The following is a 72089-nucleotide window of genomic DNA, read 5'->3' on the forward strand; positions in this document are numbered from 1 at the left end:
AAAGTAGGAAGTTTGAGTACAGCTTTATTGCTATCATGAAGAAATTCTATCTTTAATGAATAAATGGCCTTTCCTATCCAGTATGCTCAATGGAAAGCACTAAACTTTCGGATTGATATCATGATAAAACAATTATCATGGCAGGTTTTTGTATGCTTATAAACACACCTGATTCTTTTGGCAATATAAAAAGTTTGCATTTGATTATTTCTGCATCACTTTTCAGCATCGTTTCAATTTAAATTTACTGTCACGGTTATTCATTTAAGGTAAGTTATAACAAATACTTACCAAGTTTTATTCTTGCTACAGCTCTCATTCAAGAATTGGCTATTATTATAAAAATTAAAAAACATTATACTATATACTTTGTACTAAATGAATCTTTTTGAAACTAAGAACCAAATTATTTGTTTAATTTATTTTAGTCATTGAAAATATTTCATCTTTAAACAATGTATCTTAGTGTAGGTTGTGTGGGTTTGGTGTGTGGGGAAAAAAACTAGACAAATAAAAGTTTTTTGAGAATAAGAGATTGGTAGAGGTAGAGAACGGAATCAGCAGTAAGATTTTAGCCATTATAATAAAGAGAATCTTAGCAGACGCTAACTTTGTAATTGTATATATATTGTTTTCATGAGAGGTCAGTAGTAAACAATAATCCAAAAAGATGTAAAGAAGAGGACTCAGTGAGAGGTTTTCCAATTATAATTATAGGAATGTTGACAACATTGTGATAGCTGCTTGCAGTAAATAACTTATTGGAGTTAAAGTTCACAAGCCACTACTTGTTTAAATCTGTTATAGAAGTGAGATCAGATTCAAAATCAGTTGCCTGATCTAAACCATTGAGAAGAGAACATTTTTTGTCAAGACATGAGTGTACATTTGAGTCATCAGCAAATTGAGCCACTTTAGGCGTAAGGTTATTAGGAAGATCATTAATATAGACTAGCATTCTGGATCCATAAAATACTGGTCTTGGTATACTTATCTATATTTATACCTTTCTTTAATATTTTTTAGTAAGCGATAGAAAAACTATACATATTGTCTACCTTTAAAAGTTATGAATAAAAAAATAATTTATAACATAACTTTAAAAAGTTTTAAATGGTTGGATAGTCATTGTGCAAATTGCTATTTAGTGGTAAAAAAATAAAAATCTGTCAAATCTTTGTTTTGAATTAATAATTAATGTTTAATACTTTATACTTTATTTTTACTGCTATAAAAGAAAAAAAGTTGTCTCTGTAATGTGTGTTGAACATGCAGACTTAACTAATTACCTAAGCACATTATTCAATCTCTAATTTTGGACAATTACCTAAGCACATTAATAAGTTGAGTATCTCTATCGTGACATGCACAAAAAGTTTCTACCGCTGTTTTGAAGTCTATTGCTATTTTAAGCTTTTTAAAAGTTCTCTTTCCCTTTTGATTGTTATAGTATATTATATCTTTATATATCAACAATAGAAAAAAATGTTTTAATTCAAATTTTAGAAAATTGGAAAAGATTTAAAAAAAATTAAAATGCAAGTGACAGGATTTGAAAATTCACTTTGTAATTTGGAAGTGCAGCAAGCAAACCACTTCAGCCACTAAGACATACTAAACTGCCAATTTTTAACACTATTTAAAAAATAAAAGATGGATTGCAATAAATAACTTTATAAAACTGCAATTAAATGTTTTAAATCAAAATTAAAGAGATTTTGCTGCAATGCAATTTTTACATAAAAGTAAAACTTAATTAAAAGTAAAAATTAAAAATGATAAAAAAGAATAAAATGTAAAACTTATTATATATATATATACTTTTATAAAAATAAAAATATCTATTGAAATTCAAAAATGTTTTATTTTTTATTTTAAAAATTGAAAAAGATAAAAAAAAATGTTGAATATCAAGGATTTGAACCATGGAATTTTACTTCAGAATGCTGCAGCCTAACCACTTCAGTCACTGAGGTGTATTGTTCAATGAAAGTTTTAAAACTATTCAATAAACAAAAGAATTCATAAATTGACAAATAAATGCTATAAATCAAAACTAAGGAAATGTTGCCTCAATTCAATTTTAAAGTAAAAGCAAAACTGAAACTTGGTATATGTTTTAACATTACATAATTTGAAGTTTACACAAGTTTGCATAATTCACTCACGAATAAGTAATGGCAGCATTAGCATTAAATTCAGTATTATATGATTTCATTTCTAGTTACCTTTGGTAACTAAAAAAATTCATTTTTTGTGATCAACTCCAGTGAATGGACCATTGAACAATTTAGTGTGGGTCAATAAATTCTGCTCAATGTTTTCCAGATTTTAAAGTTGGTTACTAAAAATATCAATCTTTTCTTTAGAAAAGTTAGTTACCAATCTTTTCTTTAAAAAAGTTAGTTACCAATCTTTTCTTTAGAAATAATATATTCATTGTAGTTACTTTTTTTGAAAGTACGCACATATTTATATACTTTATGATAATCATTATAAATTTAATTGTATAAATCAATTTTTTGACATCTTTTTTTTTTTAATAAAATAAAAAGAAATTACATTCAATTAATTAAAATGTTGGCTCATAAAACTGTTGATTTATGAAATGGTATTTAAGTTTCTTTTTTAAATCTTTTTTTTTTAACTCATAAAAACAAACAGATATTCAACTTGGTTTTTAGATAATTCCAATCAATAATTGCAGATTGAAGTTAAAGTTTGCAATAAATTTAGTTTTAAATGATGGAAAAATCAATTTCCTTTTTAGTCTTTGTCAATTTTGTTTGAAACTTATTTATTAGAAAAACCATTCACTAAAAATAGATTGGCGTTTACTGTATAGAAAACTGTGTATAAAGAGACAATTTCCAAATTTTATGTGATTATAAAAATTTAAGATTTGAAGGTCTTTAAACGAATTTTTAGTTTGTGATTTGAATAAGGTAGAAATTTAGTTTATCTTTTAGCCCTTCTTTGAACAGCACTAAATTTGAACAATACTAAATTTTTTATGTATTGATGATTTTTGACCCCAATAAACAACAATATGTGAGAGTTAAGGCAAAATAAATAGATTTTAAAGTTTTTCCGTCAAGGTAATGTCTTAGTTTAGATAAGATAGCATTGTTTAATTTAAGTGATAAATCACTCGTATAGTTAAAAACTAGTCAATCGAGTGACACTTAAAAAAAAAAAGCAAAACAAAATAAAAACAAAAAAAATTATCTCCATAGCATTCTAGAGAAGCAAACTAATACATTGTTAAAATCTAAATGACCACATTCTCCATCTCATTCGTATTGTTTCCAAATAATTATATAACAAAACTTTTGATGCCGATGTTATTTCTTACCTAAACAACTCTACAGTTTGTGGCACTAACAACATTCCTGTCACAGTCTTACGAGAAAGTTATTCAGAACTCTGTCCAAATCTCTAAACTATTTAACATACGTTTAACTTAACTCTTGTTTTTATTGAGTTCAAATAGACATCAGTTTTAATTTTTTTAAAGTCTAGAGATGTTTTGCCTGAGTTATCTTCTTGCTATTGTTAGCAGGTTTTTCAAGTCTTTAATGAACTAATATTTAGTATTTCATTTTAAGTCTAATATAAACTTAAATGAACCTCTCTTACAATCAAACTGCTAACTTGTTAACCATTATAACAGAAAAGTTCCATCTTGCATTAGATAGTGCTTTTGATCTTGCCTCACCTTTTCCATATAAAAATCATATCAAATGTTTTTTTAAAATCTGGCATGCTGATCTTCTCCATATGTTTTCTTTTTATTATTTATATGAGAAAGTTTTTTAAATTATTTAATCATTCTTTATTGATCACAGTATTAAAGATGACTTTGGTAGGCAGTGCTGATCTTTTGTTTCATTAATAAAGTTCAATCTCTCAAAGTCGCATCTTTTTAACTGTTTCTTGCTTTTGATCATCTCGTGTTGTTTTTTTGTACATCATATTTTAATTTTAACTAATTTAGTGCTGCCCTCTTCTTCATAAAATCAGGACATAAGAGAACCCTGACACTATAAAACTAAAGTTTTTTAGCCTTTTTTCAATTCCAGGCTCTGTAATTATTTGAAAAATTATTTTTTTAAATAATTACAATGTGATTGCATGCACTGCAATTATTTGAAAAAGTGCATTCTTATTTGAAACTTGCTAGTTTAAGGAGTTTTTCAGCAAAATCTTAAAACCTGAATATCTCCTTAGAAAAAAAAAAAAAAGATTTTAATATTTTGCCAAGTTAATCTGCCCTATGTATATGATCATCTCTTAAATAGGTTTTTTTTGTCAACTTTTGCATTTTTTATTGTTTTCTTCCTTTTTAAACTGTTCCTTTCTGTTATTTTGCATTTTTAATAGTTGTTGCTTGCAAAATTGTTAAAGAGTCAATTTATTGAAAGAGTAAAAAAAAAAAAAACATGCCACTGATCTGTTGTAGATAAAATTTGTTATTATAAACTTCATTGCAGGAGATCTATCTATTAGTTCTCAATTAATATTTATAAATATTGCAAAAGGTCTTTCCATTTGTCATCAATTAATTTAGAGGTTGATAGAAATAGATATCAAATAATTTTTTAAAAATATTCCATATAAATGTTTCTTTTATTTATATCCTAATTATGTTTACAATTATTCCCCAAAATTTTTCTAAAGTCAAACTTTAGCAGCATTGAAAAAGATTTGTATAAAAAGTCTGAAAAACCATTTTACCTCCCACATTACTTTCTATACATTTCTTGGATACTTTGTGTTGGAACAATTTTTGGACTTGTTTATATTATACTATTGTATGGAATGTTTTTAGGGAATAAAAGTTCATTGGATTGGTTATCAAGTGTGACTCTTGGATTGGTGAGAACCAATTTTTAGTTGCTTTTTTTATTTATTTTAGTTTTTTATGCATGTCTGTTTTTTTGATTGTATTTATATGTATTACTAGATCATAAATCTGTCAGATTAATTAATCTTAAACCGTTAAATCTCTATAAAACTTTGTTTAGTTTATGATAAAAACTTTGAAATCTTTTCTTTGTGTTTCTGTTAATATTATAAAAATATTATCATCCAAATAACAATAAATAATAATACTAAAAGAAATATACTTTATATATAAATAAATGATATATATAAAGTAATTATTTAAATTGTTTGTTGATCTCCGAAGTTTATCAGCACCGCTATTATATATTTTTATGGCTGCTATACTAAAGTTGAGAAATTTTTCAAATAATAAAGTTTTGAATAAAAGTTTTTACATAAAATTCATTTTTGAAAAAAAAAATATTAATAAACTTATTTTAGAATCACTTAAAAAGATCTTTTTTAAAAATGAAAGCCACATTTATTATAAGATGTGATACCTTATACCTGCTGTTATGCAATGGAATCCTGAAACGAAGCCTGTTATATTTGTGTTTACCAATTGAACATTAGTCAAAATAATATATGCTCAAAATTAGAATTGTTTTCTTTTTTCTCTAGTTATTATTTCAGGTTATAGTGTCTTTTTGTTTAATTCCTTGCCTTAACTTAAGAAATTTAATATTAATTTAATATTAAGAAATAAAAAATATTACAAAAACTTAAACAACATGTCAAGTAGAATATAGTTTCCAATATCATCAGTATCTCTATAGTTTTGACTGAATGTTTTATTTTGTTTTTGTTATTCTTCTCCCCAAGGCAAAGAGGCTGAGAGCCAATACATTTTACACCTATTCATCTCCCCAAGGCTGAGAGCCACTACAAATGTTGATGCTTCTTTATTTATTTTTTTATTGTGGTTACAACCTTCTTTTAACTCTATAACTCTGAAACACAAACCTTGGCAAAAAAGGGTGTTTGGCTGAGTCAAGCAACAAAGTTGAGGATTGACGATGTGGTGAGGATTAAACTCAGAACTTCTTTCTGAAGCAAGCACTATACCACTAATACATTAATTTTGTTCTGGTTTTCATAACTAAGAGAAGGTTTTACTTCTTTAAATATTCATTAATACCCACATTAGATTTGAAAAGTCATTTTCAAAACAACAAGTCATTTAAAAGCTCTCTTGTACTATAGGTACTTCTACTAAAGATTTCAAGACTGGTTTATAAAAACAGTCCTTAAATCTTTAATTTGTAAATTTTTTTCACTTTTTCCATTTGATTTTATACTACTCAAGATTATTCTATTTTCATGTTTCAAACACTGACCAAGTCAATACCCAACCCTAAATAAGGTTTAGTTGCTATGATTATTATATTTATGAGCAGCAATCCAGCTTTAAACCAAACTATAAAAAGTTAAAAAATTCCCCCAGTTTTTTTTTTCTCAGAGTACCTTTTTGCGTAACTTAAGAAACAAATAAATAACCTTTAGAAGGAAGATGGCTGGTCTATGACTTTTATTTTTTATAGTTTTCTTTTTTTTTGTCTGGGCTTACCAATATCTTTAGAAATACAACTTGATATTTAATCAGCTTTTAAGCAACATTTAAGTTAAAAGCCTGTGACAAGACTGCCTAAACTAATATCTGCCATCGGACAAAAATAAATATTAGAAAAGTCTTTCTGTACAGTAAAAGAATGAAATTAGAACAGAGAAAAAAAATTTAGTAAAGCATAATTCTTAAAACTACTAAAGATCAGTTATACAATCAAAAAAAAAAATTTATCATAATTAAATAAAATTATTTATCACTTTTGTTCGTGACACGTGCGTGTTTAACTTCAGCCCTATTGCATAATTTTGATTTAAACAAGTTTTCTTGCTATTAAACTATTCAAAAACGAATCCTCGATATTTTTGACTCCTCAAAGATTTAAAATAAAAAAGAATCCTCAATATTTTTGACTCCTCGAAGATCTAAAACAAAAAAGAATCCTCGATAATTTTGACTCCTCGAAGATCTAAAATAAAAAAGAATCCTCGATATTTTTGACTCCTCGAACATTCAAAATAAAAAAGAATCCTCGACATTTCGAAGATTTAAAATAAAAATCCTAAATGTAAAGGCACTATGTTTTTTAACTGTATTGAAAAACTGTTTCACTGGTTTTAATTTTCTTGAAAGGTCTAAAGAAAGAAAATGTTAGTAAAAATCAATAGAGCTAAAGTAATTCGTCTCATACTTTTATTGTATCCGTGCCTGCATGCTCTAAAAACTTTTTTGTCTAGTTTTTTTCCCTGCATTTCAACCCTTTGGAACTCTCTCCCATCTTCATGTTTTCCTGACTCATACAACATACAACTTTTGTCTTCTTCTGTCAGCCGTTTCATTGCTCTATAACTCTAATCTTTTTTTCTAGTAACTCCTAACTTAATACTGGTTGCTTGCAGCCTTGTAGGCAGTAAATCACAATAAAAAAAACAATTAGCAATTAAATAATTAGCAATCCAATAAAACTAATTATTATCCAAATTAAAGTTATTAACAAACAGAAAAATAATCAGCAAGCATGTTAACTAATAACAAAATTGAAATAATTAGCTACCAAATTAAAAATTACAAAATTATTATTGAGAACAACAACTGATACTATGTTTTTATTAAAAGCTATTTTATTCAGGATAATTGTTCATTTTTTAAATTTTTCATTTAACTATGTCTATCTTTTTTTTGCATTTAATTATGTCCATTTTTTTTTTAATATCCATGATACATTGCTTATTCAACCAGCTAAAGTTTTCTTATTTGCATTACTTTATGCATTTGCTTCTAAAGTAACAGTTTATGAAGAAAAATATGTGCTTTACATACAAGGTATTCTTTTCAACTTTAATTTTTTGTTTATTTTTATCTAATATAGTTATAACCTAAAAGAATTAATAACCTCCATTATTAGGTAAAACACTTGCTCACAATGAGAGCATGCTTCATTCAAGTATGAATGAAGAAATAACATCCAATCAAATAAACACTTCTACAGTACCACCTACAAAGTCTTCAATTAAGATTATGAAAGCAGCTCGTTTATTGCAACTTAAGTTGTATTTAACTGCATGGGAGCTTCTACTGTACTGCTTATTTTCTATAGTTGTTTTTTACCTTGGATACATGTCAAAAGAAAAGAGTTCATACTTTCAAACAAGAGATGTAGAAGAACTTTTTAACCTTAAACTAAGAACAACCACAAACGTTTATAAAAATTTTCAAGTTTTAGAAAGGGTATAATGTTTATGATGTCTTGATGATGATTATGATGACAACTATGATGGTGATGATGATGATAATAATGATGATGATGATGATGATAATTATGATGATGAAGACAATGATGATGATGATTATGATGATGATGATGATAATGATAATGATAGTAAGTGACCTGGGTTGATATTTGACCACCGCTGGGGCCAGGTTTTATAAAAAATAGCCAGGGCCAGGGCCGGGTTTGTGACTAAGTCTGCATAAACATTTATACATCCTAAAGAATATTTTTTAAAATTAAAGTTCATTTTAAATTTCGTATATATATGCATATATAAACATCATTATGATCAACATGATTATCATAATCATCATTATTATCATCATCATCATTATCATCATCATCATCATCATCATCATCATCATCATCATCATTATCATCATTATCAGGTTTTAGCTTTCCTCTTTCATGCTTTTTCTCTAATATAAACAATCTAGAGCATTTTTATTCCAACGGGTGATGCGGAAGTTATTGGACAAATCCTAATTTCATTATTTGAGCATAATAATTAGTTTTTGTGGTTTTATGCGTAGGCATAAATGTTCTATAAAATATAAACTTTATTATTTAAAACACAATTGTTAAAAATGAGGTTAAATGCAGCTGAACAAGAATCTTTTCGAAAGCGACTAAAAATGTTTTTTGTAAATAAACCTAATATAAAAAAAAAATCGTAAATCAATTTGAAAAGGAAGGATTAACTCGAAGTACAATATATGATAACCTAAAAAGACTTGAAACTGTTCAATCGTTTTCTGATAGAAAGCACCCTGGTCGTCTAACATCCTGGACTAGAGAAAAGAAAGCCGAACTAACGAGACTTGTCAACAATCGACAAGGGGTCAGTCAGAGAAAAATAGGTATTAAATTCGGTGTAAATCAATCGACGATTGGTCGTCAGTTAAAAAAAAGAATATTAAATATAGAAAACGTGAAAAAGACTCCAAAATACACCATAGAACAACAAATTAAGGCAAAGAAAAAAAGCAGGAAACTAGTTAACCAACTCTATAACACAAAATTGCTTCAAGTCATCGATGACGAAAAATAATTTTGTTTTGCAGGGGACAACGTGCCTGGAAATTATGGAAACTAAACAAACAACAAAAAGACATGCCTAGAAAGTGTTCTTTTTATAGGAAAAGAGAAATTTCCGAAAAAAATTATTAAGTGGATAGCCATATCTGACCGTGGTATGTCCGAGCCATTGTTTCGCACTTCCAAGGCTGTATCGATCAATTCATCAATCTATATTAATTAATGTTTAGAAAAACGACTTCCATTTATTCACAAGTATCATAGAGACTTTAGCTATTTATTTTGGCCAGATTTAGAAATTTCTCATTATTCTAAAGATTCTCTAAATTGGATAGACCAATATGTCTATTACGTTGATAAAGAATCCAATCTTCCAAATGTCCAGTCCCCCAAATGTCAAAAAATTAAAACATGCAACTTACCAAAATTTATTAAAAACAATGATGATTTCTTATATAATCCTAAAGATATAGCAAATCAAATAAATAAATTTTTTGTAACAATTGGTCCAAATTTAGAAAAAAATATTCCAATTATAACTAACACAATTAATGATCTTAATCTTCCGATAATTTCTATACTTAATAACTTTGAACTTTCGATTAAAGAGTTTGAATGTGCTTACAAAATGCTAAAAACCAATAAATTGATAGGCCCAGATCAAATAAATGGTAACGTTATAATCAGTTCTTACGAGATCATAAAAACTATACTCTTTCAGGTCTTTAGTTGTTCAATTAAACAAGGTATATTTCCTGATCAACTAAAGATAGCCAAAGTTACACCAATATTTAAAGGGGGGGGAATTATCAAATATAACTAATTACCGTCCAATTTCTGTACTTTCTGGTTTTTCAAATATTTATGAAAGGATCCTTCACAATAAAATTTATGATCATCTTTCTAAAAATAAAATACTATGTACAACCCAATATGGGTTTAAGAAACATAATTCCACTAAACAAGCAGTGCTTCATCTGACTAGAAATATTGCAGATTCGTTTGAAAAATCACAATTTACTCTTGCAGTGTTCATAGATCTATCAAAAGCCTTCGATACGATAAATCATGAGATTTTTATTAAAAAACTAGAAAATTATGGAATCTGTGGTAATTTTCTAATATTACTTAAGAGCTATTTAAGCAATCGTAAACAGTATGTGCAAATTGATGTATCCTCTACAACAAATTTACTAGATATAACATGTGGTGTCCCCCAAGGGTCTATACTAGGACCACTTCTTTTTCTCTTTTATATCAATGATCTTTATAATGCCTCAAATTTAAAAACAATAATATTTGCTGAGGACACAAACTTTTTTTTGTCTAGCAATAATATCATAAGACTATTTAATGACATGAACATAGAACTAATTAAAATTTCAAAATGGTTTAAGTCTAATAAGTTATCAATTAACATAGAAAAATCTAAATGGACTCTATTTCATCCAAAATCCAAAAAACATCTTTTGCCAAATGATATGCCTCAAATATATATAGATAATATTCAAATAAAACAATCAAAAGTTATACTTGTGATTGTTTTATTTGAATTATACTTGGTGTTTTTATTGATGATAACCTTACGTGGAAAAATCATATTGAAACCTTGCGCAACAATGTTTCAAAAAATATTGGAGTATTATACAAAGCGAGAAGTTTTGTAAATAAACACGCATTAATTCAACTTTATTACTCACTTATTCAATGCCATCTAAATTATTCAAATATCGCATGGGGCAGTGCTAAAAAAAGTCAATTAGATCCTCTTTATCGGCAACAGAAGCATCTAGCACGACTAATAAATTTTAAAGATCGTTTTACTCATGCAAAACCACTTTTATTGAAAATGAGTATTCTTAATATATACCAACTAAATGTTTTTAACACTCTTTGCTTTATATTTAAATGTAAGATAAACTTAGCTCCAATACCTTTTCAAAATTTATATGCAATAAAGCCCAAATACAAATATGATCTAAGAAATGTCAATTTTATTTATCAACATTATTTGTATACAAAATTTGAAAGGTCCCTTGTATCTTATCGCGGAGCTTATTTGTGGAACCAAATAGTTTTAAAAAATTTTGATTTTTCCCAAAGTTGGAATTTTTCTTCTTTCAAAAACAAACTGAAAAAAGTTATATTCTCAGTAGAAAATATTTCGAGTTCTTCTGATCTCATTTCTCTTTTATAAGTGTTTCTAAATGTAATTTAAAATATTTGTTTTTATTTTTTATTGTTTTTATTCAGTTTTTTATTTGTGTGGCGGTTTTCATAAAAACGGTATTTACTATTGTCAAATATTTGATTTTATTTTTTTATTGTTTTGTTAAACGGTGTTTTATAATTGAGGTTATTTTATTTGTATGAAGGTTTTCTTAAACGGTATTTACTTTTTATTTTATATTTTTTTGAAATAATTGGTTTATAATTTTTGTATTGTTAAACGGTACTCGGTGACAGGATTTTATGATCTTCTTCGAGTTTCCGTGTCCTTCATATATTATGTACCAGCGACACTTTTACCACTTTTTTAAATATTTTTAGAATATTGTTAAATGAACAAAAAAAAAAAAAAAAAAAAATAATGTGCCTCAAGCACGACCAATTGAAAATTTTTAGGGACATTTGGCACAGAAGGTTTACGAGGGAGATTGGCAAGTTTCAACCGAGCAAGTTTTGATTGATCGTATTAAACTAAAACTACAAGAAATTGATTTAAACTTGTTACAGTCGCATATAAAAGGCGTCAGAGCAAAATTGAGATCAATTGCAGATGGTGGTGTTTTTTCATATAAAAAATAATATATATTTATTAAAAGATAAATGCTTTATTTAAAAAAAATATATTAGTAGTTTGTTTTTTTATTTATAAATAAGTTATTGACGTTTTTATTTTGTCCGATAACTTCTGCATCACCCGTTAACTAAAGCTCATTCATACAATATTTAAACGCACTCTTCAAATTTTCTTACTTCTACGGCTACCATTTTCTAATGGAGCTGCTACCTCTCTACATTCTGATACCTAAATTACTTGAATCTTTTCTAAGAAATGTTGTTTGATACAATGTTTTTTCTAATTTGTCTAATATTATGCTTCCTTTTCTTGACTTGCTAGAGTCACACCACACATTTATCTGATCGTCCTCACTTTTGGAAAATACTGCACCATATAAATACTAAAGTTTATATAACAATGAAAGGATATTGTATGCCAGGACCTAAATAAATAGCAAACAGATATGTTTATATTCATAATATGTATGCAAAAAGTGCATCTTGGAAGCTTTTGTTCCTTCTGGAATAAAAGTTTGGAAGCTTTTATTACTTCTCTTCAATTTAAAGTCAAGCCTCATTCTACTCCGCATTTTTCAACAATCATTTTTTTCATCTTTATTACAAGAACATCTTGTTATTCTTATCTACTAAAACTCTAAATTGACTCTTGAATATAATGGCCATACTCTTCCTGACAGTTAAACAAATTAACCCATTGTTAAACATCCAAATCACTCTGGCCTCCAATGCTAAAGTTAATTCTCAATTAAACACTTCTTCAGTTTGTGCTCCAGAATAGATTTCCATCATTGTCTTCAAAAATTGTTCTCCACAACTCTCTTCAATTTTTGCTAGTTCCTAGTGGTTTCAATTTTTCAAAATTCTAGAAAACCTTGATCTCTCCAACTATCCTACAATTAATCTTCACTCTGTTATTAGTTTCTTTATATAATAGTTTGAGGTTATTAAATCACTTCTTTTTAACTGCATAATTATAGTTATTCTTGAAGGCCTCTTCTTTATTTCAAGAACTTTAATGGTGTCACAAGGTTCTATATTTATTCCTGTATTATTTCATATCTACAATAAGGATCTTAATTAAATCTAAAGTGGCTCTATTTGCTGACAACTCAACTTTATACTCTTGTCTTGACAAAAAATCTGTACTTTATAACTGCTTAGAACAAGCAGACGATTTTAAATCTGATCTCTCTTCTGTAACAGTCTAAGGCTTGCAGTGGCTTATGGACACAAAGACAACAAAACTCATTACTTTACTGTAAAAAAATATAGCAATGTTGTTGGTATTCCTATATTGATGAATAACAACCCTCTTACTCTCAGACAAAGTCTTAAAGCACATTGTAAATGTAATTAGACCTACTTTATCTGCCAAGCTTGAGCCACTCTCCCATTTTTGTAAGGTTACATTTCTTTCTTTTTTATACAAATACAATCATGGTCAATGCCCAAACGAGCTATCATCACTATAACAATAAACCAAAATTCATATTTGCTTGGCTATTTATTCAAAAGGTTGCATTGTTTTACTGTATTTGTCCCTTCATCCTATAAAAACTTTTTTTAACATTATAGTTAATCCTTAAGAAGATGGGTAAGAGTTATGAATGTTTTTTTCATCAAAAATACCTCTTACCCATCTTCATGTTTTCTTTTTTTATACAACTTACAACTTTTTAAGTCTTCAGTTTTACATTTCCTAGTATTTTAACTTATTCTCTATATTAAAGTAACTCATAACTTAATAGTAGTTGCTTGCAATCTTTTGGAAGTAAATTAGAGTTTAAAAATATATAAATGTATTTAATGAATAGTAAATGTAAACATAAAATTATGATATATTAGATATTTTTTTTTTCTAGTCCCAGCTATCAACCCCTGTTAAATCTTATATTTTACTGAGATTTTACAAAAAGTCTCATTTTTAGCTGGGGCAGGGGGCCCCAGTCACTTACATGATGATAATAATTATGAAGATAATGATGGTTATGATGATGATTATGATAATGATGATAATGATGATGATGATGAGGATAATGAATATAATGATGGTGATGATTATGATAATGATGATGATGATAATGATGATAATGATAGTGATGATGATAATGATAATGATGATGATCATGATTATAATTATGATGATGACGATAATGATGATAATGATAATGATAATGCTGATGATGATGACGATGATGGTGATGTTGATGTAAGTTAGTAATTAAGATGAGAGTTAAAATAAATGATTTTATTTTTATGCTTCAGATTCAATCCTCTGAAGATTTCTGGTCATGGATTGACTTTTTTTTTCTTCCAATAATACATCCTGAGCCCTGGTTCATTTTAAGTGACAATTGCATAGGCACAGAGTACATGGATTTTCCTGGAAAAATATTTTTACCTGATCTCACATCTAAGGTTATTAATGCAATAAGAATTAGACAAGTTCGGGTGAAACCAGATAAATATATAATGCATTATTTCGCATTTGAAACTGTTCTTTATACAATGACCATATATAAAAAGTTTAATTAATTTAATTTAAAACTTTTAGAACTTTTACAAGTGTAAATCATTACATTAATACATACATTATTTAAAAAAATTACTTTTTTAGTATAATTCTTAACGTTCATAAATGTTATTGTTTTGTTAGTACCATTTAACGCTTGTCACTTGTACCGCTTACTGTGCTGACGCAAAAATTTTTTACTTCTTTTTTTTCCACCTTCAACACAGATCTTTGTGATTTCTTTTTTAGACAACCCTTATGGCTTACCTTCACTACTTGATCTGCGGCTTTTCTTTGACTCTAGCTTATGTGGAGTTTCTCCTACTCACTCTTTTTTTGGTGGTTTAAATAATTTTGCTAAATCTTTCACATAAGATTCATCAATGCAATTTGTGCAATTATTTTAAGACAGACTGAGATTTCTTATGCGATTTTCTTCTTGATAGTTTTCGGACTAATATCTCCGCTAAAAGTTGTCTTTCAAATGGTCCATTTGTTTTTTCATCGCTATCCATGAATCTATAAAAAAAATTATTTTATCAACTTATACTCACAAATCTAAGCTTATAAATGGTTCTTAGTCGTGACCACTATCATTTTAATAATTGACATCTTTTAACAGCAGTTGTTGAAAAATTTTATAACGAAAAAAACTAAATTTTTTTTTTTAGTGTTTAAAGGGGGTGATGGTGGGAGGTGTTTGGATTGCAATGATGAGAGATTCAAAATTGTGCCCACAGTTATCCACATGTGCCTAATTGATACTTTTTTTAAAACTAATTCTTTATTTTTAATGATGATTTATGTTTTACTCAATAAGAGACATAAATGTCTTTTTCACAGCTGAATATATAATATAAATACATGCACTTGCCTGATATTCTGTATATACTAAAACAATTGTAAACACTTTTCTTATTAAAAAAAGTTCATTTAGGTATTCTGTATTCTGCTTTAAAAGGAATTCAAAAGGTATTTACATAGCTTTTTTATGAACAGATTACATTATTGTGGTATTTCTTTTTCCTGGTATCATGCTTTTTCTAGAGAAAACGTGCCCTTGTTTGTTTGCTTTTTTCAAAGACTTTTTAATGGAAAATTGCAATTTAAAGACTTACTTATAAACTTTTTATATCAACTTTATATACTTAGACGGATTTCTTTGAATTATGTTTTAATTTTTTATTTTTTATCAATAATCTTTTAAAAAATATATAAAATTAGAATATATTTTATAAGATTTAATAGTTGATTACTTGGTCATTAAAGATGGTATATAGGTGCATCTTTTATTTTTAGATGTAAAAATGATTTTCGACCTTGGACCGTACATGTTTTGTATTTGATGACCTTTGCTTAATTTAGATCTTAATTTTATCTCAGGGTGAGTTAAGAGAGAATAAAATAATCTTTTCCCAACCATTCTCTACTGCCATTCTCTGAGTGAGTACACAGAGAATGGCAGCACACCTAATAAATTTGACTTGTTTTTTTTAATAGAGATAGTGAAATTTAAAAAGTGAAGTTGTTCCATAATAAACATAGTATAACCATAGTTGCAGAACATAGTGGTATTAATTTGGCTTTTACTTTAACTATGGCATTTAAATAATAACCACTGGAAATAATGCACAACAATATGCTCTAAGACCTTGTAAAACATTTCCAAAAATTTTTTTATCATCAGAAAACTTCTTTTTATTCCAAAAATGTACAAAACAAATTTTTCATCAGGATTTTGGTAGAAATCACGTAATTCAGCCAAAAGCCCAGGAATTGTGTTTAAGATAGTTAACAAAGAGCCATGCGGAATACTCAAATTTCTAGTATTTTGATGTCAATGAAGATATTATTCAAAAACTTTTTTTTTTTTTTAATATTTGGATAAATTAAAGTTTTTTTCCATAGATTATATATTATCTTAAGTCTAAAGGTTTTGCTTAAAATTGTTTGAAAATAAACTACATCATCATAGCTTTCTTTTCCAACCATTCTTACCATATCTTTTAGATATTCAGACACTGTGTAATCTAAGAAAGAAATGTTCAATTTTTTCAAATTTATCTGCAGGTTATGGTATGTTTTTTTTTAATAAAAGCAAATGAATCTTTGAAATCTTTAAAAGAATATCCTTCACACTTGCTCAATTTATTTGGAATTTTATTATTTTCTTAATCTGGATTTAAGGTGGTTGACAGAGTAACATTAGAATGCTTGCCTTCCATATACAGCTAATTTTATATCAACATCATTTTGTTTCTTGATTTTTGTGATGAAACATAATTGATACAAACTCTTTAATGCAATACACCAGAAATCTAGCTATGTATAGTTACTTGATCAAAAATCTTTTCTTTCCATCTAAATATGACTTTTATGACACTCATAAAAAACCAAAATGAATTATACAGATTGAGATCAAGTTATCTAAAAAATTTGAAGGTAACAGATTAATAATTTGTTTTTATTTGTTTCTAATAACAATAGGACTATATCAGCATTGAATAATTTCTAACAAGATTTTTGTTCTCAGTAAGTTTATAATTGCAAACATGATAGGTCTTTGTTATTAGTTTAATAAATTTTTAAGAGTACAGTTTTGAAAAGGTTTGAGTTTTTTTTATCTTTTTTTTAATGTAAATATGTTTTTTTCATTATTATTTATAGGTCTTAAATCCTTGCTTTTTTTCCAGCAGAAATTCAAAACTTTATAAAAAAATTAACTTGTACTTTTGAAGAGTAAGCTTTTTAAATAAATGTTTCAAATAAAAACTTCTAATATATTTATATTATTGCATAGTATATTGGTTCGATTAATTAAATTTCGATTTAATGCCCAAAAGTTTTTAGTTAATATGTCAAGGCATGTGAGGAATTGTTATTTTAATTATTAACTATTAGTGATGGCTAGCCATTGCTTTTTTTTAATATTTTAAATAATAATTGCAATAAATGAATGTTTAATATTAGAAATAATAATTGTAATGAATAAATCTCTTTATGTTAATGCTGAAGTTAATAGTAGTCGTAAGTAGTAGTAGTGAACTTTTGAGCGTGTTTGTCACAGAAAGAGCGCGGAACCTTTGCCACCATTGCCACCATACAAGCCATTGATACTGAGGTAATGGCGATAAAGAGTCGCAACATGTTTTGTATAAGAAAATGTGAACGAAAGTGTCTACAAATATCTGCAAATAAATAATTTTGTAATGTTAAAACATATATCAAGTTTAACAGTTTAACTTTTACTTAAAAACTGCATTGCAGCAAAACCTCCTTTATTTTGATTTATACCATTTATTTGCTGTTTTAATAAACTCTTTTGTTCATTAAATACTATTAAAACATTTGTCATACAATACACCTAAGAGGTTAGCGTTTCTGAAGTGGATTACCATGGTTTAAATCTTTACTCTGGTATAAATTAGGGTTAAAATCCTGGTTTAAATTGTGGTTCAAATCCTCACATAGTTTAAATCGTTACGTGGTTTAAATCATTACGCACATTGTTTTTTCAATTTTATGCAATTCAAAATAAATGTTTTTGTAGTTTTGAAATTTGTTTCAAATAATAGTCAGAATAAACAAATGTTAAATATTAGAAATAATAGTTTTAATAAATGAATATTTAATGTTTGAAATAATAATTGTAATAACAGTAATTTCTAATAAGAGTAAGAACTGAATTAGTAGTGAGCGAATTCTAAAATTTCAGTTTGTAATTTTATTTCTGAAACACTAAGTTTTGAATTGTTAATTTTTTTTTTTTTGGTGTTATATGATAGTGGATCAGAATTCATCAACAAATTTTTTTGTGAAAAAGTTATACCTGTTCAAAGTTTTTTCAGGTGATTTTCTGATAAAATTTAAATTCTTTATATGAATTTTGATCTAATTTATTAAAGAATTCAAAAAAAGAATTATGATTATAGGAAATGTAGTTCTAAGAAAGTGGCAATTAGGTGTCCTGTCAGGGTTGTGTTAGCTTTAATTAGCTCAACTTTTTTGCTAGTCATCCTTGTTTGAAACCAGTATTTAAGACACTAGAAATTTCAGTATGTCACATGCCTCTTAGTACCCATCTTGAAAAACAAATCTCCTGGACACTCTTCTAAATTGTGCGATTTAACCCCAGACCCCTGCTGAAAAGAGTTGTTTTGTACATATTAAGAATGAAGGAGAATTTTCTGATATAAAAAAAAGGCCTTAGATAATGTTCCAATGCACCTTTTAAATATTTAACAAGATAACAAATATTTTCAGCAATATATGTTTCTTTTTTTATTTAGGTTTTGAAATGAAAATAGTTGAACAAATCTAATCCTAATAAACTGAAAAACTTTTTTGATTTAGATTCTTGGTTACATCCACAGTTTTGACTGCATATATTTCTTGTTTGTCTGCCAATAAAGCTTCGATTGAAGAAACACAGAACTTTGACTTAGATTGGACCAGACCAACAATAAGTTATAAGTCTCAGTCTAGTGCATTATCATTGCCATGGAGGTATCAAACTTCAGAAGAATTAGATGGGTACTCATTCTCATCTGCTTTGGAAGTCTATGGTGGTGGAGGTTATGTTATTAAAATATTTCCAAAAAGAAAAAATCTAATATATATAAATCAGTTAAAGCAGAAAAAGTGGATTGATCGCCAATTACGGGCTTTAAATTTTGAATTTGCCTTATTCAATGCAGCTACAAATTATTTTAACATGGTGACATTAACATTTGAATTTCCTCCTTTTGGAGGAATTTTAACTTATTTTAATGTTAATAACTTTATGATCTATGCATCAACTACAGAACATACCCTTGGTGTTATCGGCTCACAAATAATTTTTCTACTTATAACATTAATTTTTGCTATTCGTGAATTTAAGATATTTTATAAAAAAAGGATGGAGTTATTTTATTGAATTTTTGAATGTTTTTGAAGCATTTTTGTTTTTTATTTATCTACTTGCTGTTAGTTTCTTCATTTATGAAGGTAATTGCTTAATATTTCATTAAAATCAGTTGTCTCCATGGTAATTGTTTAGTATTTAAGGGGTAAACAGATTCTATTTGTTGACCAGCTTTGCACCCCTACTTCATCTATAAAGCTGGAGTAGATCTAATTTTAATACATTGTTTCCAGTTTAGGATGTTGAATGCTGGATCTTCTTGACTCAATGCATGGGTTTTGCTTGTGTCTCTGTTTTTATGACTAGGCAACTCATTCTATTATCTCCTAATGAGGGTACTGCTCTAAAACTCTGTTTTATGGTACTGAGGCTGGCTGGTAGTCAGGTTTCCTGAACTCTGTGATAGCTCTCAGAGAGGCTGATTCCATCAACAGATGAAAAATATCAAAGTATTAACAGTGCCATGTTGCGCATGGATGGTGTCCCTGTTTGTACTTTTGGTGTATGCTGCAAAGTCACATTTGGAGCCCTTTGTTACGGCTTAGGGTTTATTAGTAGTAATGAGGCAATTGCTTGGGCTATTAAACAGTGTTCTGAGTACTATCTGTGCTTTGAGTCAAGTTCTTCAATCTAATTTTAAAATGAACAAAGTACCAAAAACTATAAAACACAAAAAACCATCATCATCACCAAGTTCTCGAAACCTATCCTTCACTAATATTTGTGGTCTTCGAAGTGACTTTTCTTCTGTTGAGACTTCTTGCACTTTGTGAGACTAATTTGAGTTCAGCTGTCTCATCTTGCGATCATAGTGTTGATGGTTATTTTCCTTTAATTCGTAAAGACTCCAATAGTCACATGCTTGGCCTGGGCATTTACATTCGTAAGAATTCACCCATTTGTCGTGAAACTAGGTTTAAATCCGCAGACTATCCTTTCATGGGCTTTCGTTTAGCACCACTTCACTCTATTGCCTTTCTATTTTTTTTATATTGCTCTCCTTCATCTCAAGACTGCACTCTTTTTGATGTTATTCTGATCATATTGACCAAGCCCTCTCTCTTTATCCATCAGCTAATATAGTTGTTGTCGGTGACTTTAATGGTCACCAATCTGAATGGCTTGGCTCTAGTGTCAGTGACTCTGCAGGCTTTAAAGCCCACAACTTTTGCGTTTCACAATTCCTAACTCAAATAGTTAACTTTCCAACTCACTTTCCTGACAACCCGAATTACTTACCTTCTCTACTCGCCTTATGTCTTGTTTCTGATCCTAGTCAGTTCTCAGTTTCTCCACATTCACCTTTAGGTGCTTTTGATCACAGTTTGATCTCTCTAAAACTAATATCTCATTCTTCTTCGTCACCTTAATTCCCCTATTATCGTACCTCTTACAACCACAGTAAAGCTGATTGGGATTCTTTCCGTGATTTTCTTTGGGTAGAAATTTTATGGTCCCTCTCGACAATTCCAGGTCAAGCCTCACTCTCCTCCATGGTTTTCCTCACACTGTGCTGCTGCGATTGCTAATCGAAACCGTTACTTCCATATTTATCAGCAAAACAATTCTCCAGAAAACAGACGTCTGTTTATGACTGCAAGAAACCATTGTAAAAATGTTATGTCTAACGCTAAAAGAATTGAAAACAAAGCTAGAATTCAACTTGCAAAAATCTTAAACGTAACTTATTAAAATGTTGTTTACCCTGCAATAATTCATTTTTTATCTCATGATATAATTGCTTGTGCTAAGAATAATTCTAAAAACCTAAAATATTAATAATAAAGTGTCTAAGCTGCTGTGTTAATGAATCACAATCTCATAGATTGTGTCCCCAACCAATCCCATACATAAAATATTCCAAAAAATAATGCATCTTTAAATTTTAAATTTGGTTTGAATGCTTTGACTCTGTAATTAATATACTTTTTTGTTATATACGTTTCAAATTTTTTATAGCTTTTTGTTATATACATTTCTAATTTTTTAAATATCTTTTTGTTACAAAGATTGTGTTGCATATTTGAAAATAGATTTTCACAAAAGTGCAGTACATTATCTTTATAGTATTTTCCTAACGATTCTCCTTATTAACAACCGTATTTGATATTTTTATTTACAACCACAGTGATTACACTTTATATCGTTTGATCTCATTACTGTCATTATTTCTTTTTCTATAATATATTTTTATTAAATATATTCTTATGTCTTTTTTTATCAATATGTCAAATTAATTAGTTTGTTTATCAATATTATCTCACAAAATTGTAAGTCTTGTTTTTAACTGTAGTAATAGTTTTATTATCATCTGCATAACATTTGCACTTATTATTAATTTAAGGAAATAAATCCGAACTTTATGCAGGGAAATTATTGATATATAATGAGAAAAACAATGGTCCAAATACAAAATCTATTTCTGTTTGATAAATATGCTTTTACCCAAGAAACGAAAAGTAACAAAAGTTAACTTATTGATTGCCTAAAGGCAATCATCAGCCATGTAATTTAAATCAAGAAACAAAAAAATCGTTGAAATATAAAGTTATACTGTAGTGTTTAGATACTAATTTATTCCTCTTATTTGATAAGTTATCATTGGTGTAAGATATTATGACATTTATATAAACATAGGTTGCATCGTTTTACTGTGGGATTGTAATATCTACAATGTTTTACAATTTTCTATTTAATTGTCTATTTTCTTTTCACCTCCCACCTTCTTTAGATGATTTAGTATCGTTTTTATATTTTTTGAAATTAAAAGATTTAGTATGGCTTAATCGTATCTAAGTTTGAATGCTGTTCAACTTTCAGGTTTAATGAAAATCAGTATATAAAATATCAATTGCTTTTCATTTAGCATGTTATAAAAATCTAAGGATTCCAATAAATTTGTAATACAGCTTTAACTATTTAAAAAATGACGTTGTTGATTGTGAAAAAGATTATTTAGTTATTTTAATTTAACACTTTGTTAATTTATTAATTTATTGGATAAATTAATTTATTGCATTGCTTTACAATTTATTGCATTGCTTTACAAAAAAAAAAATTCTTGCAGTTTACTTATGTTTTTAAATAAAGGACTCACATTAGCCATTATACAGAGTTTAGATGGGGCACTATTTTTTGCTGTTTAACTGACAGAGGTTTTCGAAAAACTTACAGAGCTAAATTTTGAACTTATAAGAATTTATTTCACTCTACCCACTAGATTTATTTATGTTAAACTTTGACAAATATAACTTTACAAGTGCTAGGTCAACAGGAGTTTTTCAAAATTTAATTCTTATTTCTGTTTCAAAGTTCATTTACATTACCTTTTTTCATGTAGATAAAATAAAAATACTTGTTCGAAATATCAGCTTCAATATATTAATTTTGTAATACATTGTTGAACCAATACTATTGTTATTTTCTCATTTACTATTTTTGGCTTTCTATTTTTTTTTTTTTTTTAATGTATAAATTTGAGTTATTTTTCACTTTATAAAGTATGTAGAAAAAGTATATTTTGGATTGTTTTTCACCTTATGAAGAAAGTTTCTTTGCAAATATTTATAGTATTATTTGTTTGCTTTAAAATGCTTCTTTTCATTTTATTATATTTCTCTATTGACCCAGACAGACCAGACTTTTTTTTTTAGTGTTCAATAATTGTTTTTTGTACTTGATTTTTTTTCCTCAAGCCATTTGACATCCAAGCCTCACAATTTGACATTCAAGTTTCACTATTTGACATCCAAACTTTACTTTCTTTATGTTTGATTGATGATTGATTGTAATGATGTAAAAATCTTTCATAACATTTTTCAGTAGATATATTTTGAAATTCTTCCAATTTTATTAATCTTGGTAATAACCTATTAAAAAAGAAAGCTATTCAAAATCAATTTCCTCTAAAATATGAAACTGATGACTAATAGCTTTCAATCTTTCATTTGAAAAAACCATTTTATAATATGATGTTCTCTGCTGCTCAAACCAAGTAGTGGTAAATGAGAAGAGTTATAAACATAGTTATTAATATCTACAATTAATGAATCAAGTTGTCATTTGTTAGTTCATTTTTGTTTATTTAAAGTATAGCTTCAGTTACTACTGTTCAAAAAACAGTCATTTAAACATACTACCCCAGCAAGCACAATGACGTCGGTACGACGTCGTTTTGACGTCGCGAGGTTGGTCGTTTTGACGTCGCAGTAAAGTCGTAAAGTGTAACAATTTTACGACGTCGTATCCAGGGTGAAAAATAGACGTCGATGCGACGTCGCAAAAAGGATTTACAAGATATCGGTTATTGGTCGGAAAACCGACTAAATATGCCTCTTGTTTTTACATACAATTTTTATACTTTCTATTAAAAAATGTATTATTTATTTAAACAACTTCTTTAAAGAATTGAACATACGCTGTAACATGTGTAACATGTTCAAAAACTTAACTATTTTCAAGCGCCAAAATATTACCAGTTACAGTTTCTTTTACCAATTACACTTTTATTTACATAAAAGAATGGCCACGATAAAGTCTCAAATAAAAATATAATGCAGCTGCTTGGATTTCTTTTTCAAAGTTCAAAACTATACATCTTTTTTTTTTTCTGGAGCGTATTTTAACACGTTTTCCACTGAATCCAAAACTTCGATTTCAGTTGTCGCGTGATTTGACAACACACTCGCTAAACAAAATGAAATATGTTAAAACACTTTAAAGTTATTACTCATTTTATAGAATACCAATCTTAAATATAAATATATCAATATAAACTCACCAACAACCACACTACATATCTTTGTCTCTTTAAATGATAACTTTTTTTGCTCGTGTCTATTTGTTCTAAACATATTAAAACATGACATTACAGAGTAGGACATTAACCTAAATTAATAGAAATTATCAGAACTGTAAATAAAAAACTCGCATAAAATAAGAAACTTAAATAAAATAATTATTTTTGCGTAATGGAGTAAATTGTTACTTAATTTGTTGAAATCTAAAAATTAATTGTTAAACCTGTTTTAAAAAAAAAAAATTTAAAACAGGTTTAACAAACAAATAATTTTTAACTTTTTAAGGCCTCGAATTCGACCTGCTAAATTCTAATTTTTATAGGCAACTTTTTGAATTCAAGTTTGAACTTTAGGTTATCAAGTTCGAAGTTTTATAGTCAACCTTGCAACCTGTTCAAATTTAATTTGAAAAACATTTAATTTGATTTTTAATCCATATTATTGTCTATGAGTTAGTTAATCCATTAATATAGAATACGACGCCATATAAGCCTGGAAAACATATCAATGTATATTGTTGTGTACCTTTTCATGAGATTTCTCACATTTTCCCGTACTGCCTCGCCACCAACCATTTTTAAGTGACCAACCTAAAATATATATATTTGCTTATACATATTTGAATAACATTTAAACATAAACTAACATTAATAACTTCTAAGCTAGAGGGGTTCTAACTGTTAACTTTATACATAATTTAATATCAAACGGACATGTTGGTAGCACTTTTTACAAAGACTACATTAAAAATTTCACACAAAAAAAATTTTATTGTAGTAAATAGGGTATTTATGAAAAAGAATTCTCAAAAACAATTCACCATAAATGAAAAAAAGTCTTTTTTTGATAAAGACTCCTCTAGTTCTTTGAATTTATCCATGTTATCAAATTTTTCCACATCTTTTGTACAATCATTATTTATTTGGTGAACTTGATTCTCAAATAGGTCAACGATACAAGTTAAAAGAGATATTGTCTTTTTTTGAAATCCTAAAATTACATATAAAAAAATCCAAATATTAAACTTTGTTTCACTTATTAACAGTATATAAATTGCATAATATTTACATTTAAGAAAATGTCAGTTTAAAACAAAAAGTAAGAGTATAGAGCAAGAGTTTATTTTCAAAATTGAATCTATGAGACAATTTTCGTCATAAAAAAATTGTGTATTCCTTCAAATACCTTTTTTTAAATTAAGTAAACTTAATAAAAGTACTTATATTGGTAAAAGTACTTATATTAATAAAAGTACTTATATTAATAAAAGTACTTAGGTAATTATATTGACAAAACTGACATTAAACAGTTAACCAAATCTCTCTGTGTTTTCTAGATGAATTCGATAGATAATTTTAATCAATAAAACTTAAAAAAAACTTTTTTAACTTACGTGCTTCATCCATTGGGAAATTACTATTCATACATCGAACCAGTTTCTTTGCTTTCGATTTTGACTTTAAAAACACTGAATGGAAATGATTATTCTGTGATTTTGAGTATGATCTAGAACTATGCACAGGTAAAGGGGAGCGAGATTTGGCTTGCGAATAGGCGAAAGTGAACATGAACTTGATCCAGACATTAGGACTGGTGAAAGTGAGAGCGAACATGGCCTGCTTTTGGAGACAGGTGATCGAGAACATAATCTTAACTTATGGCTAGGTGATAGTGACGCAGAACTTATCAGTGATAAATTATCAGAAGAACGACTTTTACAAGATGTTGATTGTGAATACGATTCTTGTTTTAAAATAGATTTTCTTGACAAAGAAATTATCGGTGACATAATATTTTTAGTAGGTTTCTTAGGCAATTCCACTACTATAATAATATTAAAAAATATAAAAAAACTTATAAATAAAAAAAAAAATTTTTTTTATTTATAAGTATAAATAAAAAAATAAAATTTTTTTATTTATACTTATAAATATTTAAATAACAATATCAAAATCTTACAACAATACAGACAATCACCAAATAGGTAAATTTTTAAAAATTCAATTTTTTTGATGTTTAACATTGTAAAATATATATTAAGTATATTGTTATTTGATCTAATACTTCACAAAGGTACAAAAAACTTTTTAAAGTTTATTATTTAGTTAAAGAGTGGGTTGTAAACAAATTTTATATGTCATGACACAAACATGACAAGACAAACCTTTCTTTATAAGCTAGACATACTGCTTTTCTTTGAAAATGTTTTTTACTTAGACAAACATGTTTCAAGTGAGTTTTTATATCTCTAACAAAAACAATGTTAAAGATTTTAGAGTCACATGGATCTGTGAAAGCGCTTTTGTAAACACAATTTTTTAAAACAACACAGTTAAATTGATCGTTGTCTAATTTTCCAATAATCTGGGCAAATTCGCCTGTGTATAGGAGAAACCAACCCAGTGGGCATGGGGGCGTCTTATAGACGTCGAAAAGACGTCTTTTTTGGACGAATGGACGTCCATTATAGACGTTGATTAGACGTTCGGTGGACGTACCAAATGTAACACAAGACGTCCGTCCGAAACGGTGGTTGTTATATGGTTATATCCCAGTGGGCACAGGACCTAAATAAGACGTCTTTTGAACGTTCAAAAGACGTCCAAAACGTTCAAAAGACGTTTAAAAGACGTCTTTTTTACGTCCTGTGCCCACTGGGATGGACCTAAATTATGATGTCAAATGGACGTCCTTTGGACGTTCATTCGACGTCACGCTAACATAAGGACGTCACATGGACGTCTTAAGTAAGTCCCATTTAGACTTTATTTGGTCGTTCAGTTGACCTACGTATTGCTTAGAAATTCCACGGTTTTTTAATATTTTCAATTAAATACACTGTAGCATATACTACAGTGTTTAACTTCAAATAAGATGCTATATACTACGATACTTTAATACTGATACAAAGTACGTACTCACATATGTAAGCACGTATGTGAGGATTAGGGTAAAATACTGTATTGAATAACATTCAAAGTAGTATAACTTTTTTTCAACTAATTACCAAACGAAAACAATATTAACACGTAAATATAGCAAAATAAGTGTATTCTGAAATAGCAATAAATTATACAAAATAAATAAGTAATTTCAGATTTTTGAAATTTTGCTGATTATATATACATTGGAAATTTATCAAGTTGTGTTTTGATTTCAACGTTAATTTTTCGTGTGCAGTTTCGTGTATATTGCATATCTCGCACCTTGTGAATCAATGATCACTACTATTGCTGATTGATATTTTTATCAAATTGATAGATAGATATAGATAAATAATTTAAATAAATTGATATATCTCAATATATAGCAATATATGAGCGATATCTCAATATATAGCAATATATCTCAATATATAGATATCTCAATATATAGAATGATATATCTCAATATATAGCAATATATGAGCGCTACTATTACTATCGGTGATCGTACTATTCGTAGTTTTGTATTGATCAACTATTCCTATAAAAATTAAACTTTAAAAATAATCATCATAAAGTTTTCAAAATCAAATACTGTTGATCGGACAGAAAATAGAAAAAAATATACCCTAACTATGTATATTGAGTTCTTAATTGCCTGATTAAATTTAATTCCATAAGCCGATATCTGTAAAAAAATTTACATTATAACTTTACATAATAAATTTAAGAAACTAAATTTAAAAAAATCATAAAGAACAAATTTCGGTTGAGATGAAAAGTCATACATTTTTATTACTACAAAAATTAACGAACTTATTATTATGAAACATTCAAAGTGATACTGCTGTTTTACCTTTATTTACGAATGCTCTTTCTGAGTTAGATGATTGGTTATTCTAGACGATTAAGCGAAATAATGTCTGTTATTTGGGGAGCATTACCATGTTACAACATTTATGATAACTAACGCCTTTATGGTAGAGAATTCACATTTTATTAAGCTAAATTAGACAAAAAATGTACAGGTATAAAATTAATTAATCAAAGCTTATGTTGAAATGCTAATAATTTCAAATGTAGGGCTTTCAAGTCAATCATTTTATTAAATCAAATTCCATCAAGGATTTTTTTCCAGGAATATTTCTCTGTGGCAACAATTAAATATTTTTGGAATTGTAAGACATTGGCGTAACTATTTATAAACTATACACCCCCTATGATCAACAAAAGAAAACAATATGCTTTATTCACATATCCAAAAAATTTAAATTTTACCACAAAATTTAAAAACATAACCATACAAATCACAAACAATAAAAATTATTAAATAATCCTTTAATTAAATGAAGTCGTGTTCGGGTGTGTTTGGGACAACCACTTTTTTAACCGTTCTTTTTAATAAATCACCAATAAGGTAATCAACCGAACTTTTAGTGAAATCGTCTTTCGCTGGATCAACTATTGCTCCTATAAAAAAATGTATAATTTTCTTGTAAATAAAATTACTTATTTGCAACACCATTTAATAACAAACCTTCATTAATTCAAATAATTCCTATCCTAATATTATGAAACAACACCTTATAATAGAAACATTTTAAACTATTTTTCAAATATAATACTTTTAGCTCTTATAAAAACTAAAAAAGTCAACTGGAACAATAGGCCTTCCTGCCAAACATTTGTAGCATAAAGAAAAAAGAGCAAGATGTTTAAGAACAATTAAGAATAAGAACTTAAAAAATTAATTGTAATAAATCCAGCACACGAGGCTTGTCCAGGTAAAAACAAAACTAAAATAAAAAACCTTATACTAAATATAATTTTTACCTATAAGACATTTGTAATGATTTGTCTTAACAAAAGCACGTTTGCCTTTTAGGCCATCTTTCCTGAACTGTTGCTGCAGAGATCTTGTAAGCATGGCATCTAAACCATTCTTGACTGAATTTCTCACACTCCTGCCACCAATTGACCTTAACTGCAATTTCTATTAAAAAAGTACATATTGTATATATTATATATTGTAAGTTTTAGTCAAAAAACATTGCTATTTTTTTCATATTTAGACAATAGTGATCAACCAACTGCAATATAATATTCAATGGTACTGGAAAGAATGTGACAACTTATACAGGGTTCATGGCAGTTTTGAAAATTTATTTTCCCTGAGTTTTCCCTGATTTTCCTATATTTTTAAGTATTTGTGCAGTGGAAAGTATATATTTTTCCCTGTTTATTTTGAAGCATAAATTACTTTCACAACTGAATCTTTGTTCCTAAAACTCTTGTTCCCAAAAAAGTTACTACAGTAATCCATTTACATATAGCTACTATATATTATAAATGTTATAAAACCACAGTAGTGAGCAACTTTCATTATTAAAAAAGATTCAAAAACTGCATACTGATAAGTAACCTCAATCTAAATATTAAAATAAAAAATATTCCCTGAGTTTTCCCTGATTTTAAAAATGTTCAAAAAAAAGTCCCTGACTTTTCCAGGTATTCCCTGATTTTCTAAATTTTAAAAACTTTTCCCTTGTTTTCCCTGAGTGCCATGACCCTGTTATAGTGCAAAAACTCATAAAACTGTTCAAGTTTTTTTTTACCTTCATTTTCATATAACCTTTTTCTTCTAGTTTCGATTCTTCTTCATCAAAGTCAAAAAAAGAGTTTAATTTTTTTATTTCTTCAGAGCATTCGGGTGTAAGATGTATATCACTCTCTAAAAGTTTGTCAAGTTTTTCTAAGATCAAAGCTTGATTTTCCTGGATTGACCTTGCTTCCATCAAAGACACATACTGGAACTCTGATAGATTACAAACAAATAATAAATGAAAAAATTTAATTTAAATCATAAAACGAAAAAATTAAACCTACGTTTATTAGACATTTCTTAAAAACTTTCCCCACCATCTTTATGTTTAGAGGAACTTCGAGAGATATTTGAAGTAGTAGGCACAGATTCAAAAGATTTTTTTTTTTGTTTCGACTTCTGGAAGCATCACTTCAAGTTTCCTTAGTGAAGTACTTTGACTTCTTAAATCAAAATCAACAGGAAAACAATTTTTAAGTCCTCCTGAATGTTTCTTTTTTGAAACAGGACTTGAAACATGGTCTTGTAAAGGATGTTGATAAATTCTTGGCAGGAAAAAAATTGTTAAAATCGTATTTTAAAAGATTGAAATTATTTTGTACATATAATATTTTTAATACTAAATGCACAATTAGATTATTATCATAGAAAGCAAATATGAGAAAATAAAAATTTTTACTCAATAAAACCAGATTCTTATTACTAATTGACTACGACTAAACAACAAGACTTCAGCAAGACTACTCACCTATTATCTTCCTCTGAATCAGAAGATTCTGTAGTTGATGGTATTCTCATCATTTGATCTGCTTCATTTTTTGTACCAGATTCTAGTATTGTTTTGATAACTTTCAAACATTTCCAGTCGCTTCCTGGTATAGACCAGCCAGCTATATATGCACCCAGAGGTTTACCTTTTGGAGGCCAATATATACAATCCTTGATTGGATTAACCCAAATACAAGGACACATAGTTCTAGTTTGTCTTTCATTTTCAATGATAATATGCACTGACCAATATCTATGGTTAAAAAATCAGTTAGAATCCATATATACTGCAAAAAGAGTCAAAAGAAAAGATTCAGTTCATAAAACATATTGTTCAAAACATGGATAAAATAAAAATTATAAATTCCTTAGAAAGAAAAAATCTAAAGCTTAATACTTGTTAGATTTTTAATAACAAATTAATGAACAAATAAATTGAATATTTTTCATATTCAATTTATTTATTTTATAAATAAAAATATGCTAAATATATTTAGTAAAAAAACTTCATAAAAATGAACAAAGAAACTTTTCATTTTTCAATACTACAGTTTAAAATAGTTATAAAAAGCCTTTTTATGATTTAAAAATGCAAAGTATTTATGACTAATGTCCAGTAACATTACTGAGCAATGGTATGATTACGTTTCCATTTTTATATGGGAAACAACAACTTTTTCTCAATAGTTCGTTTACTTTTTTTTACACATTTCAAAGGCTTAATGTTTCCTTTAATCATATAAGTATAAAGTTGCTTAGAGTCTATAAAAATATCAAAAAATCTTTCTAAAACGTCTCCACCATAATAATGACATTGAAAATTTTCATCTTTAAGTTTATTAAGAATAAAAACAACTCCTCCTTGCACTAAAAAACAACTGTCCTTAGCTTTAGTGGATATTTTAGTACTAATAACATTTTTTTCTTTAGAAATTTCAACTTCACTAAACCTTTTTGTCAACTGTGCTACTGGGTTGTTTTTTCTTTTAACAAGCTGCTTTAACTTTTGAAGAAAATTTTTGAACTGAAATGCTGATATTGCATCAAGTGGTTGTTCAAAAAATTCAACGTCTTCTGCAATGTGAAGTACATCATACACACAAAATGATTTCCCATAATGTTCTGGAGAATTGGTTACAAAATAATTCAAGAGCTCTTTTGAAAAATTTAAATAATGAATTCGAGAATCTTTATTTTCCTCACACAAAAATCTTATTTCTAAAGAGAGACTTAAAAAATGTTTATACATATTAAGATTACATACACCCTTTAACACCACAATGCCATAATATAAAAGAAAGCTTTTATCATGTTAACATTTAACGGAAGTAAGACAGATATAGATGTATGATAGCATTTGCCTGTTAAATCAGATAAACCATAACCTAAAGGATTGAAATGCGTCATTGGGTCTCTCAAAAATATTTTCCTCTGCATAACTATTGCACACACGATTTTTGAAAACAAAACCTTTCTTTGTAATGTCTCTCGCAAGCATGGTCGTGCTTGAGGCAAATTTGGGGGATTGGATTCTTTATCAACGTAATAGACATATTGGTCAATCCAATTTAGAGAATCTTTAGAATAATGAGAACTTGCTAAATCTGGCCGAAATAAATAGCTAAAGTCTCCATGATACTTGTGAATAAATGGAAGAAGTCGTTTTTCTAAACATTCATTAATATAGATTGATGAATTGATCGCTACAGCCTTGGAAGTGCGAAACAATGGCTCGGACATACCACGGTCAGATATGGCAATCCACATTAATAATTTTTTTGGAAATTTCTTTTTTCCTATGAAACGACAACTTCTGGACATGTCTTTTTGTTGTTTGTGTAGTATCCATAATTTCCAGGCATGTTGTCCCCTGCAAAACAAAAGTATTTTTCGTCATTGATAACTAGAAGCGATTTTGTGTTATAGAGTTGGTTAACTAGTTTCCTGCTTCTATTCTTTGCCTTTATTTGTTGTTCAATAGTGTATTTTGGAGTCTTTTCACGTTTTTTATATTTAATATTCATTTTTTTTTAACTGACGACCAATTGTCGATCGATTTACACCGAATTTAATACCTATTTTTCTCTGACTGACCCCTTTTCGATTGTTGACAAGTCTCGTTAATTCAGCTTTCTTTTCTCTAGTCCAGGATGTCAGACGACCAGGGTGCTTTCTATCAGAAAACGATTGAACAGTTTTAAGTCTTTTTAGGTTATCGTATACTGTACTTCGAGCAAATCCTTCCTTTTCAAAATGATTTACGATTTATTTTTTTTATATTAGGTTTATTTACAAAAAACATTTTTAGTCGCTTTCGAAAAGATTCTCATTCAGCTGCATTTAACCTAATTTTAAATAATTGTGTTTCAAATAATAAAGTTTATATTTTATAGAACGTTTATGCCTACGCATAAAAACCACAAAAACTAATTGTTATGCTCAAATAATGAAATTAGGATTTGTCTGATAACTTCCGCATCTCCCATTATATTTGATGTGAATATTTGCTTCCTTCTTTCCCTTATGCTGACAGGTCCAGCTTGCATATCAGACACACCGACTTTGTCCAAGTGCCTGGATAGGGCATGCGGACTTTGTTTAGATGTCTAAGTAAAGCGCTGAAATTGGATCAGTGTGTGTTACAATAGTGGGGAAGCCACTACCAACGTATAACCAGAATCGATACTAAGATCCCTTTCACTAACATGATAAACTGGTGCTAACCATATAAGTTTAATAATAAAAAAACTAATTATTTGTTTAACTTCTTTAAAATATAACTTTAAACAATTAAAACATAACTTTAAACAATAAAATATAAATTTAAACAATTAAACTTTAAATAAGTTAAAAGCACTCAATAACTTTAAAATAATATATAATAATATGATAGTAAAATTTATTAAAAAGTCATCATATAATTAATAAAGAAATAAATAAACTTTTTCAAGCCCCCGTAATCTATAATCTTTAAAATTCTCTCTGACACCTGTCTAACTTTGCATAAATCTATTACTTATCATATATTTTAGTATTTGCTTCCATTTTACCTTTAGGCTGACAGGTCCAGCTTGCATATAGAGTAAACAGACTTTGTCTGGTTATTTTGGATAAATATAATAACCCTAACCCTGACCCTAACATTAACCCTAACCCCTGACCCTAACCCTAACCTTAACTCTAACCTTAACCCCTAACCCTGATCCTAACTTAACACTAACCCTGACCCTTAGTCCTAACCCCACCCAAACCCTAATCCTAATTGAGGGAGTTCACTGTTATAGCCCCTCAATGGAACGGAACTTGTAACACTAAATAATGACATGCTTTAACTTCATATTATTTTTATTAACGCACACTTAAAATTACCAGTAGATAATTATAAATGTAAATAAATAAAATGTATGTTAATATTTTATTTAATATTGTTAAAATTCAACATGGATTATTATATACTATAAAATTCTGTCATCACTTATTAACAAAGAATATTGAACGCAATTATGAGCAAAGTATTTTTTTAATTAAAAATTGTTATTATTTTGATTTAAATAAAAACTCAACTTTTATAAAAAATAAATTATATGAGCCGCTTAGAATCAGAATGGTGTAAGTCAACGTTCTCTCAATTTGAGATTTTTAAGATTTTATCACAAACTGAAAAAAAAACAAAAACAGCTATCAGTTTTTTACATAAATTTACAACAACACCAGTCTCAAATTTAACAAAATGATTCTTTGTTTTCACAATTATTGGCTTAACTCAACTTTTTTATTTTGACTTACACCATGCTGATTCTCACCAACTCGTATATAATTTAGGTGACGTTGAATGTCGCTATTTAAAAACATTTATAAAAATACATACCTTCTAACTTTTTTTAAAGAACAAATAACACAAAATTAAATAGAATTTAAAGCACAACTACTAATCAAAATCAATCGCATTTTCACTAAGTTTTGCAAAAAATGTCTCAAAGTTGTTTTTAACACTTTGAACATAATCATTAAGGTCTGTGTAGAATGTATGGTCATCTTCAAAATACTTCTTAAGCTGCTCATTTTCGCAGTTTTCAATATATTTAATGATATCCTGCTCTGAACTGTCAATAATTTTGGTAAATGATAAAGTTTTAAATTTTTTTAAAATTGAATAAGCTCTTTTAAATTTGACATTTTGTTCTTCTTCTACCAATACTTGATAAGATAAGGAACCTTTATAATAATTGTTACGTCTGATGCCATATATAAATTCTAATAAAATATTTGAATTTGTAAAGTATTCATGAATACGGAAATCTAAAATTGAGGCAACAAGCTCATCGCTGGGTTTAACTATAAACCCAAAACTTAAAGAACTCGTTGAACAGTCAGAGGCATTAAAAGTTCTAGATATAATATCAACTAAAGTTATCTCTTTTTTTAAGCACTCAAATAGTTGTTTGTTAAGTGATTTATATTTAGATTCAATTGCTTCATTAATAATTTCATTGACATTAAATTCTGAAGCAATCTTAAATTGAAACCATAAAGGTTGTAAAACATCATTTGGCTCTAGAAGATTTGAACCTAGAAAAATTATGAAAAGAAAATATTAAAAAAAAGTATTTTTTAAGTTTTTTTATTTTGTAAAAGTTATAAAAATGATTCAACCTGATTCTAGTGAAGCTATGTAAAATTCCTTCACTGGATCTCGATCATCAAAAAAAAAATCAATTCTTGGTCCAATGCCTAGATTTTCAAATGATTTATAAACAAATAATTCTTTTAAATCAACAGGCTTTGATGCAGCCGAGGTAACAGATATACCTCCCCTTTGGTGTGTTTTGATATAATATTTTGCACTAACGCTCTCATTGAAATAATGATTTGAGTATGAAAACTCTAATACAACACCATTTTGAACTCCATCAAGTTTCTCTGTGATAATGATATCACCTATGATTTTAAAGTTTGAAAATCGACAAATAATAAAAGATTTGGCTAAATTTTGTAGGTTATTTTCATAACTATCTAATATTTTTTCTAAATGTGTAATTATAATATCTAAATCTTTTTTCCTTTCAAGATTTTCTTGAAGAAATAAAGATGATTCTCTTTCAAATTTTAAAGTTGATACATAAAGTTTTCTGGCTTTATTTTTAAGTAGGGTTTGATTCGTCAATAATTTGATATCTTGATATTGACTTATCAATTGAGAATGTAATGTCAAATATTTAGACTCCATACTCAACCAGTTGCCTATAAAAGAAATGCTAAATATTTTTAATTTTTCTATTAGTACAAAATTCACAGTTCACACAAATCGGTTCAAAAAAACAATTTGAAAACTCAACTTGATATAAAATTATAAGAAAATTATTAATAATTGATTTTTTAATATCGAAATCACATTTTTATTTTGAAAAAAAAAAAATTACAAACAAACTCAAGTTACTTGATAAAAACCTACACAACAACAAATTGAAAAAATGGCTATAAAATAATAATTATTACAAGAAATAAAGTTTTTTTACTTACTAAAAGATGTTGAACAGGGAACAAAAACAAATTGATTAAAACAACACTTAATCCTGCAAATGCTGCACAACAAAAACTTGTAGCAGAGGAAGCACTAAAAACAGTGCTGGTTACCTAACAAAGATATATATATATATATATATATATATATATATATATATATATATATATATATATATATATATATATATATATATATATATATATATATATATATATATATATATATATACATATATATATATATATTTATATATATATATATATATATATATATATATATATATATATTTATATATATAAATATATATACATATTTATATATATAAATATATATATATATATATATGCATATATATGAATATATATATGTATATATATATATATATGTATATATGTATATGAAGTACATTGTAAAACCCCACTATTTGTGACAAACTTTCTTTACATTGTAACACTGACTATCCCACAAGACAAATAAAACTCAGAGCAAAGATCTTAAAATGTCCAAAATTAGTTCACAAAAATCAGTTCACAAAAACAAAAGGAAAACTCAACTTGATATAAAATTATAATAAAATTATTACCAACTGATTTTTAATTATCGAAATCGCATTTTCATTTTGAAAAAAAAATATATATAAAGAAACTCAAGTGACCTGATAAAAACTGAAACAACAACAAATTAAAGAATGGCTATAAAAGAATATTTATTACAAGAAATAAAGTTATTTTACTTACTGAAATTAAGATGTTGAACAGGGAACAAAAACAACTTGATTAAAATAACACTAAATCATGGAAATGCTGCACAACAAAAACTTGTAGCATAGGAAGCACTGAAAACAGTGCTGATTACCTAAGAAAGATATGTATATATATATATATATATATATATATATATATATATATATATATATATATATATATATATATATACATATATATATATATATATATATATATATATATATATATATATATATATATATATATATATATATATATATATATATATATATATATATATATATATATATATATATATATATATATATATATATATATATATATATGTATACATATATATATATATATATATATATATATATATATATATATATATATATATATATATATATATATATATATATATATATATAAACATATATATATATATATATATATATATATATATATTTGCGAATTTGTAGGCTTATATATTTTAAATTCCCTAGCTAAAATAGTTCATTTTAATCAATTAGGCTTGTACCACGAAGATGGCTTAATAATAATGCAAAAAAAATTAGGGTCTCAACTTGATGAAGTCAGAAAAAATATTGTAGAAATTTTTAAAAACATTGGCTTCCAAATAATAAACATTAATTTAAAAATTGTGAATTTTCTTAATGTCACATATAACCTCTCAGAAAATTGTTATAGGCCTTATAGAAAACCTAATGATGAATTATCGTATATTAATATAAATTCGAATCATCCCCCTCAAATCTTAAAATAAATTCCCATTTCAATTAACAATAGACTTATTCAAAACTCCTCTAATGTAAATATTTTTACCTCTTTCAAACGCGTGTATGAAGATACTCTTACAAAAAGCGGATTTAAAAATTTTGAGCTTAAATTTGAAACAAATATTGCAAAAAAGCGAAATAGAAATAGAAATATAATTTGGTTCAACCCACCATACAGCAAAAATGTTTCAACAAACATTGGAAAAGCGTTTTTAAAATTAGTTGACAGACATTTCCCCCCTCTAATAAATTGCACAAAATTTTTAACAGAAACACTATTAAAGTAAGCAAAAGCTGTACAAAAAATATTAAAAGAATTATAAAAGGTCATAATTTTGCATTGATCAATAAAAATGAATTTCTCAAAAAAAAAAAATACTGAAAATTGTAACTGCAAACAAAAACTTGACTGCCGTATGAATGGCAAACACTTATCAAAAAATATTATTTACAAAAGCATTGTTTCCTCGCAAAACAACCCTGATAAACTTTATATTGGCTTAACCGAGGGCAAATGGAAAAAACGTTATGCTAATCACAAACAATCATTTAAACATAAAAAATACTATAAAAAAGAGACTATGCTGCCTAAATATATTTGGCAACTGAAAGAAAAAAATATTAATATTAAATTAAACTGGTCTATCCTAAAAACTGCGCCTGCCTATAACAACATTTCCAAAAAATGTATAATATGTTTACTAGAAAAATTTGAAATTATTACTCATTTAGATCAAGAAACATTACTGAATAAAAAATCAGAATTAATTTCTAAATGCAGATATGAAAATAAGTTCCTTTTAAAATATTATGAAAACAAATGACCAGTCCAAATTTATCCTAATTCTAAAGAATTCTTTTCATGACTTTTTAATTATCTAATGTAGTTCATGCAAATTCCTGGTTGCAAAATACAACAGTTATTACATAATTAACTATAACAATTCCCAACTACCTGTGAAAAAATTTTTCTATAATTTGAAAATTTTTTTGATGTTTAGACATTCTTCCTGATGAACCTACTGATGGTGAAACACAGTGTTGAAGTAACCAAAAATTAGATAAGTGTTTTTACTAATTTTTATATATATATATATATATATATATAGATATATATATATATATATATATATATATATATATATATATATATATATATATATATATATATATATATATATATATATATATATATATATATATATATATATATATATGTATTTGAAGTACATTGTATAACCCCACTATTTGTGACAAGACTTTCTTTACACTGTAACACTGAGTACCCCAAAAAAGAAATAAAACTAAGAGCAAAGATCTTAAAATGTCCAAAATTAGTTCACAAAAATCAGCTCACAAAGACAATTTAAAAACTCAACTTAATATAAAATTATAAGAAAATTATAAACAACCAATTTTTTAATATCGATATCGCATTTTTATTTTGAAAAACGAATATATATAAAGAAACTCAAGTGACCTGATAAAAACTGAAACAACAGCAAATTGAAAGAATGGCTATAAAAGACAATTCATTACAAGAAATAAAAATATTTTACTTACTGAAATAAAGATGTTGAACATATATATATATATATATATATATATATATATATATATATATATATATATATATATATATATATATATATATATATATATATGTATATATATATATATATATATATATATATACATATACATATATATATATATATATATATATATATATATATATATATATATATATATATATATATATAAATATATATATATATATATATATATATATATATATATATATATTATATATATATATATATATATATATATATATATATATATATATATATATATATATATATAACTCTTATATGTTGTTCGAAAGTCTTTTCTATATTTTGTTAACAAAAGTAAAAATTAAATTGCAATACCGGAATTTTTTTTCATTAATAGACTGCCTGCCCCAACCAAAGCATTAGTTGATGTAGCAGCTTTCCCTTGCGGGTCATGCTAAAAGATCATAGATGTAGCAGGACTCCCCTGCAAGTCAGGCTATTTGTCAGTCAATGTAGCAGCACTTGCTTGCGAGTCAGGCTATAATATAGTGGATGTAGCAACACTTTTTATTATAAAAAAAAAAAATAGTTCACAAAAATCAGTTCACAAAGACAATTTGAAAACTCAACATGATATAAAATTATAACAAAATTATTAAAAACTGATTTTTTTATATCCAAATCAAATTTTTGTTTAGGATAAAAAATTTATTAACATACTCAAGTGACTGGATAAATACTTAAACAACAACAAATTGAAAGAATGGCTATAAAAGAATAATTATTACCAAAAATAAAGTTAATTTACTTACCGAAATAAAGATGTTGAACAGGGAACAAAAACAAAGTGATTATAACAACACTGAATCCTGCAAATGCTGCACAACAACTGAAAACAGTGCTGATTACCTAACAAAGATATATATATATATATATGTATGTATATATATATATATATATATATATATATATAAATATATATATATATATACATATATTTATGTATATATATATATATATATATATATATATATATATATATATATATATATATATATATATATATATATATATGTATGTATATATATATATATATATATATATATATATAAATATATATATATATATACATATATTTATGTATATATGTATATGAAGTACATTGTAAAACCCCACTATTTGTAACAAACTTTCTTTACAATGTAACACTGTGTCTCCCACAAGACAAATAAATCTCAGAGCAAAGATCTTAAAATGTCCAAAAATAGTTCACAAAAATCAGTTCACAAAAACAAATTGAACACCTAACTTGATATAAAATTATAATAAAATTATAAACAACCGATTTTTTAATATCAAAATCGCATTTTTTTCTTTAAAAAAAAAAAAAAAGACACTCAAGCGACCTGATAAAAACTCAAACAACAACAAATTAAAGGAATGGCTATAAAAGACTATTCATTAGAAGAACAGGGAACAAAAACAACTTGATTAAAACAATACTATATCCTGGAAATGCTGCACAACAAAAACTTGTAGCAGAGGAAGCACTGTATACGTATATATATATATATATATATATATATATATATATATATATATATATATATATATATATATATATATATATATATATATATATATATATATATATATATATATATATATATGTATACATATATATACATATATATATGTATACATATATATATATATATATATATATATATATATATATATATATATATATATATATATATATATATATATATATTTATATATATATATATATATATATATATATGTATATATATATATATATATATATATATATATATATATATATATATATATATATATATATATATATATACATATATATATAAATATATATATATATATAGAACTCTTATATGTTGTTCGAAAGTTTTTTCCATATTTTGTTTACATAAAGTAAAAATTAAAATGCAAAGCCGGAATTTTTTTTTTCACTAATTGATAGACTGCCTGCCCCAACCAAAGTCTTAGTTGATGTAGCAGCACTCCCTTGCAGGTCATGCTAAAAGATCGTAGAGGTAGCAGCACTCCGTTGTAAGTCAGGCTATTTGTCAGTCAATGTAGCAGCACCTGCTTGCGAGTCAGGCTATAATATAGTCGATGTAGCAACACATTTTATTAAAAAAAATTAATAAAAACATTCTTTTTATTGTTAAAAACATTAAAAATGTTTTAAAATTGTTCAGGTCAATTAAATTTGCGTTTTTGTGGTTATTTTAAAAAACAATTAATTTGTAATTAAAATAATGGTTTTAACTTCCTAACAACACGCAAATGTTGGACGAAAGTCAAAAGTTTTTGAAAGTGCCTTATGTGTTGCCGTAATAATCTTTTTTTTTCCTCCGCTTTTCCCAAATGCAATAAACTATAGAACTATATAAATGTAAATATATATATAAATAAATAAATATACATATATATATATATAATATATATATATATATATATATATATATATATATATATATATATATATATATATATATATATATACATATACATATATATATATATATATATATATATATATATATGTATATATATATATATATATATATATATATATATATATATATATATATATATATATATATATATATATATATATATATATATATATATATATTATGTTGTCTTTGGGAAGAGCGGAAGGAAAAAAAAGACTCTTATGCCAACACATACGTCACTTTTAATTACATTTGACTTTCGTCCAACATTTGCGTGTTGGAAGAAAGTAGAAACCATTAATTTAATTACAAATAAAATGGTTTTTTTTTAAAAAAAAAAACGCAAATTTAATTGACCAGAATGTTTTAAAAACATTCTGAATGTTTTTAACAATATAAACAATGTTTGTATTTTTATTTTTTTTAATAAAATGTTTTTATTTTCAATTTTTTTAATAAAATGCTTTTATTTTTAACTTATTTTATTGTAAATCATGCGCGGAGTGTTGCTACATCGACTATCTTATAGCCTGACTCGCAAGGGAGTGCTGCTACATCAACTGACAAATAGCCTGACTTGCAAGGGAGTGCTGCTACATCGACTGACAAATAGCCTGATCCGCAAGGGGGTGCTGCTACATCTACTATCTTTTAGCCTGACCCGCAATTGAGTGTTGCTACATCGACTGAGAGTTTGGTTGGGGCAGGCAGTCTATCAATTAATATTAAAAATAATTCCGGTCTTGCATTTTAATTTTTACTTTTTGTCAGCAAAATATGGAAAAAACTTTCTGACAACATATAAGAGTTATATATATATATATATATATATATATATATATATATATATATATATATATATATATATATATTATATATATATATATATATATATATAAATTAGTAAAAAACACTTATCTAACTTTTATCTTCGACTTGAAGTTTCACCATTGCTGGATCATCAGGAAGCTTCCTGATGATCCAGCAATGGTGAAACTTCAAGTCGAAGATAAAAGTTAGATAAGTGTTTTTTACTAATTTATTATTGCTCTGTTCTTTAAGAACATTGAGCACTCTATTTGTAAAATACACTAACATAATTTACATATATATATATATATATATATATATATATATTATATATATATATATATATATATATATATATATATATATATATATATATATATATATATATATATATATATATATATATATATATACATATATATATATAAATATATATATATATATTTATATATATATATATATGTATATATATATATATATATATATATATATATATATATATATATATTTATATACATATCTATATATATATATATATATATATATTTATATATATATATATATACACATATATATATATGTATATACATATATACATATATATATATACATATATACATGAATATATATATATACATATATACATATATAATATATATATATATATATATATATATATATATATATATATATATATATATATATATATATATATATATATACATATATATACATATATATATATAAATATATATATATATATATATATATATATATATATATGTACATATATACATATATACATGAAATATATATATGTATATATGTATTTTAAGACTGATATATATTTATATATAAATATATATCAGGCTGTCACAGGAAGATGTATGATAGGACGTTGTTATTTGACCAGGCAAATTATATTATGCTTTGCCAATTCGACCACGGCTTTCAACATATTTTCAAAATTTAAAGATGCGCAACAAAAACTTAATTAAACTTATCTTCAAAAACACTTTTAAAAAAAATGAAAATCCTAACGACAGTTAGGACTTCCTTTTCTTATTCGATAAAAAAAACTTAACTAAAATAAAACTCATCAAACTAAATTACTTTGCCTAATTTATGCATTAAAAAATCAATTTGTACTTTGTATTAACATTTGTACTTTGTTTTTTTAAAAATATGTTTTAAAAGATAAACATTCATCATATAAAATAGATAATTATACAAGTAAAAAAACAACAACTGTTTATTAATACTTATTATAAAAATTCATTAGAAGTGTTTTGTTACTTTATTAACACTTTATTTACTAAGGAAAGGTAAGGTAGGGAAATTTTTTTTCAACATGAAAAAACATTAAAACATTTTGAAAAGGTTTAGCCATTGGTTTGGAAATAAATTTGGGAGAAGTAAGTTCCGTCTTACATATGTTTTTATTAAACTAATGAAAAAATATGAAAAAAATACAATATACACATAAAAAAACTAAAGAAAAAATAGTTAATATTTTTTTTGCCAATTTTAAGTCAGTAGCACCTCACAAGACATATAACTCCTACAACAAATTTTACAAAATATAGCATAATAAAGCAAGAAAAACTAATCATAACAACATAAGAATTTGTTAACTATAATAAATATAAACCAAAAAAATTTGCAAAGCACAAACATATTTAATGATATAATACTTTCAAGTAAAGAAAAAAAATTTATTAGCACTGCAAGCTTTAGTAGACATTTTGCAAATAAAAATATGTGCTTTTGAGCAATAACTTTAATGATATTTTTTTATATCAAGATATTACAGCGTATATCTTCTAATTTCTATAAATAAATATCAATAATTTACATTTTCACTAAAAAAATAAAGACATCAACTTCCAGCAGAGCTAATAAGCCCCATCAGTAACCAAAGGGTTAAAAAGCATTTTGGTAAAATAATAGCAATTAAGATCAAACTTATTTAATTGTAACAGCTTTCTAAATCATTTGTCTTTTTTTTTTCAACAAATCTTTGTTTACCTTTTCAAATCTATTAACTTAAGGTATTAATATATAAAAATTTTGTTAAAGAGACTTTCGTTGTCGTAGGATGTCACTGTTTCTAACAAAACATTTTTGATTTATTTAAAAACAATCATTATAAAAAATGCACATTTAAACAATTTATATATTATATATTAAAAAAATATATACAAATGTCAATGATACTTTTAAAAAAAACCATTATCAGTAAACTGTTTAAAAAAAGCATATCGCTTATTTAAAAACATTTGTTAAAAGTTTCAATGTAATTTATTTCAATTAAGGTAAAATTCAAAATAGTTTTCATTCAGCGCGTTTTGAAAATGAATTATAATACAGCCACGGTCAAATTGTCAAAAAAAAATTGACTTTGCCTGGTCGTAAATAGATGTGCAATCACACGTCTTCCTGTTTAATAATTGTTGAGATTGATTTCATTTTACAGCTTTTAATTAAAAACATAGCACTAGAGGCCTTTAATAGTTTTATTAACAGTGCTGCTTAAAAAAAAAAGTTTTCTATTAAAAAATTTTTATTTTTGTAAAAAGTAAATTAAGTTTATGTTGCTAAAAATCACCATTATTGTGTGTAATTTATGTTATGTAATTTATTTGTAAACATGTATTTGTAAAGATTGATTAAAAATTGTTTAAAGAATTTAAACATTCAATTACTAATTATTTAAAACATTGAAAACTACATAAACTAAAATTACTAAAACATAGTGAATAAATAGTAAAAACATTTTTAAATGTTCATGTATTCAAATTTAGGCCTTTAAATCAACTCCTATCTTAGGATAAAAGTAAAACAAGATAAACATAAAGGATTGAAATGTTGATTCAAAAAAAGATAAATAAAAATCAAGGTTGCAGTATTGGTTGAACTAGGAAAGAAAGAGGAAGAGTAAAATATATTCCACAAAACAGAGTGCTCAATGTTCTTAAAAGAGCAGAGAAATTATAAAGTAATAGAAAATTATTAAAAAAAAAATTTTTCAAGTGAATTTCTACAACTTTATGTGTATATATGTAAATATAAATATATATATATATATATATATATATATATATATAAATATGTATACATAAGTATATAAAATATATATATATATATATGCATACATATATGTATGTATACAAATATAAAACTATATATATGTATATATATATATATATATACCACACCCCTGATAGTACCGCACTCAACTTCTTTCTTTGTGCAGCGGCCTTGTTTGGCAAGGTTTGTGTTTCGCAGTTAAAAAATTGAGAGAGGGTTATAACCACTTTTAAGTAGCCTCCTCATCTGTAATGGCCTTCTCGGCCTTGAGGATGAGAATGACAAGAAAAAATAAATATATATATTTATGTATTAACTAAATCACACTGATATATGAGTATATAAATATATAAATATATATATAAATATATATATAAATATATATATATATATATATATATATATACACTACCGTGCAAAAGTCTCCGCTCATGTGTAATATTTGCAAGGAACAGTAAATGCAATACATTTTAGGATGATTTTAAATATATAAAAAGAATAAAATGTTAATATAAAAAGTTGATGAGGCCAATTTTGCATACTTTTTTCTTTTCTTTTTGTTTCAAATAATTTTGTTTACCTTTGTTTTGTTGAGTTCTGCTGCTAAAAACATGGCAGAAATTTTTCTATATGAATAACCTTTTTCACGTAAAATACATATAAAGTTCTTCAGTATTCTTTATTAAATTTAAAACTGCACAAAAGTTTTAACCAAAATATTTTTTGTAAGCTTAGGTTTGACAGTAGCATGATACTTTCCGGCATGGTATGGATGTTTTCAGTAATTTTAATTGGTTGCTTTTAATAGACTTATGTTTATATTTATACTTGAAAATGGCATTAGTGTGCGCATTTAATGTCTTGAATTTAATAAAGAATTTGAGAAATGGTGAAAGTAAAGAAAGAATATTGTGAAGAACTTCATGGCAAAATATGTATTTTACGTGAAGAAGGTTATTCATATAGAAAAATTGCTTCCAGGTTAAAAATATCCGAATCAGGTGTGAGATATGCTCTACAACGATTGCATGATATTGGTTCCAACAGTGACAGATCACGTTCTGGAAGACCAAGAGTTACATCACGGCAAGAAGATACGTTTATTGTTGTGTCCAGCAAAAGAAATAGAAAAATTCCAGCCACAATTTTAACAGCAGAACTCAACAAAACAAGGGTAAAGCCAGTATCAACTGATACTGTAAAAAGAAAACTAAGATCAGTCAACTTAATTGGACGCGTTGCTGCACGTAAACCTTTGTTGAGGGCAGTAAATAAGAAGAAAAGATTGGAATGGGCAAAAATGCATAAAAATTGGGGATTAGAAGATTGGAAGAAAGTTCTATGGACAGACGAGAGTAGGTTCGAACTTTTTGGTACCCGACGTCGCGTGCATGTTAGGTGTTTACCTAATGAAAGAGTGCTTCCTCAATTTATACAAAGTACTGTAAAACATGGAGGTGGTAATATTATGCTTTGGGGATGTTTTGGCAATGGGTTAACTGGAGATTTAGTTAAAATCACATCTACCATGGATAAACACATGTACCATAATATTTTGGTTAAGCACGCGATTCCATCTGGTATTCGTATAATTGGGAAAGGATTCATCATGCAGCAGGACAACAATCCAAAACATGCATCTGGATTATTCAAAAATTATTTGAAACTAAAAGAAAGGGGAAAAGTTTGCAAAATTATGACTTGGCCTCCTCAATCACCAGATCTATCACCCATCGAAAAGTTGTGGGATGAACTGGATCGAAAGATCAGAGAAGCAGGTGAAACATCTTTTATTAATCAGCAAATGCTATGGGAACGTTTGCAAAAAGCTTGGAATGAGATAACAGCGGAAACCATGAATAAATTATTAGCCCGAATGCCAAGATTATGTGCTGCTGTTATACGCTCCAAGGGGTCACATATTGATGAAAATAAAATTTAACATTTACAACTTTGTATATTAAAATTTTATTGATTTTATATATTTAAAATCATCCTAAAATGTTTTGTATTTACTGTCTAATTCATTGTTGAATAAACAATTAAAAATAAACGCAATTATCTTGCAAACTTTTGTTACTTTATTGAAATATTACAAATGAGCGGAGACTTTTGCACGGTAGTGTATATATATAAAGTAAAAATGTACACCAATATAAAAAGTAAGGGATATGCATAACAAGATAACAAAATAATAATGTAAAAATTTTATATTTCTTGAAATGGATTTATTTGATTAAACAACTTATATTGAAAACATAGTACTAGAGGTCTTTAATATTTTTATTAGTGGTGCGGCTAAACAAAATAAAATTCTATACAAAAATTAGTAATTTTGTAAAAAGAAAAGTAAGTTTATGTTACTAAGAGTAACCAGTGTATTGTGTCTTTTCAAATATGAACTGTTAACTGAAGGTATCATGTTTCTGTTTGTGTAAATGATTTTCATAAAACAATAACTTATTTTATTTTTAAGTTCCAGAAAAACAAAAAGCTGGATAAAAGGCATTAATAAATATGATGGTTGAATCTGCCAGTTGATTGACCAAAAATTTAATATTCTATAAAAATCACAAAACAAAAACAAGATACCTTTAATTAACACTTTTTATTTAAAAAGACACAAAACAAGTTTAACTCTCAGCAAAATAGCACAAGTACCTTTTTATAAAAATACAAAATATTTTAACAGAAATTATTTTTATTAATATCACTATATATGAAACAATAAAAAGATTCTAATGCTAAAGTTGAAAATAAAAGCTGCAGAATAAGATAAATAATTTTTAAGTTATAGAAACTTTTAAGTGCAAATTTTATTACTTTATGAATAAAATCCTGATTACTTTGTTAAAATATTTAATCTTAGTCAATATTTTTATAAATAAATTAAATTAAAATAAAGTACATAGTAAAACCCAACTAATTCTGACATAACTTTCTTTATACTGTAACACTGAGTATCCTACAAGAGAAATAAAACTCGAAGGAAAGATCTCAAAAATGTCTAAAATTAGTTCACAAAAATCAGTTCACAAAATCAATTTGAAAACATAACTTGATATAAAATTATAAGCAAATTATTAACAACTGATTTGTAAATATCAAATCATATTATTATTTTGAAAAAAAAATTTTAACAAATATCAAATCATATTATTATTTTGAAAAAAAATTGCTAACAAAATCATAAGAGTGATTTAATAAAAACTGAAAAAACAACAAATATAATATAATAGTTAATAATAAAAAACAAATATAATAGTTTGTTTGTTTGAATACGTTAGGTGACGTAGTGTATTTTATTTTGCGGAGAAATTAAATGTTGAATAAGCAAAAACATTGTTAAGTTTCTTTTGTGAATATTAATTATGCGCGACGTATTTATCAAATGTATAACGTAAGATGTCAAATTAAATTTAAATTAGGGTAAGCGCTAAAGTATCACTCCGAATACGATCATAAGTCCGCACTTAATTTATACTAATCATGCGAAAGTTTTATTTTTAAATTATGTGAATGTTGAAAAGCTTTAAAAATAGCTGTTTCCAAAAGTTCTTCAGTCGTAAACCTAATAGGTGTTTTGTAACTTCGACGTGTTTTGAAACCAAAGTTATGCATCACAGAATGTTTTAACTGAACTAAACTAAACCTTTCCTGATATAGCATTTACTAGGCGGTTATATAATCCACTTACTGGCTTTAGTTATTATTTGACCAGGGACGTGGTTGCTCAGTACGAGGGTACGAGGACTTGTACTGGGCCCTGATTCTGGCTCAGGAAACTGGGCCCCCTAAAAGAAATTGAGCACCCAATCTTCAAAGACAAAAAATTTATTTTAGCTCTATAAGTTTCTATCAGGACATTTTAACAACATTTTATTTAACTTGCTTTCATGTCGGTTTGTTTGTTTGTTTGTTTGTTTGTTAGGTGTCCACGCAAAACAAACACTAGGTCAGCGGTAATAATCAAAGAAATACGCTTAACTTTAGTTTAGCGTAAATAAAAGAAATCGTTAAAAAAAATAATTAAAACAAACAAAAAACAACAAACTTTGTTTACGCAAAGAACATACTTGTTTTCATACGGATAAATAATTTCTGAAAGTTCCCTTTAAATACTATATTACATTAGATAAAATATGCCTCACAAGCTCACTTAGAATAGCCAGGAATGGAGAGAATGTTTATACTGATCTTCTTTAACTAAGAAACGGTAAAATGGTTTTAACTGGTACTTTTCTGTTCATTATGTGCTCATAATCTCTAATCAAGTATCTATATTCTTTATTTTTAGTGTTTAAATAAAATAAAAGTATGGGAAAATTGCAATTTAACTTTAAGATTTCTGCTGGTAAAAAAAGAAGTAGAACAAAGACAAGGCCAGAAACTCGAGCTGAAGCAACCGTTTACAGAAAGGACATAGGAGCTAAAGAAAATCAAATATCAGAGGCAGTAAATTGGTGCACAGAAAATGAAAATCGAGGACAGGCAGCATTAAAAACAGGAAAGTTTTTTTTCCTTTAATTAAAGATCGTGGTACAATAAACAGAAGATTAGATGGCATAGTTAAGAATGTAATAAACGATCATTTGAGAGTGTTAAATCCAGATGATGAGAAAGAAATAGTTTGTTTTATCAGAAACAAAAAAAGAGCCCACCAAGGACACTCTAAAAAAGAAGTTTCTGAAATCATTTTAAATGTGCTGAAAATCAGAGTTCATTTGAACAAAAATGGAAAAGGTGGAAGAAAGTTTATAAAACTATCACCAAGTGCAAAAACAACCTTACAAAATGGAAGGTAAATGTTTTTTCTTTAAACTAATTTATTACCATCCCAACAGGTGCAGGGGTACAGTAGATATTAAATAGTTGTAAAATATTGAACCTTACTATCCGAACTATTTAGACTTGGGAAATCATTTTGGAGAAGATGGCATGCTGAAAATGATAATATTGTCATTAAGAGGCAAGGCCGAATTAAAATAAACAGAGCCCTAAATTACTAGGAATATGGCTACAATTTCAATTACTAGTACTAGGAATATGGCTACAGCTCATCTAGGTACACATTTTTTATCACATATTGTTTTTTTAGTTTGAAATAAATATAAAAAGATCATTTTCAATTTCATTCTCAAGTGTTCTACAACTTGGTTTTTATTTTTGAATAAGCTTATATGTTTTGTACGTGGATAACTTAAGTAACTTGATTATATTATTAGTTTTACAACTTTTTAATATCCCAGATGTCTTCGCTGATGAACTGATTGCTTGTAGTATAATGAAGAGCTATAAAAAAACAAAAAATGGTATATGGGTTGGTGATATTGCAACAGAAAGAGTTTTCAATCATGATGAAACACCACAGTTTGTCAAATACGGTGTTGATGGTACTGCCACTGGGTTAGTTTATGCTGGCAAAGGAGAAATATCTTTAAAATGATTTGCGATAACAGAGAGTGCATAACTTTAAACCCATTTGTTTTATTATCATGTGAGCCAACTAAACAACTTTTCACAACTAAAGTTGTGGCTTTTATAGCTTTATATTTTTAAAATGAAAAATATAATATTTATACTTTAAGGAGAGATTTCATTGTGTCAGGTAATATTTGCTGGCAAAGGCATTTCAAGCCAGATGGCACCACAAAAAGCTGTCAGTAACGTCAAGAACTTGATCATCTCTACGACAGAGAGTGGTTCGTAAGATCAATGTTCATTATTGGCTGCGTATAAGAAACCTGACAACCATCTCGCTGAACAAGGTATAGAGCGACCAGTTGTGCTTGTATCAGATGGTCATTCTTCTCAGTTTGACTTTAAAGTTCCTAATTTTTTGTGTGAAAAGCAAATCAATTTAGTTGTATCTCTGACTGATACTACTGGAGTCACACAGCTACTAGATCAATCACCAAACCAACAGCTCCATCAATATTATAATAACACGCAAGATGAACTTTTTTCCTCTTTCCAGACTATAAATCGAGAAAGATTTATGAATATCCAAGGAACACTGTGGAACAATTGAGTATTCGATATTGGCAGCATCCGCTCCCAATATCGTAGCAGCTGCTAAGAGAGTTGGTATAAGTAGCCTCCTCGTCTGTAGTGGCTTTCTGGGCATTGAGGAGGTGAATTAACAAAAAAAATAAAAAAAGTAAGAATGCTTTTAATGTTGATGATATGCAATAAAATAAATTTGAACAAGCAGCTCTCCTTATTGATAAAACTGATGATATTTCTCTACAATTTTCTACTCCTAAGAAAACAAGAAGTGTGACCTCAAACGACGGACCCTTGGCAACAACTCCAAGATCACAATCCAAAGTCGCCCAAAAAAAAGGAAGGTTCAGCCAAATATTGGAAATCAATGTATGAAATTTCACAATCATTCGTTGAGGAATCATATGAGAAAAGCCTCAATTTAGCAGAAGTGCCTGGTTTACTTTCAATAAACCGGGTTAAACCCAAGGAGGTTAATCAAACAAAAACAACAAGGGTCACTAATAAGCATGGATCTATGGAGGCTCAAGATGTGCTTTCAACAGTGGCTTCTCTCGAAGGAGAAAAACAGAAAAAAATCGTTGTTCAGAGGAGAAAAAGAAACATAAGCTCCAAGAAGAAGAACTGCTTTATCGTTGCAAACTGCAATGCTCTTGAGTAGAAGAATGTCTTGCTAAATTTTTAAAAGAGTGTTCGCAATGTCATTCCAATCTTAAATCTGTATGTACTATAAAATGGCTTGTCGCATTGATAACAAAAAGTCGACAATGATTCTCCCTGCATCTGCAGCATCATCCTATAATTCTGTAAAAAAACACTCTATTTTGGTTCTGATTCAATTATTTTAAATCTTAATGACTCAGAGATATTTTTTTAGATAAAATGTTTGTTTATTGCGTGTCTCTTTTTCAGAATATTTTATGCTATTCATATTTTTTTTGTCATTTTATGTTGTTCAAAAAATAGTTATTGCTTTTATTAATGCTGGTATTGTATTAAATCTACACTTTTCTTATCATTTTTTATATTTTCCTATTATTCAAAATATAGATTGTCATTTTATTAAATGCTAGATTTCCTATTTTAAAGCTGGTGACCCCTTAAAAACTACACTGCAAATAAAATACAAAATAAACATCTTTAAGAGTTTGTAAATTAGTTATTATTACATTGGTAAATTAGAACAAGTCTAACATTATCTAGAAGTAAGATAATTGCAAACTTAAAATTAAATTATTAAACAGAAGGAGGCATAATGCATAAATTTAACCATTTTTAATACTAAAAATTTGATTTGCGTTCTCTTTTTAAAGATTTTAAAATTGTAAAAGAGGTAATTTTTTATTTAATTTGTCATCTAAGATGTCTTAAGTTTAATAATTTCATTTACATTAGTGGAACCCAGAGCTGAAAGTTTACACGTGTAGTGTTTAAGGGGGTATGTGTTTTTAAGGGAATTCTACCTGTAGCGTAAATATTAGGTAACCAAAAAAGTTCGTGCGGTTTTTGGTAATTGAATTGTTTTTAGCATTTTTTACAACACCCACATCGCACAAGGCAAGTAGCTTTGTTGCGTTATAGAACGCGTGTGTCACGCGCAGTTGCTGCATATAGTGTAGGCTTGTAATGAGCTTACAGGAAAGGTTTTGTGTAAAGAAAGGATGGCAACCCAACCAACGATTATTCGATCTTGCTTACAGTGGATGAGGCAGAGTTTGCCTCATCCACTATACTCGCCAGACCTCTCCCCTACTGATTTCCATTTTTTCCTTTCCCTGGGAAATCATTTAAAAGGACAGCAGTTCCGAGACCAGGACGCGGTTAAAATGGAGTTGAAAGCTTTTATAGACAACGTTTTTTGTTATTTTTATGAATAAAAATAACAAAAGACGTTGTTGACCTAAAATTGATAGATTTTATACTGTAAAAAAGTAAGTAATAATACTTTACTTATAAATAGTGATTAAAACTAATTATTAAAGTTTTTAAAGAAAATAAGTAAAAAAAAATATCTTATCAACGTAGAAATATAAAGAAGAAAGCTAACTATAAAAAAGAAAGCTGGAAACTGAAGTTAATAGATTTGCTTGTCTTGCTCGAAAAAGAAAATAGAAATTTCGAGCGGTGGAACGATCGATTTTACGTAAACGAAGACTACAGCGAAAGAAATTTAGAATTGCGAAAACAGTTATTTAAAGAAGCAAAAGATTTGAGAGCCAAAGGTAAATATGCTAAAGTTGTATATAATATACTTGTAACGCGCGACTTTTAAGAAATTCTTTTATTTTAGAGTTATTGATTTTATCTTTATTATTTACTTTTTCTAATTTTTATTGTTTTTAAATACAAAAATGGATTCAAGTCGCTCTGAAAATTTTGATATTTTTAAATTTAATGATTTTATACTTAGCAAAGAGTCCGATCCGGATCACAGTTATTTAAGTGAAACAGATGCTTTACAAAGCAACTGCAGCTATTTTTATACTTTTGAAATAAAAGAACTTCTTGAGCGTGATAAATTTAATGCAATTCATATAAATATAAGAAGTTTAAAAAAAATTTTTAAAAATCTTTGCAATAGTTTTGAGGAAAATCTAACTATTGTTAGTGTAATTTGCCCAACTGAAATCTGGTGTAGTTCTGCTGACTCAAATTTAGATAATAATTTTAAAATATCGGGCTATAATTTAAATTCATTAGGGCGGAAAACATATAAACGCGGCGGTGGTTTAATTATTTATGTAAAAGAAAACCTACGGTATTTTGTTAGGCATGCCATGAGTATTTCTGACGTCAATATAGAGGTTTTAACGATTGAAATATTAAGCAATAAAACTAAAAACATTGTAATTAGCTGTTGTTATCGCCCACCTACTGGCAAAATTAAAACATTTAGTTCAATTTTACATGCCGATATTGAAAATAAAATCAACCACCAAAAGAAATTACTTTACATATATATTTGTGCGGCCGTGGCGCAGTGGTTAGAGCGCTTGCTTTATAAGCAGGAGATCCAGGTTCGAAACGAGCTCTGGAAGTTTTTGCGTCACGGTAAGGAAGGAGGCGTGAACCTCCTGATTAAATGCACTTTCGCGGTGCTCTGTGACAAGACCCTTAGGACTTCTTGGGGCACCTAAAATAAAAATTGAAAAAAAAAAAAAAAAAAAAACATATTAGGTGATCTGAATTTAAATTGCTTTGAGTATCACGTTAAAAAAGACATTAATGGGTTTTATAATGGCCTATTTAAATATGGACCAGTTACTCTAATAAACAAACCAACAAGAATTACTCAAACAACAACTTCCTTAATTGATATCATAATAACCAATGAATTTTTAATAGTTCGCTTAAAAAAGGCATTATTAAAAGTGACATATCTGATCATTTCCCTATTTTCTTTTCAATAGATATTTATGCGAAAATTTTATATAATGAAAAAAAATCATTTAAAAAATGACTTTTTCATAATAAAAACCTAGAATTTTTTAATTATCAACTTTCTTTAGTTAATTGGGACATTATTAACTTTTCTGAAGACATTTTTTTAATATACTAATCTTTTTTTAAAATTTTTTATGAAATTAATGACATCAATTTTCCCAAAGTAGAAATTAATTTCAAACAAAAAAAAATTAAATCGCCATGGATTACTAAAGGTATTCTAAAATCATCTAAAATTAAACAAAAACTTTATATTAAATATTTAAAATTAAAAACAACTGAGAGTAAGACCAATTATAAAAATTACGTAAGACTATTTGAACGCCTTAGGAAAAACTCAATGTTAATATACTACACTAATTTACTTGAAAAATACAAATTAAACTCTAAACGCACTTGGCAACTAGTAAACGAAATTACGGTTAACACTAAAAAAACATCGCAATCTTTGCCCTCAGTTATTAAAGTATATGATAATTTTATTCTTGATCAAAAAACAATTGCTTCCGAATTTAATAATTATTTTGTATCTGTAGGACAAAACCTAGCCAAAATAATTCCAAACCCTAAAAAATCATTTAAGGCAACATATGACCCTCTAAACTCGTATCTGAATTTTTTTGATTTGTCTTTTGAAGAGTTTGAAAGTGCTTATAAATTCTTAAAGTCAAATAAAGCAGTTGGTCCAGATGATTTCAATGGGAACGTTATTATAAACTGTTTTGACGTTTTAAAAGACATGCTTTTTCAAATCTTTAAATGCTCTATTAATCAGGGAGTTTTTCCTGATGATTTAAAAATAGCAAAAATTATTCCTATATTTAAAGAAGGAGAAAAAACTAATGTTAAACACTATCGTCCAATTTCTATCCTCTCTGTTTTTTCTAAAATTTTATAAAGAATTTTGCACAACAGAATATACAATCACCTTTTATCAAACAAATTATTTTATAACATGCAATATGGATTTAAAAAAAATAATTCAACAGAGCATGGAATTATTCAGCTTACAAGAAATATATCAGACTCATTTAATAATTCTAAATTCACATTGGGAGTATTTATTGATTTAGCGAAAGCGTTTGATATCATTAATCATAAAATTCTTGCTAAAAAATTAAAATGTTGTGGTATAACAGGCAATGTTTTAAAATTGTTAAAAAGTTATTTAACTAATCGCAAGCAATTTGTTTACGCCGATGAAACAATATCATCAAATTTGTTAAATATTACATGTGGAGTTCCTCAATGATCCATATTAGGACCTCTTCTTTTCATTATTTATATTGATGATTTATACAAAGCCTCGGATTTAATAACAATTATGTTTGCTGATGACACCAATTTATTTATGTCACACAAAAGCATTCCTACTTTATTTAGTTGCTTGAACATCGAGTTAATCAAACTATCTGACTGGTTTAAGACTAACAAATTATCTCTTACATTGATAAAACTAAATGGGTTTTTTTCCATTCTCTTATCAAAAAACATAAACTGCCAATTAACATGCCTCATCGTGTTATTGACAATATACAAATTAAACAAGTAACAGTAACCAACTTTCTAGGTGTTTGTATAGATAAAAATCTTACATGGAAAAGTCACATTAAAAACTTATCAAGTAAAATTTCAAAAAGTATAGGAATATTGTACAAAGCAAGATATGTTTTAAATAAACGTACTTTAGTACAATTACATCACTCATTTATTCATTGTCACATAAACTATGCAAACATTGCTTGGGGTAGTGCAAAGAAACTTAAACCTCTTTATTGTCAGCAGAAGCATGTAGCACGTATCATATATTTTAAATGACCGTTATACTCATATATATATATATATATATATATATATATATATATATATATATATATATATATATATATATATATATATATATATATATATGTTATATATATATATATATATATATATATATATATATATATGTTATATATATATATATATATATATGTTATATATATATATATATATATATATATATATATATATATATATATATATATATATGTTATATATATATATATATATATATATATATATATATATATATATATATATATATATATATATATATATATATATATATATATATATATATATATATATATATATATATATATATATATATATATATATATATATATATATATATATATATATATATATATATATATATATGAAGACCTCAGTGGAAAAACCGGCGTTGTCACATTTAAAAAGTATTGAGAAAGTATTTATTGATCATTAATAAAAGTCTTTATTTAAAGCAAATGAAACTAAGCAATTTAAAAATTTATATTATAATTATTTTATTTAAAATTTTTTCAAAAACAAAACATTTTGTAATTTTTTATACAAAAATTTTTTTTTTCTTTGCTTTAAATAAAGACATTTATTAATGATCAACAAATACTTTCTTAATACTTTTTAAATGTGACAACGCCGGTTTTTCCACTGAGGTCTTCATATATATATATATATATGTGTGTTTTTATTATTATATATTTGTATTTTAAATATTGTAACGAAATGCTTATATATAATGTAATAAAAAGAACAAAAAAAAAAAAAAAAAAGTAATTACTGCGGCCGTGGCGCAGTGGTTAGAACGCTTGCTTTATAAGCAGGAGATCCAGGTTCGAAACGAGCCCTGGACATATTTTTGCGTCACGGTAAGGAAGGAGGCGTGAACTTCCTGGTTAAATGCATTTCCGCGGTGCTCTGTGACAAGACCGTTAGAACTTCTTGGGGCACCTAAAATAAAAAAATAAAAAATTAAAAAAATAAAATTAATATATGTTTTATAAATACTTTTTTTTATTATTTTAATTTACTATTACTCAATATGCTTTAGTCCACTCCATATCGGTCCATGGAATTTATAAAAAGTACTATTTAAAAGTTCCATGGGCCGATAGTAGTTATAAGTCAAACGAAAGAAACCAATGCCTTGGTTTCTATCATAGGACATATTTTTAAATTTATATTTATTTACGTTTCAGGGAAAATGAAGGAAAAAAAAGAGGCAACATGGAAATACAAATCTGGTGCTGAAAAAAAAAAGCTCAAAAACGACAACATGAATTGAAAACAGCAGATAACGATTTAAAACAATTATAGTTAACAACAAGTCTCGCGTCAGCGTAAGTGTCACAAATACAGAGAAAAGCTGGGACATCCTTTACAGCACCAGAGATTATAGAATTAACATCAACATCCATTGTGAATATCACAAGTAGGCCTATTATTGAAACAGAGCCAATAACAGAGATTAGTAACCAATCATCTGTATACGAAACAGACTGAGAGAGTGACTGTAGAAATTATGAAGTGCCTGTAAATGCAGCGGCGGACCTAACTCTAGCAAAAAAGTATATTCAGAACCAAACAGACAAAGTTGTAAATATCAATTAAAATAATCCAACTAAATTTCTAGAACTGAAAAATGCAATCACATCCTAACAAAACATTGCACCCAGAAAAACAGAAGTGCTGCTGAAGCTGTGGTTCATGCATTATCAGACTCCAAAATTGATAATTAAATATTGAAAACACGAGACATCTAAACAAAAAGCGTAAAGAAGCAGAGAAACTGCATTAATACCTAATCCGAGTTATTAATTCTATTCGGTATTTGATTGCAGAGAGTATTTCTGTACGTGGAAATGAGGCACCTAACTTTCACAATGACTCTCAAAAAAGTGAAGTCTTTCAATTTGGTGCAAGTAAATTTCCAAATTTGTTAAATTTACCCAGTCAGTATGATGAGGTGCTAAATGAAAAACTTTAAAGTATTTGCAGTACTCAAAAACAATCTGCTGGAAAAGGGTGCTAAAATTACGTTTCTTTCTAATTATACACAAAACAAGCTAATTCATACTATGACACAGGTGGTCAAGAAGGATATTTCAAAGGTAAATAATTCAGTATCCTTTTCACTATCAGCTGATGGCAACACTGATATTACACTCTGAGAGCAAACTTCTATTGCATTTTGTTTTGTTGCGCTTGCTGCAGAAGAGGCCGTTGTAAAAGAACATCTGATTTCAATGATTAAAATGAAACAACTACTGGTGAAGGAATGAGTGAAAAAGTCACAGATGAACTCAAATCAAAAAAGGTAGATATTCAAAAGTGTGTGGGTATGTCTTTTGATGGTGCGAGCAACATGCAAGGAATAAACAAAGGAGTTGAAACACATTTGAAGCAGTGTTCTCCCATGGCAATAAATATTTATTGCGGATCTCATGGAACAAATCTGGTTATGAAAGCTTGTTCAAAATTTTCTGTTGTTTCTGTTAACCTTTTTGAAACAGTAAACAAGCTTGGTGATGTGTAGAAATTAAAGACTTTTTATACAGAAACTCATAGAAACGAATTAACATATTTGAGAAGTGCAAATCTCTTCTTAAAGATTTGAATCAGTCTCTTGAACTGACTGCTACCCATAGTGTTTGTTTCAGTGCCTTACAAAATATAAGAGACTGCTGACACTATACCCTGCAGTAATCGATTGCCTTGAACAAATTTCAAACGACATGGAATTTAAAACGAGTATTTGAAGTGAAGCACAAGGTTTTTATCCCGATTTCAATCATATGAAACAATTGTATCTCTTCAAAAAATTTTTTACTATCTTGGGTCCCCTAAATAAAATTCTTCATGGAGAAACACTTGATTTTTCCATTGATATAATGTCTCTCGAGGTATCACTGGAAAAGCTTCAAGTACTACGGGACGGTGCTGGCTAAAATGCTATTTTATCCAGTGTTAAAATTGCAACTGAAGCTTAAGATCAGTGGTTAGCAAAAGTGTTTTGTACTGTGGTGGATTCAGCAACTACAATTCTTTTTGATAAACTTTCTTTACAGGGGAAACTTTTAGAAAGCATAGACATCTTTTTATTGAAGAATATGAGCGAAGATATTATTCATAATTTTCATAACTCTAATTCACAAGAAAAAATTCAATCACTGCTTGAAAAATTCAAAATTGGTATAAGTTTAAATGAATTCACTACTGAAATGATTGATTTTGTGGAGATCTACAGAAAGGCTGCTGAGAAGGATAAAAAAAACTTTGCCTTCTTTCCTCACCCTTTATAATTTTATGCTGAAGACTATGTAAGATGTGTATTCCCCTCTGTTACAGTTCTATACAGGATGTTCAGTACAATTCCAACAAATTTGGCAGAGTGTGAGCGAGTTTTTAGAAAACTAAAACTTTTCAAAACTTGTCTAGCAAATTGGTTGACATCATGTTGGGGATCTTGTTCTCTTGTCAGTGGAACATGAGAAAATGCGAAATTTGACGCATTCAGACATAATAAATAACTACGCTGATTCAAATGAGTTACGTAATATTTTTTATCCATGAAAATTTTTTTTTTAGTATCAATACAATATTCCTTGATTGCTTATTTGTCTCTCGTTAAAAGTACTTCACCGAGACCCTCTTCTGGAAATTCGTACCTACTTTTTTGGTGCCACCACGTCCCTGTATTGGACAACAGTAATAATAAAAGTAACTGTTGTATTAAAGTAACAATAAACAACTGTTAATTAATAAACAACTGTTAACAAGTTTTAATAAATAACTGTTGTAATAAAAGTATTTACATTTTTTCTAAAAATTTAAAACAAGATTATATAATTTCAAAACAAACAAATATTTGAATTGAAAACTTTTGATAAAAAATCAAAAATTGTATTGAAAAAAAATTGAATTTTATATATTATGAGTTTGCACATAAACGTTCATAATTTCAAATTATTAATTTGAAAAACATGTTTTTTCTACGGGCGCCATCTCTTAAAAATTGTTTTAGTAATCTTCACTTTTACAGGTTAACTTAATATAACTATGTAAATGAATTAGTTCATTATACAAAGCTTCATCGATGTCTTAAACTGTATTAAATTTTTGTATTAAATCTTTGTCTTAAACCCGATGGAGTGCTCGTACAAACTCTGTGAATACAATATATCGTAACTACGAAGACATTGAAGATTCTTTGAATGAAATTGCGGAAGATTCAAGTTTTGACTCGAATTCGAGAGCGGAGCACATAATCTGATTGGAAAGATGAACGAATTTGAATTTGCATTACAAACAGTTTTTTGGAACACTGTCCTGAGTTGAATAAACTTTGTTTCAAAATGTCTTCAAGATTCAAAAATTACCCTACACACTTGTTCGAATTTATACTCATCTCTTGGTGATTTTTTTGATAAATAAGTTGGCAATTATAATGTCATTAAAGCAGAAGCGAAAAAGTTGCTTCCAGACATAAACAACACAATCAAAAGGCAACGAACAAGCAAAAGATTTCCAGATGAATCACCACAAACCAAATTGACTCCTAAAGAAGCATTTGAAACAAATATATTTGAGAAAAGTTTGAAAATACTCAGTGTAAACTTATAGAAACGGGCTAAAGCTTATCAGGATATTTTTGCACTATTTGGATTTTTGACAAACTTAAACATATCACATGAGGATTTGAAAATCAACGTTCAAAAAATTATGGAGCAATACAGTGTAAGATATCGATGAAGCATTGTATAATGAACTATTTCATTTACATAATTATATTAAGTTAACCTGCGAACGTGAAGATTTACCTATAAGTCATTTATCATTATATAAAATTATTAAAGAAAAAAAAAAGGAAATTGTGTTTCCAAGTTCCGAAACAACTTTAAGAATCTAATAATGTTTGATGCTCACTAACTGTTCTGAAGAACGAAGCTTTTCATGAAAGAAAATGATTTTGACGAATTGATTGAAGAATTTGTTAAGGAAAAGTGTAGAAAAAAGTTAATGTAAAATTTGAAAATAAAACATGTTTTTATATACCGTAATCAAATTTAAGGTCCTTTTTTTAAATTTGACTGAGTGTCAATATTTGAAGTTGCTTTTAAAAGTACATTCTTGATTCTTGAATAATAGAATTATATATCATTTTAGGGGGCCCCAAAATTTGACCCCAAAATTTGGCCCCAAATGGGGTAAATCCGGGCCAAGTTATCATTAAACCAACTTCAAGTATAATTAAAAAAATGCATGCTGAAGACAATTCAGATTCTAATATGAAACTGGTGATAAATGGTATGTCTCAGCAAAAAGAAAGTATAAAAATGTTCCACTTTCAAATATGCAGGCCACTATCTATGGAAAATCTAAAATAAGAGCATAATCAGGGAAAAAGCCAATTAAAGGTAATCTTGAAAAAAGTATTATGCTCGCAATGGTGCCAAAATGGGAATTGGTTTTTGAAAATAACATTTATTAATTATGCTGCTAAGTTAGCAAAAAAAAATCTAAGCATTAACATAAAAAGAGGCATGGTTGTGCAAGTCTTCGTTGTCCAGAGCCAGCATAATCTTTGCCACAAATATGTATAGACAGGGGAAAAATTTCAAAATATTTCACATCTTTGGAGAAACTGATACAAATTGAGAACTTATTTAACAAACTAAAATGTATTTGGAATATGGATTAAACAGGGTTACAACTAGATCACATACCAAAACGTGTTGTTGTAAGGTAAAGAATCAAAATATATTCAGTGTAAAACAAGTGGCAACAAATAAACCATTACTAATATAGCTTGGATAAATGCAGCTGGTCATACCACCTCATAATAGTGAAGAAGCAAAATTGAGTGTTTCTTTCTGAACTAAACAAGGTAAGTTACGTTTGGTAAGTTTCGGTTTGAAAAAATTTTTTTTTTTCAAATAATAGTTCTGCAAAGTCACAGATTTTAATTCGAGAAAGACGTGTTAGGTAAAACTTCCATTTCACATCCGAAACTGGTTGCAGCCTGTAGTCAGTACAGTTTTTAAGCCACTAAAAAATATGTATTCTGATATCTGTTAAACAATGATGAATAAAACTACCCAGAAGGATACAGTTTCACATTCTAAATTATTTGGTTTTTTTTTTCTAAAGCGTAACAATATGACATCACAACTATGCAAGAACTCAACCTGTGGTAAAAAATGATTCAATTGATTTTTCTATTCGAGACAATACTGTGGATATTAATACAAATGTAAGTTTTGAAGAAGTAAAAGTTAATAAATCAAAATTAGTTAAAAAAGTTTCTTTTGATAGTTCATTGGTGCTTCATGGTTTCAAATTGCAAGTATTTTTTTGAATTTTTTTGAATAATAAAAAATAGCCTCATACAACACATCAATAGAACTCAAGTTTTTTTTTCCATTTAATGGTTCAACTAGTCTATTAGACTAAGACTCCAATATTTTCACTTATCCTTCACTACAAATTAAACAAAAGAAGATTAACTCAAAAACTCTATTTTTCAGTTGTTTTGTTTCAAATTACAGTCTTACAACACGAAGCTTAAAGACACCTGCAAAAGTAGCTTGTAAAAAGAGAAAAGTTGAATAACAAAAGGTTTTAAAAGAAAAAAAAAGGAAAACTGAAAACTATAAAAAGAAGTTGGATGAGATAATTTGCAAAAATCAACCTCTATTGAAGAATTAAAATATTGAAGATATTGAGAATTATCAAGATATTAAAGAAAGAAAATGATGGTATTTAGCAATAAGTTTTTTAAACTTTTTTTTGGGGGCTCATTACCTGCACTTTGCATATAATGAGTTAAACTGAATAAACTATCTTGATTGATTTTTTAGCTTTGTTTTATTTCTAAATAATTGCATTATAATAAATAAATTTCCAGTGCTCTATAATTCTGTTCGATGTGTTTCCCATTTACGGATCATTGGCCTAGAAATGGTTAAGACATTTGCCAGTATTTGATATAAAATACAAGCCAGTATTTAATGAAATCTTTATTACCTGCATTATATGTAATTTGATATTGCGATAGTTACGATAATTCCTACTTAAGTTGAAAGAGTTTTAATTTATCAAAAATTTTTATCAAAAATAACTAAAGTATATATGTGATATATACTTCAGTTAATTTTTGCAATGGGTATTTCTTTTTAAAATGTGGCAAATAATTGGTGAAGTTGTTTGCACTTTTTAATAACTGAATAAATAAAACTTTTGTGTAACCTATATAGGGGAGTACCTTATGGTACTCCCTATATAAGTTACACAAAATAATGAATAGGACAGTTTTCGTGAAATAAAGTTGCTTAACTTATGTATTGAAAACAGTTTGATGACCATTAACTCTTGCACCATTATGTACTTTTGGTGAAAAGAACTATATATTAGACCTAGTCATTTATCCCATTTATTTACAACTACTCATTGAATGGGACAAACAGATTATTGAATAGCACAAATATTAAAGAATAAAAAATGAAATGAGGTCAGTAGTAAGTTTCAAGAAAGTTAAGCTGTAAAGGTTGGATCTACCACTTGGGATGCCGAAAAGGCAACGCATATGCTATACATTTACGCAATAGGAGCGCCATAACTTTTACTATAAATAAAGTAGGCATAATAATTTTATAATTTTCAGTAGGTATTCTTTTCAGTAGTACTTTTTCCTTTCTCACTGACGGGTCGATTTTACGAACGAAGTACAATGTTTTCTTCACGCCATAATGTCCTGTAGATCTTGAACGTGCTCAATTTCTTTCGAAGATAGCGAAGTACTAATAATGCCACTTGCTACCATTTTAGAAGATTTATCAACCAATTTTAACCAACCATTAGACACCCTAGTAAGGGCATCGGCCAGGTTAAACCGGCTTACAATTAAGCCCATAGATTTCCAAATAATCAAGTACGTGACAAACAGGTACTATGTCTTCATTAACAAAAATATCATCCATGTATGATGACGTTCCTTTCCAGATTGTTTCATTTTGCGATAGCACATTGTCCAATACCGCTTTCGTCGTGACTGGCGCAACGTTTAGTTCGAATCCCCAACGTGTTAAACAAAAGCTTTGTCCACCGAACACAACATTTTGGTAAGTCTAGAGTTTCTCATCGATTTTTAGTTGCATATAGGCTGAAGATAAATCAATTATTGAAACATTTTCTCCAAACCGTCTCTAGTCTTGAAGTTTAGCACACGCATCTGTGTTCGCAGTGAATGCTTCAATAAACGTTTTCAGCTACCTGAAGTCTAATACTAGTCGTACTTTTCCTTTGTTTCCCTGCACCACTGCCTTGAGAGGAACCAAACACCTTATTGAACCGTGTTTCTTCAAATTGCACTTTTGTAGCCATTTTTTCTCTATCCACCCTTCAATTTCTTTTTCGTAATCGTGTTTAATGCCAACAGGAATAGTGTATTCAGCAATCTTATCCCAAGAGTTTCAGGTTGAGAGTTATTATTCCATTTCCACGCGTGATGATAAATCCCGTCAAGCACCCGGTAAAAGAGACACCATTGTGGTGAAAGTAGAGAACAAGAAAAAACTGCAAAAACGTCATTTGTATGTGAATGTTATTGAAGCTTATGCAGTTTTTAAAGGTGATTATCTTGAAGAATCAGATGGAAAATCAAAGTTTGATAGTTTAGGCCCACCACATGTTCTTTTGTCTAGTTTAATGTCCAGAAACGTTTGTTGTTGTCAACGACATCAAAATATGATTCTTTCCCTTAAGGCCCTGCAAAAGTTTGATTCAAATTTTCTATTGCATTCACATGAATTTCCTCTTAGAATTGTATGTGATAGTAAAAAAGACATTTGTTACAATAATATGTGTACAACATGAAAGATGCTGCAAAGTTTAATAATCTATATGTTTTGAATGAAATTGACAAGAATAAATGCAAGACATAGTACCAATGAGAAAAAGTTGCAGATTGTAATGGAAAAGATAATATTAAAAAGATTTAAAAAAAGGGAAGAATTGATGATCTTTACAGCACCTTTTCAAAATCTTTACCTTCATTTCTTCGGCATTATTTTATTAAACAGAAACAATCAAAGACATCGTGATCATAAGATCTAACTTCAAAGTAATCCAGACACAGTCGTCCTTCAAGTGATTTTTGCTGAAAATTTTTCAACTTTGTGGCAAGATGAAGTGTAGTCAGCACATTGGTACAAGAAGCAAGTTACTGTGTTTACTGCTGTATTTTAGTACCAAAATTCATTCTCGTCATCTGTCATAGTTTCAGGTGATTTAAGCCATTCAAAAAAATCTATTCTTGTATTTGTTCATAATTTATTATCTAACCATATTGAATCAAGTGTTAAAATACTACAGATTTAGACAGACGGGCCAAGTACTTAGTTTAAAAATTATTTTATTGCATCAGCAATACTCTGGTTGGAAGAGCAGCATGATTTAAAATTATTCTGAATCATTTTTGCTGATTCACATGGAAAAAGATTGGTACATGCTACTGGTGGGACCGTTAAAAGAATATTAACGCAAAAAATAATCCAGAGAACATTTATAATAACTGATGCCATAACTTTTTATAAAGCTGGTAAAAATGAGACTAATTTCAATGTCTATTTTGTTTCTATCGATGATTTATAAATAAAATTAAAAATTTTAAAATTAATGAGTTATTTACATAAGCACCAGCAAAATCAGAAATATTTGCAGCAAACCTTATTAACAACAATAATGGGAAAATAGAAATGCGACCTTATTCAAGTGCCAAGTATTCAACGAAAAAAGTACGTCTTCAGATAAAGTCACCGAAAAAATTTAAAACGTTGTTTATATGACAGCAATATAGTATGCACGCGATTTGACACAGAAATAGTATGGGCGTGTTCTGAAGATTACTATGTAAGAACTAGTTTTATGAAGATGAAATTATATATTTGTCTAATACCTCTCTACTAAGTTTTAAATTTATTAAAAACAGCCCATTTACCTGGTTTATAATTAACCAAATGTATCTGGTCACGCTGTGACGTTTACCACTAGTTAATTAAAGGTGCGCCTGTTTAAAATTTAATTAAAAAACTGTAATTTAGCTATAAAACTTGTAAGAGTAACGTCTAAACTTTTTGTTTAATGCCAAGATAATAATTCAGTTCATCTATATTAGCTGAATCACGGTGTTGATCTAAAAACTAAAAAACAATGAAAAAATATTGGTCATCCTGTGACCTTTTATATTTACTTGCATGAATGAGAGGCTAATATATCCACCCAAATTTTTTTTCTTGTTTTTTGTAGCACCTATTATGAGCTAACTAAATAGCAAAAAAAAATATTTTTATATCTATTTTAATATTAAAATAACAAAGGCTTAAGACAAAAAAAAAGACGATTGTCACGTTGTGATAGTCGTGGAATTGCTCTACAAGCGCTTCCACAAAAACTTCATTTCCATTAGGTGTGACAATTTTAGTTCGACAAACGCCTTTGCACTGTTGTTGTTGTCCATTAACAGTTACCGCACTAACTATTTTCTTCGTAATTTTTGGCGCACATTTTTTATAAATGATGCAGCAGGTACATCCTGAGTCGGTTAACACATCCCAAGAAACACCATTAATGTAGGTAAGGCCATTAGTGATTGGTTAGGGAGAGAACTGGCGCAAACATCCTCTCACTCGGCACGTTTTTTGGACACATTTTTGATGTGTCCTTTCTCTTTGATTGATTTTTGTTGTTTTTTATAACAAATTAATTTTCGTTTTTTTTTTCGTAGTATGTTCTATTGTGTTTTCTCTTTTTTTGAATTTGTCCGTCTGACATGAGCATTTTTCTTTAACAACCTGACAATTCGAAATTTCGTAATTTCATCATTGATTTTTCTGTAAAATTATGTAGAGATTTGATTTTGATATTGCATAATCGTATCAACCTCCATTCGTTATCGTTTTCTTAAATATTAAAAAGTCCATGAAGATTGGCATCTTGAATAAAACGTAAATTAGTGGGTCCTCCTAATGGTTTTATAAAATATACAGGTGAATTGTAACAACGTTTCATTATTTTACAATAACCATCTTCAATAGATTTGCAACATAAAGTAACAATATTATAACCAATTAAAAAATTTTGAAACAAGTCAGCAAAATGAATACTGTTTTTCATTTGCATTTTAAACTCTTCCAATGTTTTTTGTTTTATGTGATAAACAATTTTATCTGGACTTTGAATTTCTGAATGAACTTGCGTTTCTTCAACAATATCTTCATCTTTATGATCATCTTTGATGTAAAAAAAAATGTTTAGTGTGCATAGTGTTGTTACTAAACTTACTTTCCTCAGTTTGATATTCAAATTTCGTTTTTTTATATCTGAAAAAAAAAATTACATTTATTTTTTATAAAATTCCAAAACAACCGAATGGACAGTTATATTTTTTTAATATTTGTCGTAATTTTGATTTATCGTTAAGAATAATAAAAATGTCATTAATATTACAAACTCGCGATAAAGTAACATAATAAAGACTATTATTAAAAGCCTTTTAATTAAAATTAATAAATGCTTTATTCATTGTACTTCCTTGTGCTTTATGCACAGTAAGAGAAAAAGCTAATTTTTAAGGTAATCCCAATCTTGAACATACAACAGTGTGAGAACAATCTAAAATGTCTTCTTTTACAAATTCAATTTTGACTTCTTTTCCATTCATACTAACCCAAACAGCATTATTTTCTAATAAAGTAACTATAACAACACTACAATCACACAAACTTCTTCAACATTGATATTTCTCACAAGCATAAGAACTGCACTCATTTTAAGATAAACAGCTGCTGGAATTTGAAACGAATATTGTATGTTTGATTTTTTAATGACATCTTTTGCATAAAACCAGCATCCTTCATACTTTATATTATTCATTTATTCATTATTATAAATATCAACTTCTAAATTTCTAAAAAATAATCTCGTATATTTATGGTTGATATTTTCATCATTTTCAAAACAACGAGTCATAAAATAATCAATTGTTTAGTCTGAAACTTGTTCAAAACGTATTTCGTTTAAAGCTCCAAAAAATTGTGTATCTTTTTTTGTCTAAAACACTCAGTTAAAAAAGAACTTGTGTCATGTATTGTTGAAATATTTTAGATTTGAAAACAAATTCACCTTTGACAGGTGGTAATTGAAAAAAATCTCCACAAGCAATAACTTGTATACCTCCAAATAGTTCATCATAACATTGTTTAAATTCACAAGCGAATAAATGTAATAAATCAAATATTTGAGCGTTAATCTTTGAAATTTCATCAATAATTAAAACATCAGTTTCCAACCAAGTTTTTTTAATGTCAGGATGCATATGTCGTTTATAATAATCAAAACTTTTAACACCTGTTTCTATACCAGCAAAAGCATGTATAGTCACACCATTTAATAAATAAGCTGCTTTTCCTGTACTCGCTGCAATATGTATTGTTTTAACGATTTGTATACTTTGAGCAATTTCTTTTACTATATAACTTTTACCACTGTCAGCACCTCCAGTAATAAAAAAATTGATTCCTTGATCAAGCCATGGAAGAGCTTTTTGTTGTTGTAAAGATAACATTTTTTATTTTTTGCTGAAAAAGTACAAAAAATTATTTTGAATATAAATACATTACAGCATATTTTACAATAAACATCATAAAAATAATGTTCGCATCAACGATTTTCTCCAGTTTACTTGAAAAATTGTCTTTATGTCCATTAACAAGTAACAAAAACTTTAAAGCTATCATTTCGTCTTTTTACAATACGTTTTTTTGTTCATTTAATAACTTTAGCAACTTTTTGTTGTTACCATTTTCTCTTATTTTATTCATCTCAAAAAAATTACATATAATTTACTTATTCAAAACATTTTTCACAATAAATAAACGAACAACTTCTCTTTCAAATTTCAAAATATTTAAATTCCTAACAATCTTCACATTCGTTTAAATAATGTTTTCAATTTTCAATTTCTAGACATTTTTCTTTCCCATGTCTTAATAAATCTTCTATAGATAAATTTTTATAAAAATAATAAAAACTTTCAAAATTCAAATTCAAATAAACATGATGACGTATTTTAATATATTGAAACACCATTAAAATCAATATAGAAGGTATTCTTTGATTGTATTTATATATGCTTTCCATCAAAAAATCCAAATCATTTTTTTATTATGTAATCTAAAAAAAATTTATTCTAAAAAATATAAAAAAGTTACAAAAAAAATAATAGGTTTAATTTATTTTTCCATTAGATATTTTTTCTTTAAATCATTCTCGAATATAAATCTTTTGAGTTTCTCAAATTTTTCCCGACTAGCAACACAAGGATCAAAACTACAAACGAAACATGATTCCATTAAAAACATAGCTTTTTTTATTTCTCTAGTTTCATCAATGTTTGCAACGTATTCTAAGAACTCGTCTAAATCAATATCTTCATTGACTGTTTCCATATATAAATCAAATTCTTCAAAGGTTGTTTTAGACATTTTTTATTATGTAATCTAAAAAATACAAAAACGAATTGAAAAAAAAATTATACTTGAAAGTATGGTAATATAATATTTAAGAAAACTTGCTTTCAAATGTCTAAACATCTATCTACTATTTTTAACAAAGTACTTGAGAGTGGATCAATACCCCAAATATGGAAAGACGCAACAATTACACCCATATTTTAAAAAGGAGACAAATCAAAAGCACTTAATTATAGACCTATCAGTATAACTTGTACTTTAATAAAAATCTTTGAAAAAATTATAAAAAATCATATTATGACACACCTGATTAAAAATAACTTATTAAGTCCACACCAATATGGATTTCGTCCAGATCATTCCTGCTTAACTAATCTTTTAACTGTAATTAATTATTGGACGTCATCACTTGATAATAATATTCCCATCGACAACATTTATCTTGATTTTGAAAAAACCTTTGACAAAGTTCCACATAAATTTCTTATTTCGAAACTTAAAGCTTATGGTATAAATGGATCAATACTATATTGGTTTAAAAACTTTTTGAAAAAGCGTAGACAAAGAGTTGTTGTTAATGGAAATTATTCAAACTGGGTACCCGTTAAAAGTGGAGTTCCCCAAGGCTCCGTCCTTTCAGCTTTACTGTTTATTATATACGTCAACGATATCCCTGAAGTAATCAAATCAAAAGCTGCTCTTTTTGCTGACGATACCAAAATCTTCCGTTCTATTGAAAATACTCAATCTGCGCAAGAATTACAAAATGACATCGACGCTCTTGTTACATGGTCTCAAAAATGGGGAATGAAATTTAACATTGATAAATGTTCTGTAATGCACTTAGGAAACAACAACAAGTCTCATACTTATAATATGCATGACCCAGAAAAAAAATATAAGAGAAAAACATTAAAACCACAAATTGCGAACGAGATTTAGGTGTTCACATAGATTCGAACTTATTATTTTCCAAACACACAGCTATTCAAGTCAACAAAGCCACACAAATAATAGGAATAATAAAAAGAACACTTACATCATATCCAGACTTATTATCCTTCAAAAAACTATTTTTAGCACTAGTCCGCCCTCACCTAGAATACTGTGGATCAATCTGTAACCCTGGACTTCTCAAAGACAAACGGCAACTAGAAAATGTGTTAAGAAGAGCTTCGAAACGAATCAATGGATTACAGGATCTACCGTATGAACAAAGATTGTTGGCATTAAATATGACAACTGTAAAATACAGGATACTTCGTGCAGACCTAATCAACGTCTACAAATAGTGCAAAAACAACAATAGTGACAGAAGTCTTTTTGAAATAGATAGTAAATTTATTACTCGTGGTCATATATATAAACTAAAAAAACAATCTTCGCGATTAAATTTACGTATGAATTTTTTTTCTCTAAGAATAATAAATAAATGGAACTCTCTTCCTAATCACATTGTATCAGCGTTATCTTTAAAAACGTTTAAACTGCTTCTAGACAATCATCTAAAAAATGAATGGCTTCTCTATGACTAATCCACATTTTATTTTCTATTATTTATCAAACTCTGTAATTGTCAAGTATTATATAATTAGGTTGACAGGCAGTTTATGCCTACACAATTTATTGTAAAACCTTAATTTAATTTAAAAAAAATATAACCAATCTTTTCTTATAAACACTATCTTT

General features: G+C 27.2%; 3 protein-coding genes across 4 annotated transcripts; 1 reads left to right on the forward strand and 2 right to left on the reverse strand.

Annotated features, from left to right (window-relative positions):
* Positions 1 to 7526: 7526 nt before the first annotated feature.
* On the forward strand, positions 7527 to 19511 carry LOC136082217 (uncharacterized). The gene is made up of 4 exons (XM_065800738.1): positions 7527 to 7774; positions 7857 to 8179; positions 15877 to 15961; positions 18931 to 19511. The coding sequence occupies exons 1-3, from the start codon at positions 7552 to 7554 to the stop codon at positions 15880 to 15882; spliced, it is 552 nt and encodes a 183-aa protein (XP_065656810.1). The 5' UTR covers positions 7527 to 7551; the 3' UTR covers positions 15883 to 15961; positions 18931 to 19511.
* A 4561-nt stretch (positions 19512 to 24072) lies between these two features.
* On the reverse strand, positions 24073 to 26106 carry LOC136082207 (uncharacterized). The gene is made up of 5 exons (XM_065800725.1): positions 25676 to 26106; positions 25103 to 25272; positions 24808 to 24872; positions 24264 to 24328; positions 24073 to 24170 (listed from the first exon to the last, which is right to left on the reverse strand). Exons 1-5 carry the CDS (start codon positions 25926 to 25928, stop codon positions 24073 to 24075), a joined length of 651 nt encoding a protein of 216 aa, XP_065656797.1. The 5' UTR covers positions 25929 to 26106.
* A 1210-nt stretch (positions 26107 to 27316) lies between these two features.
* On the reverse strand, positions 27317 to 48622 carry LOC136082218 (uncharacterized). Of its 2 annotated transcripts, XM_065800739.1 has the most exons (12): positions 48500 to 48622; positions 40000 to 40096; positions 39563 to 39725; positions 36838 to 36955; positions 36097 to 36210; positions 30557 to 30829; positions 30093 to 30353; positions 29822 to 30021; positions 29040 to 29199; positions 28063 to 28676; positions 27835 to 27894; positions 27317 to 27747 (listed from the first exon to the last, which is right to left on the reverse strand). In XM_065800739.1, exons 7-10 carry the CDS (start codon positions 30103 to 30105, stop codon positions 28549 to 28551), a joined length of 501 nt encoding a protein of 166 aa, XP_065656811.1. In that variant the 5' UTR covers positions 30106 to 30353; positions 30557 to 30829; positions 36097 to 36210; positions 36838 to 36955; positions 39563 to 39725; positions 40000 to 40096; positions 48500 to 48622; the 3' UTR covers positions 27317 to 27747; positions 27835 to 27894; positions 28063 to 28548. The 2 variants fall into 2 exon arrangements, with proteins under 2 accessions (XP_065656811.1, XP_065656812.1); XM_065800740.1 differs by lacking the exon at positions 39563 to 39725.
* Between the last annotated feature and the right edge of the window lie 23467 nt (positions 48623 to 72089).

This window comes from Hydra vulgaris, chromosome 07, assembly GCF_038396675.1.
Source record: "Hydra vulgaris chromosome 07, alternate assembly HydraT2T_AEP".
Classification (NCBI taxonomy): Eukaryota; Metazoa; Cnidaria; class Hydrozoa; order Anthoathecata; family Hydridae; genus Hydra; species Hydra vulgaris.

What these genes read in the sequence shown, in the direction of transcription:
- LOC136082207 (XM_065800725.1), bottom strand. Translation starts at nt 25,928, where the DNA reads ATGTTCTCGATCACCTGTCTCCAAAAGCAGGCCATGTTCGCTCTCACT. An exon ending in AAGACTTTTTTTCATTTATG is followed by an intron (nt 24,873 to 25,102) that starts GTGAATTGTTTT and finishes TATATATTTTAG; the next exon opens with GTTGGTCACTTAAAAATGGT. An exon ending in GTGAGAAATCTCATGAAAAG is followed by an intron (nt 24,329 to 24,807) that starts GTACACAACAAT and finishes TAATATGTTTAG; the next exon opens with AACAAATAGACACGAGCAAA.
- LOC136082217 (XM_065800738.1), top strand. Translation starts at nt 7,552, where the DNA reads ATGTTTTTATTAAAAGCTATTTTATTCAGGATAATTGTTCATTTTTTA. An exon ending in ATATGTGCTTTACATACAAG is followed by an intron (nt 7,775 to 7,856) that starts GTATTCTTTTCA and finishes CTCCATTATTAG; the next exon opens with GTAAAACACTTGCTCACAAT.
- LOC136082218 (XM_065800740.1), bottom strand. An exon ending in AAGGTTATATGAAAATGAAG is followed by an intron (nt 29,200 to 29,821) that starts GTAAAAAAAAAC and finishes CTTTTTTAATAG; the next exon opens with AAATTGCAGTTAAGGTCAAT. An exon ending in TCATTACAAATGTCTTATAG is followed by an intron (nt 28,677 to 29,039) that starts GTAAAAATTATA and finishes ATTTTTTTATAG; the next exon opens with GAGCAATAGTTGATCCAGCG.